At 41.0% G+C, this 71,206-nt stretch overlaps 6 protein-coding genes across 8 annotated transcripts; 4 read left to right on the top strand and 2 right to left on the bottom strand.

Moving 5' to 3' along the window:
- Positions 1-2,872: 2,872 nt before the first annotated feature.
- LOC311496437 (myelin-associated glycoprotein-like) lies at positions 2,873-8,332 on the bottom strand. Its single transcript, XM_084556304.1, has 12 exons — positions 7,882-8,332; positions 5,600-5,677; positions 5,093-5,488; positions 4,700-4,996; positions 4,461-4,560; positions 4,338-4,373; positions 4,200-4,232; positions 4,060-4,095; positions 3,690-3,725; positions 3,543-3,608; positions 3,404-3,431; positions 2,873-3,316 (listed from the first exon to the last, which is right to left on the bottom strand). The coding sequence occupies exons 2-12, from the start codon at positions 5,643-5,645 to the stop codon at positions 3,254-3,256; spliced, it is 1,137 nt and encodes a 378-aa protein (XP_084412430.1). The 5' UTR covers positions 5,646-5,677; positions 7,882-8,332; the 3' UTR covers positions 2,873-3,253.
- A 6,127-nt stretch (positions 8,333-14,459) lies between these two features.
- Positions 14,460-22,213, top strand: LOC311496711 (myelin-associated glycoprotein-like). Of its 3 annotated transcripts, XM_084556669.1 has the most exons (9): positions 14,460-14,635; positions 16,858-16,948; positions 17,066-17,461; positions 17,558-17,854; positions 17,939-18,038; positions 18,131-18,166; positions 18,262-18,294; positions 18,606-18,660; positions 21,522-22,213. In XM_084556669.1, exons 1-8 carry the CDS (start codon positions 14,630-14,632, stop codon positions 18,622-18,624), a joined length of 978 nt encoding a protein of 325 aa, XP_084412795.1. In that variant the 5' UTR covers positions 14,460-14,629; the 3' UTR covers positions 18,625-18,660; positions 21,522-22,213. The 3 variants fall into 3 exon arrangements, with proteins under 3 accessions (XP_084412795.1, XP_084412794.1, XP_084412796.1); XM_084556668.1 differs by having other exon boundaries at positions 17,066-17,854; XM_084556670.1 differs by lacking the exons at positions 18,131-18,166; positions 18,262-18,294; positions 18,606-18,660; positions 21,522-22,213 and having other exon boundaries at positions 17,066-17,854; positions 17,943-18,039.
- A 4,368-nt stretch (positions 22,214-26,581) lies between these two features.
- LOC311497585 (sialic acid-binding Ig-like lectin 13) lies at positions 26,582-27,689 on the bottom strand (the record flags this gene model as incomplete). The annotated part of the gene is made up of 3 exons (XM_084557896.1): positions 26,582-26,797; positions 26,937-27,233; positions 27,326-27,689. 3 exons carry the CDS (start codon positions 27,687-27,689, stop codon positions 26,694-26,696), a joined length of 765 nt encoding a protein of 254 aa, XP_084414022.1. The 3' UTR covers positions 26,582-26,693.
- Positions 27,690-28,906: 1,217 nt separating this feature from the next.
- On the top strand, positions 28,907-33,587 carry LOC311497292 (putative nuclease HARBI1). Its single transcript, XM_084557540.1, has 5 exons — positions 28,907-29,094; positions 29,918-30,211; positions 32,204-32,316; positions 32,405-32,516; positions 32,596-33,587. The coding sequence occupies exons 1-5, from the start codon at positions 29,037-29,039 to the stop codon at positions 32,964-32,966; spliced, it is 948 nt and encodes a 315-aa protein (XP_084413666.1). The 5' UTR covers positions 28,907-29,036; the 3' UTR covers positions 32,967-33,587.
- Positions 33,588-45,686: 12,099 nt separating this feature from the next.
- On the top strand, positions 45,687-50,661 carry LOC311497584 (myelin-associated glycoprotein-like; the record flags this gene model as incomplete). Its single annotated transcript, XM_084557895.1, has 5 exons — positions 45,687-47,370; positions 47,453-47,552; positions 47,649-47,684; positions 47,780-47,812; positions 50,613-50,661. Exons 1-5 carry the CDS (start codon positions 46,569-46,571, stop codon positions 50,659-50,661), a joined length of 1,020 nt encoding a protein of 339 aa, XP_084414021.1. The 5' UTR covers positions 45,687-46,568.
- Positions 50,662-55,295: 4,634 nt separating this feature from the next.
- Positions 55,296-57,077, top strand: LOC311497583 (sialic acid-binding Ig-like lectin 14; the record flags this gene model as incomplete). Its single annotated transcript, XM_084557894.1, has 3 exons — positions 55,296-55,344; positions 55,534-55,899; positions 56,782-57,077. 3 exons carry the CDS (start codon positions 55,296-55,298, stop codon positions 57,075-57,077), a joined length of 711 nt encoding a protein of 236 aa, XP_084414020.1.
- Positions 57,078-71,206: the final 14,129 nt, after the last annotated feature.

Here is a 71,206-nt window from a genome sequence, read left to right as displayed (position 1 = left end):
AACATCTGGGCTCAAATGCAGATGTTGAAGCCTTATCTACTCATTTTGACTCATCCTGTCAGACCATATTAGATACTGTGGCTCCTTTAAAAACAAGGCTTTCCAAACCCAGACCTGAGCCCTGGATAAATGATGCTACACGTGCTGTCAGACGTGAGTGCAGGAAAGCTGAGAGGAAGTGGAAGAAGGACAAACTACAGGTGTCCTTCCAGATGTTGAAAGACAGCTGGCGTCTTTATCAGAGAACTGTGAAAGCTGCCAAGTCCAAGCATTTCTCAGACATCATTACTTCTAACTGTCACAATCCTCGTGTTCTGTTTAAAACTGTAAATTCCGTTCTTAATGCCCCACAATCAACCTGTCTGGAGAACCCAACTGAACTCTGTGAGAATTTCTTGAGCTTTTTTATTAATAAGGTCACAAACATTAGGGCCATCATCAATCCTCCTTCCTACGACCCCTCCATATCAGCCATAAGCTCTGCTGTTTTTGACCAGTTTGAGCTTGTCACTCTGCCCTATTTGGGAGAGATAATTGGCCATATGAAACCTGCTGGGTCTCCCAATGATCCACTTCCACCTCGTCTTTTCAAAGAGGTTTCATCCACCTTAGCACCATATGTGCTCAACATAATAAATGGTAGTTTAGCAAATGGGATTGTACCTGCAAGTTTTAAACATGCTGTAGTGACACCACTGATTAAAAAGCCTGGTTTAGACCCATCAGTACTTTCAAATTTTAGGCCAATCTCCAAACTCCCTTTCCTCTCTAAGATTCTGGAGAAAATTGTGTACTTCCAGTTGAAGTCTTTCTTAGATGAACACAACATTCTTGAGATCTTCCAGTCTGGGTTTAAAACCCACCACAGTACTGAGTCAGCACTGTTGAGAGTTTTTAATGATGTTCTTTTAGCCACCGACTCTGGTCACTGTGTTGTTTTGGTTCTGTTGGACCTAACAGCTGCCTTCGACACAGTGGACCATCAGATCCTCCTGTCTCGCCTGGAGAACTGGGTGGGCATTCGTGGTCATGCCCTAGATTGGTTTAGGTCCTACCTAACCCAAAGAAGTTTTTGTGTCCATGTTGGAACAGCTGAGTCCAGTGTAGCGCCCCTTAGCTCAGGAGTGCCCCAAGGCTCTATTCTTGGCCCACTTCTGTTTTCCCTCTACTTGGATCCTCTTGGATCAATTCTAAGAAAACATGACATTGCTTTCCACTTTTATGCTGATGACAGCCAAATTTATATGCCCCTCCGTCAAACAGACAACTACTCTGCAGATCAACTGCTAGAGTGCTTGGCAGAAATCAAAGCATGGCTGGCTGTAAATTTCTTACACTTGAACAGTAACAAGACCGAGGTCATGCTGTTTGGGCCTAGTGAGGCCTCCAAGGTCCATGCTGATTTGGGGCCTTTAAATCAGCATTTAACACAGACAGCAACTAACCTCGGTGTACGAGTTGACAGTGATCTGAAACTGGATGCACAGATAAAAACAGTGGTTAAGTCCAGTTTTTTCCAACTGAGACAACTGGCCAAAGTAAGATCATTTCTTTCTCTCCACCACTTCGAGATTTTAATCCATGCTTTTATCACAACTCGTTTAGACTACTGCAATGCACTTTATGTTGGGCTTAACCAGGCGTCACTGTCTCGACTACAGCTCATTCAAAACGCTGCTGCTCGACTTTTAACTGGTACCAAAAAGCACAATCACATTACCCCAATTTTAGCAGAAATTCATTGGCTCCCTGTCCGTTTCCGTATTGATTTTAAAATTCTTTTATTTGTATTCAAATGTATTCATGGCCTCGCTCCTCAGTATCTGTCCGAACTGCTCCAGCCGTACACTCCCTCACGCTCTCTTAGGTCGGCAGATCAGTCACTGTTGGTTGTCCCAAAGACAAAGAGGAAAATGAGAGGTGACCGGGCCTTTGCAGTTGCTGGCCCCAAACTGTGGAACAACTTGCCATTGCACATTAGACAGGCCGACTGTCTTCCTCATTTTAAATCCTCCCTTAAAACACATTTTTTCTCTTTGGCTTTTAACTCAGCATGAGATGTTAGTTCTTATTGTTTACGTGGTTTGATTGGTTTTATGATTTAAATCCTGTTTTATATATTCTCATGTCTGTGTACAGCACTTTGGCCAACCTCGTTGTTTTTAAAGTGCTTTATAAATAAAGATTGATTGATTGATTGATTGAACCATTCACACTCACAGCTACGGCCAATTCAGAATCACAGTAACCTAACGAGCATGTCTTTGGACGGTGGGAGGAAGCCGGAACACTGGTAGAACATATAAACTCCGCACAGAAAGTCCCCAGTTGAACCCTGGACCTTCTTGCTGTGAGGCATCAACAATAACCATCACAACACTGTGCTGCCCTTTTTATAAAGTTGTGGTGTGCAACCTATTGCAGATTATTAACACTGTGGTGACATTTCATCTTTGTGGGCCTTAACGACGATGTAATGGTTAAAACTTCTTAAGACTTGGCTTTAGGGTAAAGGTTACAGTTAGATGGAATCAACATCAATGGAAGGTCCCTCGTTACCCTTCCGTGTCTTCTGTGAGAAATTGATGACGAGAGTGGAGCCATCAAGCCCACTACAACTAACTATTCTGATCTGTCTTCTTTGATCTACAAATACTCTGTTCCTACAGTCAGTCATGGTTCCACCCCAGTGATTATCTTTCACTTTTCAGTCAGTTTCCTGACTTTGTGTATGAGTTTCTTTCTGTGTTTGCAGACTTCGCCCTCACTCCCAGACCTCGTGCTTCATCGCCCCCCGCTCTTTGGCGTCAGCTCAGCTCCCGAATTGCTGAATCCCTTTCTTCTCGAGTCCTCTCAACATTTCCTTGCTTTGCTCAGCCCCAGCTTCGGCCATCTGTGTCCAAGTGTTTCTTTCTGTCAACAAACTCTCTGCTCACCAGATGCCTCCTGCACCTGTATCTGCACTTCACCTGCTTAGCCGTGACAAAGTCATCAAATTTGTGACTGGTGTGCACACCTCTGTTTACTTTTCTGCAAGTAGCACATCCCAGAATTTAAAATCTTAAAAAATAAATAAATAAAAAATCACCACAACACACAATATGGGTTATAGGATTTAATATATATTGCTGCATAGAAGAGATTACCATAATGGACAGAAAATGCATAGAGTAACACAAATGATTATAATGAGCGTGACGAGATTAGCTGTTAGCTTTGATCATAAACTCTCTTTCTTAGACAGTTTCGGTTTTCAGACGTTTCCATAGATGTTGAGATCTGCGGTGTTCATGTAATCGTCCCCGTCGTCAAGGTCCTGCAAGAGAGACAGAGTCATCATTGATAAGGACGTCGATAGTGTTGATAGAATCTGAGAAACAAATCACTGAAGAATGAGTATTACCTCTTTGTAATTGCAGGATTTGGGCTGGCTAATGTCCATGAACAACAGCGGCAATGACAAGAAGACAGAAAATATTGAAAATTATTATTATAGCTGTTTTCGATGAACTGCGCATTTTCTGGAGGAGTGGACCAAGTACCTTTTGGGGGATGGGAAACGAGGCTTGGAGATTTTCTGGTCAGATTTTGAAGTCACGTTATTGGAGCTGTGGATCAAAATTCATGTCACTGCAGAGTTAGGGAAACCGCAATTAGTCATTTAACCTTCCTAAATTTAATACACTTACCCACAGTCAAACTCCATCGCGTCCCTTTTAGGCCTTCTGTTACAACAAAAAAAAAAAAGTGTGAAAAGGCAATGGAAGAAACTGTGAGAGCAGAGGCTGGTGAACTACTATAAATGTTTCATGCCTTACCTCGAGAAAAAAAAAAAAAGAGAACAGAAACTTTGAAAACGGTTCAGAGCATAAAAATAAAAGCAGACATTTCAACAGAGACCACAAAAAAAAAAAAAGTACCACCCTTCTGTGCATACATGCAAAGTACAGTGAGGCCAACCACTCGCTGGTTTATGCAGAGCTGCAGCAGGGAGCGTACACAACCAGCCTCTAAAATTAGACACAACCTTTACAGACAGATAAAGAAAATGCCTCTTGCCTTTGAACGGAACGCAGTGGCCTTACAGATCGAATCCTGAAAGTTTAACAGATTGAATTATACATCATTTAATTTAAAATTCACCAAGACAAGTGTTTTTTTGGCAACGCCTAAATGTGAGAAATGAAAAACGTCCTCACCTGCGAGACATCCTGGACAGCCGGTTCCACACGCTAAACGTTACAGAAAATACCATTAAAGCAATGAAAGAAAACACTCAACATTGTCTGATTATTAGTGCAGCACAACGACCTTAATCTGCTTTACAATACTTTTACCTGCCATCCTGATTTTGAAGCTCTTCAATGCGTTTCCTTGAAAAATACAAAAAAAAATTTAAAAATGTCACACAGTGTACACATAAGGGTTCAAATGGGAACACACACATTCACGTTACTCACTTGTACTTTTTCACCATGAAAACGCAGAGGAGTCCAAAGATCACAGCAGTGCCGATCCCCACTACAGAGGGAATGATGATGTGGTTGTAGTTTACACCACCTGCAAATAGATAAAGTGGATCTCAGAGACATTCACTCTTTAAATTGTACACATGGATAAGACACCACATCTAGTGCAGTGTATGTGTCAACATAAGGGACATCTTCAAATTTTAAATAACAAGGCCAACAGATCTCACGTTTTACATAGAGTTTCACAGATGAGGAGGATGTCTTCCTTCCATAATATTGAGCTGTGCAGGCGACATCAGAGTGGTCGTCTTTCTCCTCTACGATAAACGTTAAGGTGGACGTTACCTCCCAGACTCCGCCATGGTTTTGTTTATGAATCTCAGTGACTTCTTCTTCAGTGCCCCGGCTCCATATGAGTTTAGGCAGATGAGAGGGACAAGTATGGGTGACTGAGCAAATGATAGTGTAGGGTTTTCCTTCAACGGCTGTCTTTGATGGCGTCAGAATAGGTTCTGGAGGAGCATCTATAAATGAAAAAAGGCAAGAAGAAAGTAAGAGACAAAGTGATGTACCAGGAAATTGATATAGATTAATGAAGACTTGAAAAGTTGGTGACATACGGATCATTTTGAACTCGACACATTCCTCAACAAAGGAGAACATGTCAGGGGTGGGTTCATTGGTCTCTTTACGCACTAGTTCGACCCGGAAACAGAAAGGACCATTGTCATGATCTTTCATGTCAGTTATTTCCAAGGTGCAGTTGTCATCACCCAGACTTCCCAAAAGCTGTGTTCGGCCTTTAAAGTTGTCCAAGACCCTCGTCTGATCCTCGTGATAGATGAATTGTTTTTGATTGTCTTTACGATGCCAGAGCCCTCTGAGTCTGGAGGTTGAAAGCTGTCCTCCAGGATGGGTGAACGAACAGGGCACCACCACACAGGAGGTAACGAGAGCATTGAGGTTTTTAACAACAGTAGCCTTCCATTCTCCACTAAACACGGGACTGCAAATACCTGAAAGGAACATTTTTTTTTAAAGTGACATATGTGTAAAGAGAAAGGAAATTAATTATAATCCGATAAACATTATTCCTCATTTGGAAATTGCTTTTAAGATCATGTTACCTGCTAACAGCAGACAGAATATCATCAGCTTTCCATCTTTGTCCATGATTATCTGATGTTACGTCGGTGTAATACACTCTGTGAAGTTTAAATGGAATAAAATAAAATGAAAATTCATTATCACCCATGTCCCACAGAACATACACACTTTGAAACATTTACTCAACACATTTGCTGATGTTTCCCACCAAAAGTAAAAATATATTTTCCTATAGTATAAAACCAAACTGAGAACATCACTGTGCATTAACCTCCTGACTACCAGGAAAAAAACATTGTCCATTCACATTTAAAAATATATATATATAATAAATCCCCAACCTTTGAAAGGTAATTAGAATACTGAAAACTTTTTCTCTTTAAATAAATAAAAAAGTTTTTATTTTTAAGATACCATATAACTGGTGGACAACATTTTCCTTAATGAGAAAGAGAAAAGTACCAAAGCCCCACCCCTTCACGTTTGGTATCATTGAAAAGCCCTACATGTCCTCTGTAGACAGCAAAATGAGTTAATTCAGTAGAATGCAGTGGGTGGGAGATATTCAGGTTTACAAATGTCCTCCGCAGAGGACAATTTTGAACTACTGGTAGTCAGGAGGATATCACTGCAATTCAAAATTGTGACTTGTGCAAGACTGTCTTGCAATAACTGCATTATTTTGGATTTAAAATGCAGGGTATTTGATCTCACATATGACAACACACAATTTAGATAAACTACACTGAAAACACAACTGGCAAAGAACTACGTCAATGCAACAAAAGTGGGTGTACTCTGCATTAATATGCTGCTGTATATTAGTGTCGCACAAATCTGTAAAGAAATCCTTATAGATGATTCTTTAGCTAGAAGGATTTTTCTCCTCTGCTATTCACATTTCCAGTGGAAAATAGTTTTTGCTTTGTTGTCTTTAATTTGTCTGCTCATTGTGGACATGCTTTGCTGTCCCTCTGCTTCCTTTGTAGGATGTGGTGGTGGTGGAAGAGTACAAGTACCTGGCAGATACCATCAACAGACTGACACTGGGAGACCAACGGTGCAGCCATGTGCAAGAAGGGGTGCGGTACACTGTATTTCCTGAGGAAGCTAAGGTCCTTTAACGTGTGCAGCAAGATGCTGGAAGTCTTTTATCAATATTGCTTTTGTCTGTTGCGGCCAGCACCCTCTTCTACGCTGTGGTCTGCTGGGTGAGCAGCATTGTTGCCAGTGACGTCAACAGACTAAAACCCATAACACGGTTTTGTATCACTCCACCAGATTTTTTTTTTTGATTTTTTTTACATAGATAGATATATTATTATTATACAGGGTTTTGTATCACCACCATGCTGGATATTTCTTTTCATGCCAAGATTCTCGAAACCACAGTAGGAGTCATCTTCTGGTTCTATATTTGGGTATACAAACTCTCTCTCATATTGCCACCTATAAGTGACATCCTCCCTACACCTATCCCTCTCATGCAGCCCCATAAGCAGAGTCCCACCTCTACGTTTCACACAAGCACGATGAACTGTTCAGTGACTGTGGCAGACCACAAGCAATTTTTGGATTTTCTTTTTCTCACCGGCGAACTGTGAGTGACAGCCACGCTATTATTCCACTATAGTTAAGGCGACAATAATCTGAATCTAATTCTAATTCTTGTACAGGAACAGATCTAGGCCCTTTTCCGAATGTATAATTTTATTATTATTAAGACGTGTGAAATATTTGTTTTTGTCACAGAATGAAATAGGGAGGCAGTGTTCCCACTGTTGAAACAGGTTCACCTTTTTTGGAAAACTTAAAAAAAAAATAAAGAAATCTTGAAACATAATGTATATATAAGAACATTGTTGGAATATTCACTTTCATTTGAACTGTAAACAGCTTAGTAAGAATGTAACGCAGTCCCCCTCTCGTACATGTATCTGATTCCTTACTCATTTGCATTTTGAACCATTACAACAACAATTAACAACAAACCAGGTTGAAATTGAGAAAAAAAGTGTTGTTTGCGCATTCTTTTATTGATGCAGTCAGCTTTAACTGGACATCACAGTTATATTTGCTCACAGGTGTGCTTTGGGTCCTAGATTTTTATGCGTACACTTCAACAAAAAACAGTACATTGAACATTATAGTGATATTGCTCTCTTTTCTATCTATTCTTACATCCATTTCAAGTCACTCCAAAGAAAGAAAGAAAAGTGATTAAAAAGGGTAAATAATACCACAGAGCCCCATGATCAGACAGTATCACTGTCAGTGTAATGTAGCATTGCCAGTTTCTTACCGGATGAAGCTGCTGTCTTGTTAATTGGAGCTTCTGTGGTGACTAAAGGCACCTCCTCTAGCATATATGTTGTGCTGTTCTGCAGCGGAAAAATGGTGTGAACTCCAGAGTTAAAAAAAAAAGAAAAAGAAAAAAGAAAGAACAAGGGACCAGACTTGAGATGACTTTTTGTTTTTCTATGTGCTTTAGTAGATGTAGAGGCAGAAGCAGTAGAGTAAATGGTGTAGAGTTCAGGGCGTGGTCTCTACTCTATTTCTGCAATTGTTGGAGACCCTTTTTTTTTATTTAAATGCAAATCATTACCACTGTGAGATGGTTTCTAATAAGAGACCTCTGGAGGCAGCAGAACAAACTGCAGACACAATTAGAAGCTGTAGTCTGAGTGAGCATGCATTTAAGTGACTCTGATAAGCATTCAGACCCCTTAATTTTTTGTACTCTTCACGCTGCATTGTATACTTATTTTAAATTAATACAATTTGTATATTTTCTATCAGTCTACAACAAGTAACTAATAATGACACTGAAAACTAGTTTTTGCAAATGGCCATAGAGCTATATCAAGATAATAAAAAAGTAAAAAAAAAAAAAAAAGTTGCAGAAGAAAAACAAATATCTTTCGTCGATTGTGCAGAGTGTGCTGCAAAAACTGCCTCAATCTGGCTGATCCTGCCATTAGCAGACGTCTGCTTTCTCAAATATTAAGCCATGTACAATAAGTCTACATCTCTGATTCCTAGTCCTGTTTACTTTAATAATCCTTGAGAAGTGTCCACAACCTTGTTTAGAAAAGGACACACCTGTGGCCTCATTATTCTGCATGTGTCGGTGGGCCTGTGTTTTCTCATGTAGGACTGTCTTGAAGCAATTGACTGCTAAACGCCAGCACCTCTAGTTTTGGTAAAGCAAAGCAGCTCTCTGACATAGTATTGAATTTTGGTGTTTCTGTCTGTTTGGCCATGTTGTTTTATTTTGACATGAAAAGCCTGTGTCTTTATTTGTGCTTCCTGTCTTTGTCCACATTCTCTCCTGTGGTTGTTTGCTTCTGATAATTTATCTCATTTGTGTATATATAGGGTGTATATATACTGTGGTCTACCCTTTTTTTGTTTTGTTTTGTTTTTTTGTCGTGGTGACTTTTCTGCGTCCTCTGCGTTGTGACTTCCTCTTTTTTGTTACTTGTTTTTTCACATTAAATGGAAAGTTCATACTGTCTTGCTTCCTTGTGTGTCCCTGCAGTTAACTCCTCCATTTCCCTGCCACACCTACTGATACTCTCAGAACTACAAGACATATCGGGACAAAAACAGTGGGATGTTACTGAACGTACTCTAGTGATGAGGCACAAGAGCCGGCTCTACGCACCGATACTGGTAGTGAATCAGAAGAACCGATTCCCACAATTTTTTTCCCGTTCATCTCTGCTCGTGTCAGGACGGGGGCAGAACTTTGTCTAATCACATGTGAGGACTTAGGATCATACCATTACGTGAAAGCAGAGAGCGGAGAACAGACTCTATGGTTGACTGAGTTACAGCAAATAGTGTGAGGAAATACAGGCGCACGCAGTTATGCGTGACACCCGTAAGCCAAGCAGCATCTGGCTGAAATCTAAAGACATCGGGGAAGCCAGAGCAGTGTCTTCACTGCGAAATGAAAGTGATAATAGGAGCAGGTTTCACCACAAACCTGCACAAGGGCATTCATACCGTTTGTTTACTGAGTTTGGTTCCGTTTTTGCTTGTGTGGATTTGATTGTTTTGTTTTTGCTAAAATATAAACCAGGGCCATTTCTAGCTTCGTGGGGCCCTAAGCAAGATGCTGTCTGGGGGCCCCTAGTTTGTCAAACTACGATGAAGAGATTCCTAACCCTTAGATGATCCACTCAGATGGCACAATCTATTACATTTCATGAACAAAACAGGCTACAGTTAAAATTAGACATCTTAACTTGAGCCACTCAAGCAAGTTAAACTGATAAAAAAAAAATCTATTACAAGGAAAACATCAATCCTCTACACGTCAATAAATAAAATAGATTTTGTAAATAATACAACAAACCAACATCTATTTTAAAGAGCAACAATGAAAACAAAACACTAAAAATATTGCTTATTTAAGATCACAGTCTCGCACTTATCAGCATAACACCTAATATACTCAATTAAAGTAATAATAACAGTATATGTGTTTATGTGATGGTCCTGGGGCTACCTGGTTGGGAAGTTCAGAAGATCCGTCTGGAGCTCCAAAATGCACTATATTGCCAAAAGTATACGCTCATCTGCCTTTACACACGTATGAACTTAAGTGATATCTGATTCTTAATCCATAGGGTGTAACAGCTTTAACTCTTCTGTGAAGGCTTTCCACAAGGTTTAGGATTGTGTTTACGGGAAGTTGACCTCTGCGCACTATGCACCTCAGCATCCGCTGACCCCACTCTCTCATTTTACGTGGCCTGCCACTTCTTGGCTGAGTTGCTGATGTTCCCAACTGCTACCACTTTCCTATAATACCACTGACTGTTGACTGTGGAACAGTGGGGGACTGGCCATCGGGAGCACCGGGACATTTCCCGGTGGACTGGCCATCGAACTAGCCCGCTTGGTGATTGCCGACGGTCAGGTTGGGTCGCGCTTGATTTTTAAATAAACAATCCGTCGTGCGGCTCATTAAAGCATCCGCCCTGCTGAAGCTCACACAGACAGCAGCAACTTTTTTTTACTCACTGTGACTGTTTTATCATATTTTAAATTTCTTTCTCTGTGTGTTTGAAGTTTCCTTGTTCAGTGTTACAGAGAATAAACCTATACATCTGCAGTGCACCACCTTTGTACCTCTCACTTGTGGTATGATGCTATGGTTGACACAGTGGTCAAATTTCAAGAAACAGAAAAAGCTGTGTGTGTGAGCATGTGGAGCCTTTGTTTTATTATTTTACAATGTCACATCAGTAGGCGCCCAACCTAACTCACTCTTGGTGTTTTGCCTTAATCTGGTTGAGGTGGCCTGGGATGGTATCAGATTCCCGGCCTGAATTATTGTCCCAGTCCGCCCCTGCTGTAGAATATTTAGTAGCAAGGAAATTTCATGACTGGACTTGTTGCACAGGTGGCATCCTATCACAGTACCACGCTGGAATTCACTAAGCTCCTGAGAGCGACCCATTCTTTCACAAATGTTTGTAGAAGCAGTCTGCATGGCTAGGTGCCATGAGGTCTCATTTGTTCATCTTCTGTAACCGCTTGTCCTGTGAAGGGTCGCTGTCATCAGGCGAAAGGCGGGGTACACACTGGACAGGTCGCCAGTCTATTGCAGGGCTAACCCTTAAAATATTTGTTTAAATTATGAAACAGTAGCACGCCTCTAAATAGAGGCCTATAAAACACACATTAAACTTAGCAAATGAATCCTAAGTAATGTTATAATAATGTTAAGTGTCAAATATCCAAGAGACAACTTCCACTGAACAATGACAGAGCAGACTACAGCAACATGCCCTCCCTCCCTAATAATAATAATAGTAACATGAATAAACGGGTCTGGAGTCAGTCAGTCCATGTCAGGACAGACTGTCCATTCGCATGCGACATATTCATTTTATATTAGCCAACTTTCATGAAGCAAACACTGAAGCTGAGTTTACAATGAACAAATCCCAGCCAGCTAGCTAATATTTACCCAGGGCTAGCTAGCTGGCTAGCAGGACAAATAAACCAACTTCCTAAAAAAACAGCGTTTCACCTCCACCTATCCAGCAAACATCACCAACAAATGCCTTAGGCAACACATTAGCACATTAGACAACATAGGTCACTTCTCCGTGGTACGTAATAAAGCAGTTATGCTTAGTGTTCATGCAGAGGTGAACCTTGAAGACCACATTTGGCCTGAGAATATTTCCTTGATCTTCGCTGATTGGCTGGATCACTGAGAGGCACCGGGGTGCAATTTAAAATGTGTGTGGAAGTTACCAAATATGGCTCTTTGCCCCATAAAAGTTTAAACGTCCAGTGTAGTATAAGATGGGCATTCAATGGACTCTGCAAATACAGTGGCACATGGTGGTGGCAGCATCATGCTGCGGGGGTAATTCTTAGTAGCAGCAACAACTTTTCACTCGTTTTCGCACTTTCATGCGAAGCTGCTCCAGCGGTCTCTTTACTGTATGCTTCAGCTCATTGTGGTGCTGAGAGGTAAACCCGTCTCTGGACACTTGTACTCTAAAGCAAATTTTCTTCAAGAGACTCATTGTATTTGGTCGCATTAATCCCTCCATCAGTTCTGACCAAATACAGTGAGTCTCTTGAAGAAAATTTGCTTTAGAGTGCAAGTTATCTGAGGTTGGGTCGCGGTGGCAACACGCTAAGAAAGGAACCCCAGACATCCCTCTCCCCAGCAGCACACTCCTGCTCATCCCGGGGAATCTCTCCAGCGTGTTCTGGTTCTGCCCCGGAGTCTCCTCCCAGCTGGTCGTGCCGTTTCCTGTGGGCCCATCACCAGGAGTAGGCATGAGGGGTCAGTTAACCGGCCAGAATAGGGAACTGAGAAAAGATGATAAGCTGCTATGAGCTAAACTTAATTGTCTGTGAGAACTACACACTCCTTCAAACTCTAGGTCTAAACACGGCAGACCGTCTCACGACATTTTGTGAAAAAAACTCTGTATGTAGGAGACTGTGTTTTAAGTCCTGTGTGGGACCATTACTTGTTTTTTTTTACACTGAAGTTTTGTTTTCCCTCACTATCTTTTCTCTTTTTGTGTCACTCTTCCTTATTGGTTTTGGTTCGGTTTCACTCAAACTTACAGTGTTTTGAGACTATTTCACAAACACGAGTAGACTGAGTGCCCCTTTCTATGAAACCAGTTAAAATGGATTCGCATTATGACAAAACGATAAAAAATTGTACACACCAAATTATTGATTTCAGGCAATTTACTGTAGGTCCTCTCCCACCTGGGGATTTCCTGTGTGTTGAGTTGTACCAGAGCACAGACAGCAGCTGCAAATATAAATAAGTTAAACCACAGAGATCAAATAGGTCACTATAGTCCCTACTTACCAATGTACCACAAAGAAACATTTACGTTAAGACCTCAGTGTTCTAGTTGTGACCAAACTGACTGATCATGTTTGCAAGCAGCCATTTTATGGACACAAAACAAGCAAGGGTCATGGGCAGCCAAGGCTCAATGACGCAAGTGAGCCTGGTCAGTGTGGTCCTATACAACCAACCAACTACTACAATTGACTTAAACATACTTTGTCCCCGAAATGCGTGCAATTACTGGCATTCTTGTCAAGGGCCAGAGGCATTTTAGTGTCATCACAACTTTTACACACCAATGCATCACTGGTTTCGCACAAGCACTTTTTCAGCAGAAGGAGCATCATGTTCGTCGCTGTTGGATGTATTTATATGTAGAGTGATATTTTCTGTTCTCCTTTTTTTAATGGCCTTAGAAGTGGCAAAATTGGAAGATGAGATGTAAACGATAAACGTCTTTGACATTATTCATCATTGCAGTTAAAATAAACTAAAATAAAAAGATGCATGATTACACGCATGGGGAAGATTAAATTTAGAGTCAGCCTGTTCACAAGCTGCTTGCTTGGACACCTGAACAGATGTGCTTCCTGGGTAATAGCATTGACCATTGCATGGCCTTTGTATTTGCAAGAGTTGTCTTGTCTTAATTGTGCTCATGCTGTGATTGGACAATATGTTAGTCATCATGACCCAGCTTCAGTCAAAGGAAATAATGCCACTGAATGTACTATTGATATATCCTATTAAATGGGGAGAGGCTGGGGAGAAACTTTTGTTTCGACTTCTTTTCCACACATGTGGTTCCATTGTACATATTATATGTAGTCCTGTGTGAGATCTGACCACAATATGATCACACTCTGTGTTGTATTCTGTATACAATTGCATATTGATCAGTTAAAATAAAACAGGCTACAGGTATTTTCTTATTTTTCAGGCAATCAAAGGAAACCAAGGACGAGACCATATTTGCAGTATGTAAGTATGCAGTATATGCATTCTGAGAAGGTTTCTCATTCCAAGAAATCTGATGAGAGAAAAAATAAAGAAGAAAAAAAACTTTATTCTCCATTGCCCGTCGTGACGCAGTGTATGGTCTTTGTGGTGATTATAATAGCCGATGATGGTAAGTACTGTGCGGTCTTGTCTGAATGCATTTAATTTCTGCCAGTGACCACAAATAGATATTTATAAACCTTAGCAGTTTCCATTGCGATAGGAAAAAAAAACAAAAAACTTTTACTTCAACACCCTCCTTTTCCTGTTGTCTGAAGAGATGCATGAGTGATGTGAGCCCTTCAAATTTCAAGTTCAAATTTAATTTGTGCTTAGACTTAGACAATTTGACAACACGTGTGCTGCAAAAGATAATGGAAATGTTTCCAAGGGACCCATAAAAAGTGATGAAATTCATTCTTGTTCTTAATTTGCCTGTTTGTTTTTTTTTTGTTGTTTTTTTTATTTGTGTGTGTTTTCTGTTGAAGTGCATTAAGCTCTCTCTGCCGCCATATTATTCTCCTCAAAAAGAACTAGATGGTGGCTTCAGCCGTCTTCTGTGGAGTGGCCTGCTGGAGCAGCAGCATTTCAGCGGCAGACGAGAAGAGACTGAACAGATTGGTGAAGACGGCTGGCTCTGCTCTGGGCTGCCCTCTTGAGCCTGTGAAGGTGCCGGGTGGAAACAAAGCTGTCGTCAATGATGGTAAGTGCTTCACCCACACTGTGTGAAGGAGCGTTACTGCAGGTCCTTCCTTCATGCTGCTCTGAGGCTGTACCACCAAGCCTGCTCCCAGTAGGCTTTCCCCTTTGTGCTTTGCTGTGCTGTAATGTATCCTTTGACTTCAAGTAATCCTCGATTTGCATTATTCCAGTTTCCTGTGTTCTGACCGACACACCAGGGAGACACCCACATTCATTCCTACATACAGTCCAACTTTAATAACTTAAGCCAAGCGCATAGAACAATGAAATAAAATATGAAATGGATCAGATAAAGTTATATGCTGATGTTCAAGACTCAACATCTAAGACTGGTTACTCCCAATTTGCATAAATCAGTGCTTCAGATTTTTTCAGGTTAAATTTCAGTCAACTCCCATTTGGAGATCCCCTCAGTGTTGAGCTGGGCCACGGCACAGCCTGACAGCAGCTGCAAAAATGAATACACAAGTTTATCAATGTAAATAAATGGTTCAAGTCACTGCTCAGTGTTTTACAACTAAATCAATATGTTTAGATCTCAGTGCTGTTGCTCAGCTGAGCATGAAAGAATGGATGATCAAGTCTGATGTAGATTCACTTTGGGGACTGAAGAAAACATGCATGCAGAACTTGAACTTAATAGTGCTCCCTGCTCATCGAACATACAGATAAGTTCTAATAATGACAAGGGGAAGGGTGTAACGACTGTGAGAGAGATGCAGACATGTGTGATGTGGGTGGGACTAGAGGGGATTAAAGGCAAGTGGGTGGTCTCAGGGGGATTTGATGTTGACAAAAAACTGAAAGACAATCAGAGAGGAGGGGAGTGTGTTCTGCAGACACAAACTGTGGTCAACCAGACAGCAGCAAAACAAGGTAGGATTCTAACAATGCAAAATTATAATTACACTGAATACATCAGCATATTCCTTCTTTTGGAAGTTGATACTTAGTCCTATAGTTAATGACAAAGATGTAAAATAACTCAAGTATAGTACTCAAGTATTTTAATTTTATTCTATGTTCTACTTTGACTATTACTTAGTGATATTGACATCTGACAGCTACTTTTTTATTTATGTCAAGTACATTTTGCTGATAACAGTAGCATATCAAGTTGTTTTGAATTGTGTTGTTACTTTTACTTCAGACCTGAATAAGGGCCCACACAGGATAGATTTATCTCTCATTCTAATTGTTTGTCGACCCATTACACCAGTCGTCACTTTTTCTTAAGTTCCATCATTGAAAAGATAAAAAAAGGAGGGAAATGTTTCTCTTAGATCTTTCAGCTTCAGCTTACTGTAGCTGAACTAACTCACCCAATCAGAAGCTTCTTCTGCTACCTGATCATTAGGTGACCAGCAGTTAATGGATATTGACTCAATTGTCTGACTACAGCACCGCTAAAAATAAAACAATTCTGCTTATGCAAATGCCAGATTGCAACTATTAGCTCTGCTTTTATTTTACCTAACAATTTCCTAAACACTGAAAATACATGCGTAATGGTAACTTAAATCTGACCCAGGAAACTTAAGATACCATAAAAATGTGTTTTCATTGTTACTTTAATGATTGGTGAGATCATGTACTCACTCAGTATGCCCACCATTTCTCTGGCTGTATCAGGACAGCACTGTAATGAGGCTACTTTCTGCAAATTAAAAAAGGAATAATAACTTGACAGGACAGAAACAGATCAGAATCAACAGGTAAAATAAAAATATTCTCACGGCTGTGTTCTGGACTCAATTTGATGGCTCCTGTGTTATTTACACTTGCAAAACTTGTCAACAAAGGCATGTGCATGGTGTCTTTGGGGCTCTATGATGTTTATGGATAATTGTTGGTGCTGAAATGCATTATGTTCAGACTTTGCCCCATTTTTCATACGCCAAGCTTATTTGGCGTAATATTTGGCAACTCTAAGTAATGATGCATGGGAATATGCTGCTGCTGTTACATGCTATGCAACACTGTCAGTGTGTATGTGTCTATAACATTACCACTGATGATGTATAAGACTATATACTTTGATTAAACTGTTGTGTCCTTGAGGAAGGTTGGCCTATAGGTAAACAAATGTCTATTGTGTTTGATGAGTGTTGGATGGGCTAGGCCCAGAGAGTCATTCCCCACTTGACTTTGTAAACTATTCATTTTTAACTTTTTAAATAGTTGCATAAGACACGTTTTTTTTTTTTTTTTTTTTTTTCGTAGACGTCCCTCAGTGTTTTACACCAAGACATCTTCAGACAGAGAAGCATGGACACGGAGACAAAGATGCTAATATTCACTCTGCTTTTGACAGGTAACATGATGAGTCACATCTTACTTCTTTCAATCACTTCACACACACAGTAAACTAAAATTAACGACATGCCATGCAAGTAATTCTTTCCATGTCACTCCCAAATGTTCCTTTCAGGTATTTGCAGTCCTGTGTTTAGTGATGAATGGAAGGCTACTGTTGTTAAAACCCTCGATGCTCTCGTTACCTCCTGTGTGGTGGTGCCCTGTACATTCACCCATCCTGGAGGACTGCTTTCAACCTCCAGACTCAGAGGGCTCTGGCATCGTAAAGAAAATAAAGAACAATTCATCTATCACGAGGATCAGACGAGGGTCTTGGACAACTTTAAACGCCGAACACAGCTGTTGGGACGTCTGGGTGATGACAACTGCACCTTGGAAATAACTGACATGAAAGATCATGACAATGGTCCTTTCTGTTTCCGGGTCGAACTAGTGCGTAAAGAGACCAATGAACCCACCCCTGACATGTTCTCTTTTGTTGAGGAATGTGTCGAGTTCAAAATGATCCGTATGTCACCAACATTTCAAGTCTTCATTAATCAATACCAGTTTCCTGTTAGATCAGTTTGTCTCTTACTTTCTTCTTTCCTTTTTTCATTTATAGATGCTCCTCCAGAACCTATTCTGACGCCATCAAAGACAGCCGTTGAAGGAAAACCCTACACTATCATTTGCTCAGTCACCCATACTTGTCCCTCTCATCTGCCTAAACTCACATGGAGCCGAGGCACTGAAGAAGAAGTCACTGAGATTCATAAACAAAACCATGGCGGAGTCTGGGAGGCAACGTCCACCTTAACGTTTATCGTAGAGGAGAAAGACGACCACTCTGATGTCAAGTGCACAGCTGAATATTATGGAAGGAAGACATCCTCCTCATCTGTGAAACTCTTCGTAAAACGTGAGATCTTTTCTCTCCCTTTTTGTTTGTTATGCAATATAAAAGAATAATGCAATCTCCAATCTAAATTTTCTTCATTTGCAGGTAGTGAAAACTACAACCACATCATCATTCCCGCTGCAGTGGGGATCAGCACTGCTGTGATATTTGGACTCCTCTGTGTGTTCATGGCAAAGAAATACAAGTGAGGCACTTCATTGCAGTGATAAGTTACTATAAACACAAATGGTGTGTGTTTTTTCCTCTTTCTGTAATTTGTTTTTCTTTCTGCTTAAGGAAACGTATTGCAGAGCTCCAAAATCAAGAGGGCAGGTAAGTTGATAAACATTTCATATCAAATTCAGTTTGTAGAGTTCTTCTGACAGTTCACTCATGGATTCATGGAGTCATTTTTTCATCTGTCCCAGCATGTTGAACCGCCTTCACAGACTGTCACAAAGGTAAGAAAAGCTGTGCATTTCTTTGGGCTGGTTACGATGATTATGTTCTGTCCCGAGAATGTCTAAAAATACATATCTTCTGATCCAGTTACTGTAAAACATTCTGATTAAGAACAAGAGGTCTTAAAGTCTTTATCTTTCTATATTTAGTGACTTCTGATTCATACACCAATGCACCATTGCTTTCACAGTAATTTGACAACCTTCTGCAGTAGTATCACGCTTAGTTTTGCAGCTGGTTTTGATAACATCTTTGTTTCTATTTATATGTAAGGCAACGTCTTATTTTCTGTTCTTCTTTTCCACTGTAGGACCAGGGCCAGATTCTAAAGATGGGAAGTGAAGAAACGAGTTTCGCTAAAATACGTGAGACCACAATTTTTTCTTTTTTTTTCTTTTTTTTTTTTTTTCTTTTTGTTGACCCCACTCACACCTCTTTTCATCCTCATCTCAGTCAGTAAATTTCTATTTTATTCATATTGCGTTAAGAACCATTCAAATTGTCCCTTGATTGAACCCAGAGCCTGAAACCCCAAGAGCAAACACTAAGATGATAGTGACAAGCAAGAGCTCCCCCTTGAGCAGAACCCAACACATATCAGGGGGAACCATCTGTTTTAGGCTGGCCAAGTAGAAGAAGAGAAAAGTGAAGAGAGGAGAAAAGAGCAGCAGAATGAATGATGAATTCATACATGCATCTAAATAAAGCACATATACAGCATATAAACATGGTACAAGCAAGAGTACAAGATAGAGGTGATGCATGTTCACTGTTTTGTCCTCTGTCCTCTTGCCTGTTACCCAAAAATCACAATTTCTAAATCTTGAGGAGCTACTGTATAAGTGAGGATACACATGTGTTTCCTTTGTGGCTCCAGTGATACACACAAGTAGAATATTATGCACTGTTGTAAATGTAATAGAAAGTGAATAGAGAAGTTGTCACGTGACAGACATCATAAGACCACGGACAAATGATTCCACTTCGCCACAAGTCACGTTTAACTAAGGTTGTTTTAAAACATCTCCAAAGCAAAGATGTCTCATTTGGTTTAACTCCTGTCTCTTTGACGCCTCTCTCCTTGCTTCTCTTCCTCGCCTCCTCCGCGTGCATCTCAAGTAGGAGGGACTAACAGGTGCAGAAAGGGAGCAGAGTTTGTACAAAGTGAGAAATGAGAAAAGGAGTGTCTGGATATGTTTAACGGAGAGTGGCATCTGTGCCGTCGGTGTGTCTGTGTCAGTAATAATTAACCCTCCTAATTAACCCTCCTATTTGTCCTTTTGTCCTCCCGGGTCAATTTGACCCGGGCTGTTTCGACTGCTTATAAAACATGATGTATACATTTTTTTAAAAAAGGTTTTGTTTCACCTTTTAATTGAACTTGTTTCCAACACATTAACATACATTTTTTATTTAGTTTTGTAGTTTATGGTACCATACACCTAATTTACAAAAAAGTACAACTCGTTTTTGAGTAAAAAAAAAAACTGAAATTCTGAATTATTTTCACTATGCTTATGATTAAAGGCATATGTGTTGATCCATTATCACAGGCTGGTATATGTCAATGTTCAGGCAGGATATTGTTTTGAAACCTTTTTGATTTTTTTAATGGCAGCAAATAGTCACACCTGTTGTCCTCCCGGGTCAATTTGACCCAGGCTTTTTCAGCTGGTTTCAATGTAAATGTGTGAAATGATGACACCATTCTGTGTTACATATTTTTTGGCCTACTTCATGACAAGTCATTGCCACACATTTTAAACTTCTTTAAGACATGTTTTATGAAAATGAACCTAATATAGAAGACATTATTAGTTATTTGGCATAACTACTGATTAGTATATGTAAACCATTAGTCAGGATACCCCAAGGTCAAAATTAACTGATGCACTTGTTTTCATAAATAAGAGAATAAAGAAATACAATTTGCAAAGTTCAGCAGTTATTTTAAAAACTCTTTCTTTGATATTCTTTATAAAATAATAAACACAGAAATACACTGCAATTATAGTGTATTTATAATCTCAGTTTGTTGTTTATAGTTATCTTGTCCAGAATTAGAGAAAGACATATCACAGGTGTGAAATTAACATGTTCACAAATGTTTTGCTTTGACAGTTTGTGTTGTCTGGAGGCCGAATGCACATCAGAGACTGGAAATATTACACTGCATGTGTGTATGTGTCTGTGTGTGTGCGTGCGTGTGTTGATACATGTGTGTGTATGTGTATATGTGTGTGATTTTGGTTTTGTGGGGTGTGTGGGTGTGTGTGCATGTTTGGGAGTGTGTGTGGGCGCGTGTGTGTGTGTATACATGTGTGTAGGGGTTCGTGTGTACGTGAATGCGTGTGTGTGTGTTTTTGTGTGTGTATGTGTGTATGTGCGGGGGTGGGGGTGTGAGGGTGGCTGTGTGAATGGGTGTGTGTGTGTGGGTGGTTGTATATGTTTGTGTGTGTGTTAATTGTGCTGAAAACCACAATAGTGTGACCCATTGCACCACTAAATATGACCGCGTCAAATTGACCTGGGAAGACAACCGGTGTTATAAATTTTGATAAAACACACATAATTTAACAAATATAGTCATAATTAATTGGAGCTATAAAGACCATAGCAGGGGGCCATCCATGTATTTTTCAGGCAATTATATGGAAGAAAACCAAAGTTATGACAGTTTACATTTTGAAATCGGGTCAAATTGACCCGAAGACAATTTTTTCAGGCAGTCCAGTGACACCAAAACAAACAACGCTGATGATTTTTTTTTTCTTGTTTTCTAATACTGTGGTCCCATTATAGAGATTTCCCAACATGAAGGAAAAAACAAAGTCAGCAAAGTCAGCTTGCCTGAGGTTTCTCTGAAACGTTTCACTTCTCAGTTCTAACCAAAGAACCTTGAATTACAGAGAATCTAAACAGACAGACTTTACAAGTTGAGTTTACCCTTGTTTAAGCAAATTAACGTCTTGTTACAAAGTGTTCTGTATCCACCTTCAGTCACCACTGACGTGCATTATTGATGTTCTCTACAGAAAAGCTATCCAGATACAGATGACAAGTTAAGTGTAAAAGGGATGCATTTCTTAACATACAAAACTATTATGGTCTAAGAGGACCTGCACAGCTGCAGAGATAGGAGAAAACTACAAGTATGACATACTGTTCATATTGTATATTACGGTGCAAATTAAAATGTTTTATCTGTGTTTTCTCATTTTTTCAGGCAGTCCAGTGACACCAAGAAGAAGGAGCTCAAAGTCACAAATGCCTGAATCCTGTATGTGCCTTTTAAAGTGGGAATCATATTAAAGGATGGAAAAAGCCACATGGCAGAGGATGGGGATTTTTTTTTTTTTAAGTAATTTGTTTGACAAGCTTGCTTTTTAAATCAGTTCAGTTTAAATCAGCTTCAGCGAGGAAAAAAAAAACAAGATAAAAATTTTAAAAATAAGTTTTAATACATCTGTAAAATACATTTTAGTTAATAAGCATGTAATTATAATCTTCATGCTTTGTTTTCTTTGTTGATAATTATAGACAATGATGGCAGCGTGAGCTGTCTTGCGTGAATGTGTGATCTCTGCCCATAACGTTTCTGTATTAATAAGCCTATACTACAAAAGAAACTCATTTACATTTACTAACTCTTATCTTTTCCTGTTGCCTGTTATGTGAGTTCTTCTCTTTGTGCATTAAATTTTGACTTGTGCTCAGACTGTGGTGATTTCTTCTTCAGTGTGTGATTGCCCCATTCTCCACAGGGGGGAGTTTCTACAAACATCCCTAACTTGATGACATTACATAACTATTATGTTATTTGCCTCTGTGTTTTCTCATGGAGGAACTACTCCACCAAGCAACTGACTGCTAAACACCAGCAGCTGTAGTTTTGGGAAAGCAAAGCGCTCTCTGTCATATTATTGCGTTTTGGTGTTTCTGTCTTTTTGGCCATGCAGTTTTATTTTGAAATAAAAAAAAACTATGTCTTTAATTGTACTTCCTTAAGTCTGTATTTTCAAGGTTAATTTATGACAAAATTATTCATTCATTCATTCATCTTCTATACCCGCTTATTCCTGTTAAAGGTTGCGGGGGTCTGCTGGAGCCTATCACAGCTGTCATCGGGCGAGAGGTGGGGTACACCCTGGACAGGTCGCCAGTCCATCGCAGGGCTATGACAAAATTATCTGTACTAATTTGAGTGTGTAATGTTATTTTAAAATACTGCAAAAGAGAATTTTTTTGTAATTCAAGAAAAAAAAAAAATACTGAAAATGCTTAGAAGCATGGGACTTGAAAAAAATAAAAATAAAACAAAGTGGAAGATTCTGATCAGCTCAAATTCAGGCCTAGAACTTCAGCAGGAAAACCTGACATAAGAAAATACATCACTGCCACATGTCCCCACGTGGATTAGACATGTTGATTGTCACACTAGGGCGGCACAGTGGCGAGGTGGCACTGATGCCTCACAGCAAGAAGGTCACCGGTTCAAATCCATGGGCCGGCTGGCCTTTCTGTGTGGAGTTTGCATGTTCTCCCTGTGTCTGCGTGGGTTCTCTCCTGGTACTCCAGCTTCCTCCCACCATCCAAAGACATGCTCATTAGGTTAATTGGTGATTCTAAATTGCCCGTAGGTGTGCATGTGAGTGTGAATGGTTGTCTGTCTCTGTGTTAGCCCTGCGATGGACTGGCGACCTGTCCAGGGTGTACCCCTGCCTCTCGCCCGATGACAGCTGGGATAGGCTCCAGCAGACCCCCGTGACCCTTAACAGGAATAACCGGGAATAGAAAATGAATGAATGAATGAATGAATGATTGTCACACTAGAGCACAGTAAGAGGTCACAGTTAAACAGTGTTAAATTGCACCTCTCAGATTAACGAACAATGAATGTTAGAAAGGCCACCCCTGAGCACATTGGTGGTGGGCGGCTCGAGACAAATATCGATAATATCGATACCAACGTTGGTATCGATACAGATCGATATTGGTCGATTTAAAAAAAGTAATGAGATCGATACTTAAGTTTCAGTTTCTCTCTTGTTTCATTAAAGAGGCGACCTGACTGTGTTTGTCTAAATGCTGCTGATGTCACAGAGTAGACCAGGCTCACTTTGCTCCCCCTCTCGTGCGTTTGTTGTACATGTACCATCATGTGACTCCTCGGCGCCAGATAACCAAGCACCGCCCACCACTACCAGCCAGGCCCGGCCAGCAGCAGCGCATTACACACAGCGCAGAGACGGAGCAGGAGAATGGCTTATACACTGCCTGGCCAAAAAAAAAGTTGCCACCAAGAAAAGGTCATTGGACCGCCTTCAACTTTGATTACAGCACTCATTCACTGTGGCATTGTTTAGATAAGATTCTGCAATGTCACAGGATTTATGAATCCATGAATCCTGGCATTGTCATCATGGAATATGCCCGTGCCATAAGGGGAAAAATCCATTGATGGAATAACCTGGTCATTCAGTATATTCAGGTAGTCAGCTGACCTCATTCTTTGGACACATAATGTTGCTGAACCTAGACCTGACCAACTGCAGCAACCCCAGATCATAGAACTGCCCCCACAGGCTTGTACAGTAGGCACCAGGCATGATGGGTGCATCACTTCATCTGCCTCTCGTCTTACCCTGATGCCCCCATCACTCTGGAACAGGGTAAATCTGGACTCATCAGACCACATGACCTTCTTCCACTGCTCCAGAGTCCAATCTTTATGCTCCCTGGCAAATTGAAGCCTTTTCAGTCACAGCTGTTCAGTCCCAATCCCTTGAGCTCCCTTCACATTGTACGTGTGGAAATGCTCTTACTTTCACTATTAAACATAGTCCTGAGTTCTACTGTTGTTTTTCTTCGATTTGATTTCACCAAATGTATGAGCGATTGCTGATCACAATCAATCAGGATTTTTTTCCGACCTCATTTCTTCCTCAAAGCCGATGGTTCCCCATTATCCTTCCAGTTTTTAATAATGCATTGGACAGTTCTTAACCCAGTTTTAGTAGTTTCTGCAATCTCCTTAGATATTTTCTCTGCTTGATGCATGCCAATGATTTGACCCATCTCAAACAGAGGATGTATCTTTCCACATGGTTGAGAAATGAGAAGCTACTCATTGCATCAGTTGGGGTTAAATAACTTGTTGTCAGCTGAAAGATAATCACCCATGCAGTAATTATCCAATAGGAGTCTCGTACCTCTTTGGTTAGTTAAATCCAGGTGGTGATTTATTTTTTTTTTTGGCCAGGCAGTGTATTTTCAGGCCGAAAGTGAAACAATAGCAAGTTTTACTATTTGTAAAACGGCTGTAAAATACAGTGGTAACACAACAAACTTGTATACGCATATGGAAAAAAAAAATGCAGAAACGGAGAGAGGAGGAGAAAAATCCTCAGACCCCCAAAAAGAAGTGCACAAAAGGGAGAAATGTTGTCTTGTACTTCCTAAACACATTCACTTCCAGAAAGAAGTAAAATAAATAGAGAGATTCAGTTTAATAATTGTATAGGAATGTTCTGAACATAATTTGTTTGTCCTCAAGTGATCATTTTGTGTTGTTTCTGAAGAAAAACTTTTATTGTGATAATGAAGTACTTTCTAATTACTTATAAGCTTTGCCCAAATTCTGTACAGGATTTTAACTGATTAGTAATCCAAAAGGTAAATCACAAAAACACTTAAAGGTCATGAAAATTCATTCAGATTTAGATTGATTCCGATTGACGATGCATCCACCTTAATTATTAAAAAGTATCGATATCGGTATCGGCGATACTGTCCCTGTACTTACTTGGTATCGGATCGATACCAAATCTAGCGGTATCGCACACCACTAATGAAGAAGAAATCATCACAGTCTGAGCACAAGTCAAAATTTAATGCACAAAGAGAAGAACTCACATTACTTATAAATCAGTTCAGGCAACAGGAAAAGATAAGAGTTAGTAAATGTAAATGAGTTTCTTTTGTAGTATAGGCGCATTAACACAGAAATGTTATAGGCAAAGTTCACACATTCACGCAAGACAGCTCACCCTGCCATTACTGTCTATAATTATCAACAGAGAAAACGAAGCATAAAAATTATAATGACATGCTTATTAACTAAAATGTATTTTACAGATGTATTAAAACTTATTTTTAAGAATTTTTTCCTTGTGAAGCTGATTTAAACTGAACTGATTTAAAAAGCAAGCTTGTCAAACAAATTCCCCATCCTCTGCCATGTGGCTTTTTCCATCCTTTAATATGATTCCTACTTTAAAAGGCACATACGGGATTCAGACTCTTGTGACTTCGAGCTCCTTCGTCTTGGTGTCATTGGACTGCCTGAAAAAATTAGAAAACATACATAAAACATTTTAATTTGCACCTCTGTATGTTTTTATTAACATATTGTGGAACTGACAATAACACCAGTCTGTCTGTTTTGATTCTCTGTAATTCAGTTTTGTTTGGTTAGAACCTCAGGGAAGTCCAGCTGACTTTGTTTTTCCTTCATGTTGGGAAATCTCTATAATGGGACCACAGTATTAGAAAACAAGAGAGAAAATTAATCATCAGTGTTGTTTATTTTGGCTTAATTATTACTGACACAGACACGCCGACGGCTCAGATGCCACTCTCCGTTAAACATATCCAGACACAGACATCATCATCCCCTCCTTTTCTCATTTCTCAATTTGTACAAACTCTGCTCCCTTTCTGCGCCTCTTAGTCCCTCCTACTTGAGATGCTTCCGGAGGAGGCGACTTCTATATTCACTTTCTATTACATTTACAAAAGTGCATATTATTCTACTTGTGTGTATCACTGGAGCCACAAAGGAAACACATGTGTATCCTCACTTATAGAGTTGCTCCTCAAGATTTAGAAATTGTGATTTTTGGGTACCAGGCAAGAGAACAGAGGACGGAGAAGAGATAAAACATTGAACGTGCATCACCTCTATCTTGTACTCTTGCTTGTACCATGTTTATATGCTGTATATGTGCTTTATTTAGATGCATGTATGAATTCATCTCATTCATTCTGCTGCTCTTTTCTCCTCTCTTCTCTTTTCTCTTTTTCTACTTGGCCAGCCTAAAACAGATGGTTCCCCCCGATATGTGTTGGATTCTGCTCAAGGGGGAGCTCTTCCTTGCCAGTATCGTCTTAGTCCTCATTCTTCGGGTTTCAAAAATGACTCCATGAATCAATGAGTGAACTGTCAGAAGAGCTCTACAAACTGAATTTGATCTAAAATGTTTATCAACTTACCTGCCCTCTTGATTTTGGAGCTCTTCAATACGTTTCCTTAAGCAGAAAGAAAAGCAAGTTATAGAAAGAGGAAAAAATACACACCATTTGTGTTTATAGTAACTTATCACTGCAACGAAGTGTCTCACTTGTATTTTTTCACCATGAACACACAGACGAGTCCAAAGATCACAGCAGTGCTGATCCCCACTGCGACGGGAATTATGATGTGGTTGTAGTTTACACCACCTGCAAATAGATAAAGTGGATCGCAGAGCCATTCACTCTTTAAATTGTACACATGGATAAGACACCACATCTAGTGCAGTGTATGTGTCAACATAAGGGACATCCTCAAATTTTAAATAACAAGGCCAACAGATCTCACGTTTTACATAGAGTGTCACAGATGAGGAGGATGTCTTCCTTCCATAATATTCAGCTGTGCAGGTGACATCAGTGTAGTCGTCTTTCTCCTCTACGATAAACGTTAAGGTGGACGTTGCCTCCCAGACTCCGTCATGGTTTTGTTTATGAATCTCAGTGACTTCTTCTGCAGTGCCCCGGCTCCATGTGAGTTTAGGCAGATGAGAGGGACAAGTATGGGTGACTGAACAAATGATAGCATGGGGTTTTCCTTGAATGGCTGCCTTTGAGTGCGTCAGAATAGGTTTTGGAGGATCATCTATAAATGCAAAAAATAAGAAAGTAAGAGACAAACTGATGTAACAGGAAACTGATATAGATTAATGAAGACTTGAAAAGTTGGTGACATACGGATCATTTTGAACTCGACACATTCCTCAACAAAGGAGAACATGTCAGGGGTGGGTTCATTGGTCTCTTTACGCACTAGTTCGACCCGGAAACAGAAAGGACCATTGTCATGATCTTTCATGTCAGTTATTTCCAAGGTGCAGTTGCCATCACCCAGACGTCCCAGCAGCTGTGTTCGGCCTTTAAAGTTGTCCAAGACCCTCGTCTGATCGTCGGAATATATCCGTTGGTCTCGATTGTCTTTACGATGCCAGAGCCCTCTGAGTCTGGAGGTTGAAAGCAGTCCTCCAGGATGGGTGAACGTACAGGGCACCACCACACAGGAGGTAACGAGAGCATCGAGGGTTTTAACAACAGTAGCCATACTGACAAGCCCAAACTGGTCAAAAACAGCAGAGCATGTTGCAGATATGGAGGGGTCATAAGGAAGAGGACTAATGATGGCCCTAATGTTTGTGACCTTATTAATAAAAAAAACTTAAGAACTTCTCACAGACTTCAGTTGAGTTCTCCAAACGGGTTGATTGTGGGGCATTAAGAACAGAGTTTACAGTTTTAAACAGAACACAAGGATTGTGACAGTTAGAGGAAATGATGTCTGAGAAATGCTTAGACTTAGCAGCTTTCATAGCTCCTTTAAAAACGCCAGCGGTCTTTCAACATCTGGACACCTGTAGCTTGTCCTTCTTCCCCTTCCTTTCAGCTCTCCTGCACTCACGCCTGAGAGCTGTTTTTAACGGAGCAACAGTATCTAATATGGTCTTACAGGATGGGTAAAAATAAGTGGATAAGGCTTCAACATCTGAATTAGAGCCCAGATGTTCGGTTGGTCTGATTGCTGAGTTAAAGGCTGCTGAGAACAGAGCGGCAGTGGAGGAGTTAACAACACGACAGAGCTGTGCAGGAGTGCGAGGTTAAACCAAACGACAAGGCAGAGGCATGTCAAATACAACAGGCATATGGTCTGAGAACGCAGCATCACACATCCCCTAATACAGGGTTGATGAAACAAAAGTTTCGTTTTCTGTGATCACAGTGGTTGCTGGTTAGATTAAAAGTGGAATGGAAACTCAACAAGTCTTCTCCGACCACAGGGAAATGCCAGCAGCATACGCCTATTTGTCATTTTATTTTCAAGTCTGACCCTGACACAAGACAGTGGAGATGGAAGCTCTAACACGGTCTCTGTTTTCTGTGTGCCTTTGCATTCAAGGTATGGTACCTCCTGTATGGTGAATATTCAGCTGCAATCAAACAAACAGGAGAATTAAACAGTCAGTTTTTGTCTTTTTCATGCGTCTCTTTTGTTTGCAAAATAATTTAATATTCAGGTGAATTTGTACTTTACTACATTCATTCATTGACTCCATGCTTATTCTATTTCACTGTTCAATGTGTTACAGTTACTCAAACCGATGGCTCATCTTGGACAGCTAAGGTGCCGTCCTCAGTTAAAGGTCTCCTTGGGTCATGTGTGATCATCCCCTGCTCATTTGATTACCCACAGCCAAAAAATAAACAAATCTCTGGTTACACTGGGATTTGGAACGACGACAGAGATCGCTCTATCTATCACCCAGACAAGGAAAATATCTTGGAGAATTATCAGGATCGGACAACGCTGCTGGGAGATGTCAGTCACAAGAACTGTTCTCTGAAGATTGATGACATTCGGTCCAGTGACCAAGGGCCTTTTCATTTCAGAATTGAAATGAAAGACTACGACGGATTTTCCTACATACAAAACAAAGTTTCCATCTCAGTGATTGGTAAGTGAAATAAAAAGCCTCCAGTAAAAACTATATTGTGACAGTAATTCCTATATTTCTGTCTTGAATTCCAGTATTGTTATCATGACATTTATTTGTTTAATTGTAGTTTATCAGTCTTCACTCCTCTCACGAGTTAAGTTTCTTACTTTCTTACCAAAGAAAAAGGAACTAATGGGCACTAGTAACACATCTTTTCATCCATGGTATCCTACAGTGTTTGATTCTCTGGATTATTTCACATGTCATTGTTTGGCAAATTCAATTTGTAACAGCACAACCTAAAAAAACAAACAAAACAACAAGTTTTCAAACTGTGCTGGTAACGATTGTTATTTAGGTTTTTTCTCGTGACAGTCTGTTACCTAGTTCCTCATTCATGCTATTATAATGGATTGATATCCTCTTTCTTTAAATAACTTTGATTGCAAAAGAGTGTTTCCCTTACACAGATGTTTCATATTGAAAAAAAAATGTAACGGTTCCTGTTTGTCCTATATGAAATCAGACATAAAAATCTTTTGTTTCATCATGTATAGAGAGTTACAGTGTATAGGTCATGTTACAGGTCATGTTCCTGTTCTAACAGCCTTATATTTTTAAATTAATCTTTATTTTGAGGGAAATAATATAGGAAATATCTTTCCACGACAAAGGGTGTTTGTAGTCCAGTCTAGGGTTTGTGAATTTATCAGCTTTGCTAACAAGCAATGCCAGAACTAAAAGTTTCATAAAAAACAATCCAGTAGACAAGTGTTCTCTATTAGTTACAATACAACTTCAGATCTTTGCCAACAGCTATTGTGATCTTTCTTGTTAACAGATGAATCACAACCCATCAACTTGTCTATGGTTGAGGAGATAAGTGAGGGTCAGAGTGTGTCTCCATCCTGCTCTGTGTTTTACTCCTGCCCAACCTCTCCTCCTGTTTTCAACTGGAGTCACTCTGGAGAGCAGCGTTTTCACTCACAAGAGCTCAGTGACGGCCAGTGGGAAGCGACGTCAACTCTGACATTTCGTCCGACCTGCGCTGACCACAACAAGTCTTTACAATGCAGCGTTCAAATGCACAATGGAAAGCCGCTGCAGACACAATCCAAGGTCCTTCGAGTAAAATGTAAGTAGTGATGATAAAAACAGATGCTTCTGACACGGTGACCTTCATGGTTTCAAACAGACAATAAAAAGCATATGAAGAAATAGATACACAGCACTGTCAGACATACATGTACAAAAATTGATTAAAGACGAGTGAATATAAATAATATAAATAAAATCAAAGACAAGTCAAAATTGTCAAATATTCTGAAAGTAATTAGAACAAATCAGAGCAAAGACAAGCAAACAAAGAGAACAGAGATTAAAATGAGGCCAAAGGGAGTTAACACTTTGTAGTATATATAATTATATGATTTAGTTTTCCCAAGTGTGGAAGCTGTTCCACTAACTGAACGCACAAACCTATATGCCTGTAACAAGTATTTATCTCCTGTGTAAAATCTTCTTAGAAATTTTACCTTTAAACATGTTAGTCAGTCATACACCAGTCAGCCACAACATTATGACCAGTGACAAGTGAAGTAAATAACATTGACCATCTTGTGACAATGCAATGTTCTGCTGGGAAATTTTTGGACCCGTCATTCATGTGAATCTTAGATAGTAACCCCCACCTAGACCAGACCAGGAACCCTCCACCCTACAGCAATGACACTTCTTGATGGCAGCAGTCATCCCCAGCAGGATGCAGCCTGACACAGGGACACGCACAAAAACGGTTTAGAACAACTCAGAAAACAAGAAAAACAGCACATAGTGTTGACCTGGCCTCCAAATTCTCTGGATCCTAAAGTGATCAATTATCTGTGGGATGCACTGGAACAAGCCTGATCCACAGAGGCCCCTCTCCTCAACCCATAGGACACAAAGGCCCCCACTAACAACATTCTGTTGCCAGACACCACAGGACACCCTCAGAAGTCAGAACTGGTTTGGGGGCACAAGGGATACCTACACAATATTAGGAAGGTTGTCATAATGTTATGCCTGATCGATGTGTGTCTCGACGGATGGCAATGTCGGTCAAGTGGTCTGTCAATGCGACATTTTAGTCCTGACAGAAATCACATCAACTGTTGAGGTCTCCAGAATATTGCAGATTCTTTTGGCACCATTATAATATGAAAGTGTCAATTTAAACTATCCTATGCAAAAGAGTGTATCTGTGAAGAGCACCACAGGAGTATATAGTATGTACACCTACATGTTTCTATGCAGATGCCCCAGCGAATGTGAAGGTTGAGTACAAATCAGATGTGAAGGAGGGACAAACTGTCCACCTGGGGGGTATTCCAGAAAGCGGGTTATGTGAAAACTCTGAGTTTGTTAACCCTGAGATGAGGGAAACTCTGAGTTATCCGTTCCAGAAAGAGAGGTAACTTAAACTCTGGGTCTGTTACTGCGGTAACTTACTCTGTGAACATAACCTGCTCGCTGGCAGGTTTACTATGAGAAACCCAGAGTTTCTACCTGTCGCCTAGCCACACGAAGAAAGCAGTTAGACATGGATTGCCCATTCATTAGAAATCCAATCGACATCGAAGCCGTATTGATTAGAAATGCATTACGTCGTGAGAGAATCTTCCGACCCAGATTAGACGTTTTATCATTTCCCGAGGATTTTCTTTTTGAACGCTACCGCTTTTCATCCAACAGTATCATTTATCTCAATAACCTTCTCCGGCCATATATCACCAACCTCACACACCGCGGACGAGCACTCACATCAGAGCAAACTTTATGCATAGCGCTACGTTTTTTTGCAAACGGCAGTTTTCTTTATAACATCGGGGATGCAGAGCATTACGGAAAGGCAACAGTGCGTAGAGCTGTGAGGAAGGTAACCCTCGCACTGAAACGCCTGTTACCAGTGATGGTGGTGTTCCCCGGACACAAACCTGTTCGCACCATCAAAGAGGAATTCCAAAGGATTGCAGGTTGTGACTGATGTAGAAATCATATATTCTGTTATTTTAAATTATGATATAGACCTACATTCTGCTGCGGCCTCAGAGTGGGGTCAGTAGCTTAATTAGCTGTCATTTTGCAGGCCTTCCAAATGTGATAGGATGCATAGATGGGACACAAATCCCTATTACCGCGCCTACACAAAATGAAGGGGACTATGTGAATCGAAAATCCTTTCACAGCATCAATGTCCAGGTATGTGACCTACCATCTTAAAAAATATGTACATGAAAATGTATACATTACAATACAACTAACTCATGTCATTCTCTGCACTGTAAAGATCATATGTGATGCAGCTTCTCTTATTACAAATGTAGAAGCTAAGTGGCCTGGCTCAGTTCATGATTCCCGGATCTACCGGGAGTGTAGTCTGAGCAACAGATTTGCACGTGGTAAGGAAGCTAAAGCTTTGTACAAATGTTCTTTGTCTCCCTTTCTAAATGCACTCAAATGTGTCCTCTATAATTACAGGAGAGTTTGATGGCTACCTGCTGGGGGATCGAGGCTATCCATGCCAGCCCTTTCTGTTGACCCCTTACCCTGACCCTGAGCCGGGGCCCCAACAACGTTTTAATGTGGCCCACTGCAGGACTAGAGCCCGGGTTGAGATGACCATAGGCATACTCAAATCCCGGTTCCAGTGCCTGCGTAAGCTCAGGGTCACCCCAGAGAGGGCATGTGACATCATTGTGGCATGTGTTGTTCTCCATAATATTGCAATTATTAGAGGAGAGCAACACCCTGCCGTACAAATCAACGACGCCGAGGATGACCATCCCATCCCTGCAGATGTTCAGGATGGAAGGGCAGTAAGGGACCTCATCGCCCGAAACCACTTTTGATTAAAAATAAAAGACAAATTCACATGTGATTTGGTTCTTCTTTATTCCCTAAAAGTACAAAAGCAACAGTCAGGATTTGTAATATAGTTCCAACCATTAACATATTTCACATATTCACCTGTTTCACCATGACAATGCACCCAGCTCAACTGGCGTTCAAGTAATAGAATTTCCAAGTCTGTTTTTCTGATTTGCCGGTCCAGGTACACCATTTCTTTTTCGTTTTTTTTAATGGTTTTCATTAGGTGCACCCTGTACAACTCTTTTACCGGCAACTGGGAAACATATGGACGACATTTAATTCCTGCAGTTCTACATACAGATTTAACATGGTATTGACCGAAAATCTCACTGTGTCAAGCTGTGCTCTAGAAGTTGATGGACCCTCCTCTTGGTGATGCCCAGCCATGTTCTGTTGAAGGACAAGAATGTACTAGTTTGTCCATTATCTATGCTCATCACTTCAGTGTACATGTCAAACTCCAAATTCCACTCAAGAATGTAAATGAATATGAATGGGTAGAGCACTGCCAGTAGCTATACATAATATTAAGACACACTTCAGTAGGCCCCTCCGGATCTCTCCCTGTGGCAGCAGACAGCGTTTCCTCATCATCATCATCCTCCTCCACCACCTCCTCCTCCTCCTCCTCCTCCTCCTCCTCCTCCTCCTGTGATGCAGGAAAAGATACTGTTTCAGAATACTTTGAACTACCATCTGAGGCAAGATCTGAGTATGGAATACTTACAGCTGCAGGGTTAACGATTGTTTCAGTCGGAGGCTGAACCAGGCAGATGACACCATCCACAACTGTTGGGTGGGTGGATATATATTTGTTAAAAAGTAGGCTATATATATATATATATATATATATATATATGTAAGTTTTATTTTTAAAAAAGACATAAGTGTATACTTGCATCTGATGTAGGCACTTGTGTCCTGGGGGGTGACAGGCTCAGATGAGCTTCCCCCAGGGATGCCTTCAGTCACAGGGCGACCCCTGTTTTGGCTGAGAGCCAGCTCCTCAGCCTCTGTCAGAGGTGGTGGAGGTGGCCCTCCACCCGTTTTTCGGGCCTCTGCCTTCTTTCTGTTGGCTGAGCAGAACTCAATGTTTGCAGTCTGAATTAATATTTACTTTACGTTTAATAGCCTAAGTCAATTAATAAAAATAAATCAAAGTGAGGTGCAATCATAGCCTAGCAAAATATGCCGTACCTTTTTGAACGATGTTTTTGTTTCATTTTGAGCTGCTTCCAAGTCCTCATTTCTCCTGTTGGATTGCACCTAAATGAAAAACTCAGATTTCATTCCTACTTATATTCATAACTATAGGCTATGCTACGATCTTACGGTTAATTGTTACGTCAATGGAATAGTACATTCGAACTTACGCGTTGACTCGGGCAGCAATTTTCTCCCATGCCGTCTCTCTCTCCTTCGCTGCTGTTGCATTTGCGGCGAAATATGTGCTCATATTCTCCGTAGGCCAGCATAAGGATCTCCAACTCCTTCTCACTGAAATAAGTTGATCTTTTTTTGTTCTCGGTTGTCATGGTGACTCGTGGTATCGGGGCTCCATTGATGATGGCTTTTTATAGTTGTTGTGCACGCGCGTAACTCGAGGTTAACATACTCAGAGTTGATTGAACTAACTCAGATCAGCTGTTCTGGAACCGGATATTCAGAGTTTCCCGACTCAGAGTAAGTCAACTCAGAGTTCAGGGATAGACTCAGAGTTTGTTGAACCTGCTTTCTGGAATACCCCCCTGAAATGCTCCAGTGATGCTAACCCTCCTGTCAGAAGCTACAAGTGGCACAATGAAACGGGTGCTCAAGTTCACAAGGGATCGATCTACATCCTTCCAAATGTCTCTAGACACAGAAAAGGGCCGCTGTACTGCACTGCAGTTAATGAACTAGGACGAGTCAGTTCAAGCTCTGTGCGGCTCAATGTGCTATGTAAGTAAACAACTGCAGAACCGTGGTGATAAAGAAGACAACAACAATAATAATAATAATAATAATAATAATAATAATAATAATAATACATTTTATTTGTGGGAACCTTTCAAAGCACTCAAGGTCACCTTACATAAAATAGGGATAGATAAAACAGCAAGAGAACCAGGATTTAATTTCTGTCAGATAGGCAGAAAGGGCAGGGGGTGGAATAGTAGAGGTGGGCTTTGTAGACAAGCAGAGCTGAGTGTCATCCACGTAGGAATGAATATGAACCTTATGTTTATGAAAGAGTTTGGCAAGTGGAAGAAGGTAAATGAAGAACAGTAGTGGACCCAGGATGGAGCCCTAGTGGACTCCTCTGGTGATGGGTGGGATCTGAAGTGTTTAAGCTGCGCAGTGGGAGAGATACAGTATGATGTAAACCATTTGAGACAGGTGCTAGTGATGGCAACGGAGTAGTTTTAAAGAAGGTCATGAAATTGTTACAGCGAGCAGCTGAGTAGAGGTGAGATTGAAGAGTATCTGATGACGTTCTCAGTTGTAGGCAAGCTGTTGATTTTGGCAGATAAATCAATATTTTTTCTGATAACGAAATGAGACTGGGTGTGACTGTTTTTTACGGGACAGGGTTAGCTTGGTATTGAAGAGTATTAGCCCATGATCAGAAATGGGAAGATCAACTGGTGTGCAATTGTGTGGGGTGAAGCCAGAGGAGCAAATCAGGTCTAATGTGTGTTGAGTAGCCCAAAGCCTGAAGGGGTTGCCGTGTTTGACATTCTCATTAGCCGACCTGGTTAGGTTGGCCAATATACTGTGGTCCACTTCCCGACCAGCCTTTCTTGAGGAGAGGTGAGTTGAGGATCAGAAAGATTTTATTGATTCGGAGTCATCGAAGTGGAAGCTCTGACGGTGGCAAGCGATGTCCAAGTGGAGTTGTATTGCCAGCGGAGACTCGGTTAGGTGAATACATAGTTGCAGGTGCTCAGCCACTGAGTATTGGATTATTGATGTCGATGGATGGACTATAAGAAACAAGACAATCTATGCAAGCACAGACTGCACAAACAGTTTACTGATCCACATAGTTGCCGAGGATAATCCAAAATTGGATTCCTGGTAGCAATTAAATGTGAGGCCAGAAAGCGGCAGGTACAGGTAATCCAGGCACACACACACAAGAACTGTTTTGAACAAGCAGGACAGATTCCACCTAGACCACACTAGTTAATATCTGTTAAACTGGGAACAAGTACAGTTAAAACAAGGGTTAAAAAGAAAGGCATCCGGAGAGCAGTGACAGCTCAATTGGAAGTCCAGAGGATTTAATAAATGTGCATTTCTTGCTGTCTGGCAAACAACACGCAGGCCAGTGCCAATGTCACGCTCTCCCTGCCTGTTAAAAGTAAGAAATACTTTGAATGCAGCATATGTAGATTGTCACCACTGTGTTTGGACACACTCTATGATTTCTGTTTGGACAGGTAACATGCTGTATATTTACATTGCTGCTGGAGCAGCTGGAGGTTTGGTGATCCTTGTAGCAGCAGTGATAGTTGTTAAGAAATGGTGAGTTGCTATAGAAAAATTTATTTATTTAGAATTTTGTTCAAATGTAAGTCGACCAAACCCGTTTGTTTAACATAAAGGCACAACACTAAACAAAAGACCAGCAATAAATATATACTTTTAAATCAATCATTTGTTAATACGATGCAACAATATGGCTTATAATAGTTAAACCAGGCAGAGGCAGAAGGTCAGCTTCTACGTCATTAGAATCAGTTCAGTCTTGTAATTTGCATTACAAGGATTCAGTGTTTGTATAAAGTGTGCTTAAATTAAAAACCAATATTCTGCCAGTAGGAGGAGATCTGGAGACACAACAGAGCCTGACATGAGCACCACAAAGGCAGACAAGGAGGTGGAGCTCTCAGCGTCTCAGTATGCCACGACACAAAGGTTTTACGTTAATTCACATCAAATACAAACCTCACAGTGTCTTTATATGTACATTTAATAACTGTACATGTTTCTGCGCCAGTCAGGAAAAGAGAAAAGAGACCTATGATGACGTGGGATGCCAAGGCATTTATTCCAATGATCATATTTATGGCAACATGGAGGTATGTAAACCTTTCTTCATTCATACATGACACACGTGCATGCAAGAGGAGAGAGAGTTAATGTTGTTTCCTATGCAGAATGGTGGAGATGACGCAATCTACGCCAACATGTAACTTACAGAGGAGTTGTCCATGTCCGTGCTGTTGAAGTGAGAATCAAGAAAGTTGTAAAATATTTCTGTATACATCACAAACATTCCTTTTTCTCTTCTCCTGAAACTTACATTGTTGACAAAGTTTTTCATGCCCATCAATGCGCTTGTGCTTGCAGTTGTTTATTGCTGTGCATTGTGGATTGTATATCTGATCAAATAATGTGTTCCAACTAAACAGCATTAAGCTCTTGTAGCAGTTTCTTTGCATATTCATTGTCTGCCCCGCCCTGATTGTTTTCACCTGTGTCTCCTCTGCCCTTGTATGTACATAGTCCTGCTTTTCCCTTTGTCCTCTTTCTCGTCATACTGTCCTTTTTTTCCATGTCTTGTCAGGTCTTTCGTTTTTATTGTTGGATTATTCAGCCTCCGCTTCTGCTGTTCCTGTTCCCAGTGGCGGACTGGCCATCGGGAGCACCTGGACATTTCCCGGTGGCCTGGCCGTCGAACTGGCCCGCTCGGCGATTGCCGACAGTCGGGTCGGGTCACGCTTGATTTTTAATGCTCATTAGGGCATCTGCCTCGCTGAAGCTCACACAGACTGAGTAGCAACGTTGGGCACAAACCGCACAAACACACCCCCCCCTCTCCTTCTGTGAGGTTCTCCGTCAGGTCACAGCACTGCAGACATACACACACCAAGTTGCGCCCCCACCCACACCTGGAGCCTAGGTCTATATGCAAAATGGTGCAAGGTCGACAGGCCAAGAGGAAAGGTGGCGCAGAGAGGGAGAGAATTAAAAAGATAAAAGCAATGGCCACAGATGCAGCAAAGTGCTGTAAAATAACTGACATGTCAGTAAGGGAGCAGGTAAGACATTAAACACTAGTGGTGACAACAGACCATCCAGCACAACTAGCTTAATGAGGAGGTTAGCTAACTTCAGAAAACAAATGTTGTAAATTGTAACAAAGGATATTGCAAATTTTAGAATATGGTTAAGTAACATAGACACAGGATAATAAATTATATGAATATTGAAATCCTTGTATTATATTATATATATATATAATAATTTAATTTAACCTTTATTTAACCAGGTAAAATTCTGAGATTAATAACATTTGTTGTTATATGAACATAGCCAATGCATATAAAAACTGTCAATTAATGAATTTGAATAGCTGGGAAATTATGGATGGCTTTTGGATTTTTCTTTACAAAGGTGGAGAAGGGAGCAGTGGCAGCACAGTCAGCAGCACTAGTACTGCAAGAGCTCCTGGTGTTTTGCGTTAATCGGGTTGTGGTGGCCTGGGATGGTATCAAATTCCCGGCCTGAATTATTGTCCCACTCCGCCCCAGCCTGTTCCTGTTCCTGTTCCAGCTCTTGTTCCTGAGGTGGCTTGGACTCCAGCTCCTGTGAGGGCGGGTACTGTCGTGTTTCTGTGTTATGATTTCCTGTGTTCATGTTTTGAGTTTCGTTCATGTTTCATGATAGTTTTCATCTGTTTCTCCTCTGCCCTTGTGTGTGTATATATAGTCCTGCTTTTCCCTTTGTCCTCTGTCTCGTCATACCGTCTTTTTTTTTTTCCATGTCTTGTAGGTCTTAGTAAAGAGTTACTGTTTCCATGCCAAGTCATGTCAAGTTTTGGTCTTCCGGTGTTCTTCTTGTTTTGATTTTCGTTTCTGGATTATCCTGCCATTTGGCAGCGCTTTGTGTTTCCTTTTGTTTGATTAAATTCATTTTTACCAACTCCTACCTCACCGCCACATTATCCTGCATTTGGGTCTATCCTCCATTTGCCCACTACCTACTATTGACAGAATGTGAAAAGCCACATGGTGGAGGATAGTAGGGTGAGCTGTCTTCCTTTAATATGTGATCTCTGCCCATAATGTTTCTGTGTTAATGCGCCTATACTACAAAAGAAACTCATTCACATTTACTAACTCTTATCTTTTCATGTTGCCTGAACTGATATATAAGTAATGTGAGTTCTTCTCTTCGTACATTACATTTTGACTTGTGCTCAGTCTGTGGTGATTTCTTCGTCATTGCTTTGTTGATAATGCTTGAATTCTCCACAGGGAGGAATCTCTACAAACCTCCCTCACTCAATGACTGCTCTCTGACCTTTTTCAATACTTGGTCAACACATTTATGTTGGCCAGATGGTGGAGCTTTAAGACTGATCAACAACTGATGAAGTCACTGAAGGCTGAAGCAGTGACTGGAAACTAACTCACTAACTTGTTTCCAGTGGCCACGTTGGAGATACTTTCTGTGATTCTTCTCAACAGATCAAACTGAAACGCACTGAAGAAGTAACTTTTGTTTGTCTGTGTGTGTTGTACATTTACTGAATACATTTCGAGAAAAAAAACACAATCAAGAATTATAGTGAGCTGAAACAGCAGCTTGGTTATAATGAAGCAAATTTCAACAATGAATAGGGAGTAGTATCAGTTCCATGATATGTCTTTGTTTCAAGTACAACGGGACATTATGTCTAAAGTAGATAGAAGACCAAGAAACAAAATTAGGGTTTGGTTTTATGTTCATGTTTTCCTGGTAACCTGGTAACTTTCATCAAATTTCCAAATACCGTCAGAACAACGACAGACTGTGATCTCAGAGATCTCTGATTAATCATTATTTTGATGTCAGACAAGATCAGGCCTTCTCTGTGCCATCGAGGACTCTCTTTAAAATCCAGGGGACCTGATCACCTCTCATTTAAATCTGGGATTTCAGCAGACAAACCAGAAGCAGGAAGCGTCATCACTGTCAACTGTTTTAGTGAGCAGGTAAAACACTAGATGTGTTGTGTTGAGGTATACATGTTTATTCATTTTATATGTCCTGTAATTATTAGCTGTTGTTTTTTTAGATAAACTTTCTGTCACTTTGATTTACAGTTTTGCTCCTTGTTCCTTATTCACACATCCTGCCATGGGTAACTTAGTGTCCACTGGCTTCACTACTATTCCCAAGAAACTGTCCTGGGGGCGGCAGAAGGAGGACACGGTAAAACTGGAGGATTTGATGCAACGTGAGGAAGATTTCTGGAGCGTCAAACGAAAGCAAAATTCGTCGCAGGATCCACTATGTCGACTTAGCTGTCCAGGAGAGCGTCATTCAAGCATGTGAAATGCTGAACCCCGCCTTTGTTGGAGACCAGTGCCAGTGAATTTACTGAGTTCACATGAATAACTGAATCCACACAACATGTCAGAATCCTCAGTTGTGATGTCTGCAGGGCAACTGCAATGGTACTGCAGCACGGGAGGTCTCACATGGAGGGAAGCCGCTGAGACAACTTTCACCATTAGACTGTGGGTGTGAAACTGTAATCAGGATATGAGACCACAGTGTAAATAGGCACACCCGTTTATTTTTCAATATTAATCATTTATTTTTAAGAACCTAACTAAGTTAATAGGGATTGTCGACTCTGTGTAATGTCTCTAGAGCACTTTTGGGGCAATTTGACCGGCAAAATGCCTCCGAAACAGACAGACAGCCTTTTGGACCCTCAAATGGATAAATCATCTTTAGAGATACGGCCCCTCACCAAAAGGGCCAGGGTTGTACTGGAATGATGTGAGGAGATGGGATACTTAGGTTTGGAGGACCACGCACCCAGGAGAGGAGGATTTTCTGAAGGCACAGCATGGCTACCACAGCATCCCGCAGCGACATGCTGTCCCATCCGGTTTGTATTTAGTTGGACCATCATTTATTTTTCAACAGGACAATGATCCCAAACACACCTACAGGCTGTGTAAGTGCTATATGACCAAGAAGGAAACATTAAATGAGAGGGTGTGTCCAAACTTTTGACTGGTAGTGTAACTAACTATCTCTGTCCTCAAAGATAAATGTCATTTGCCTGCAATAGCTCCTTCATGTTTGTTATATTCTACATCATAAATGAAAATACAACCACAGCAATGTTTGTTTCCAAAATAAAATAAAAAAGTTGTAGTAGAAGAAGCTTTATTGTCATTGTACAAGAACACAATGAAATTCTGTTTGGCACAAACACAAAAGGGGAGAAACGTCTTTTTTTTTATGTCTTTATTTGTGATCATTTTGTGTTGTTTCTGAACAAAAACTTTCATTGTGATAATAAAGTATTTTATTTTTACTTATAAAACCCAAATTCTGTACTGGATTTTAACTGATTAATAATCCAAAAGGCAAATCACAAAAACACTTAAACGTCATGAAAATTCATTCAGATTTAGACTGATTCAGACTGATGATGCATCCACCTTTTTTTATTAAAAAGTATCGATATCGGTATCAGCGATACTGGCCCTGTATTTACTCGGTATCGGATTGATATCAAATCGAGCCGTATCGCGCACCACAAGCGCACATACGCAAATTAGAACGTTCCCGTTTATTAGTATGCCGTTAGAAGTTAGATGCAGCAGTGACTCGGTAGGAGAACACTTTGTGTGCCTTGTGTGCGTAATTGTCCAAAATAAGTAAGTAACCCTGTACAAATCCTAAGTGTTTAGCCTGTTTTACTGTGGCATTTAAGTGATTGGATTATAAATTGACAGAATGCCTAAAGCGTTTGTATGTACTTTAGAGCTAATTTAAAAAGACTTTTCTGCTGTTTGGTGATACTAATGTAAATATTGTGTATCTTTTGTTTCATTTCAAAACACACACACACATAACTTGAAATAGACATTTTATGTCTGTACCACCAAGCCTGCTCCCAGTAGGCTTTCCCCTTTGTCCTTTGCTGTGCTGTAATGTATCCTTTGACTTCAAGTAAACCTCGGTTTGCATTATTCCAGTTTCCTGTGTTCTGACCGACACACCCGGGAGACACCCATATTCATTCCTACATACAGTCCAACTTTAATAACTTAAGCCAAGCTCATAGAACAAATAAATAAAATATGAAATGGATCAGATAAAGTTATATGCCCATGAGCTCAGATACATCACATCATTCATGTTCAAGACTCAACATCTAAGACTGGTTACTCCCAAATTGCATAAATCAGTGCTTCAGATTTTGGCAGATTAAGTTTCGGTTAACTCCCATTTGGAGATCCCCTCAGTGTTGAGCTGGGCCACGGCACGGCCTGACAGCAGATGCAAAAAGTAATACACAAGTTTATCAAGGTAAGTAAATGGTCTCAGATCTCAGTGCTGTTGTTCAGCTGAGCATGAAAGAATAGATAATGAGGTTTGACTGGATGTAGATTCACTTTGGGGACTAAAGAAAACATGCATGCAGATCTGAACAGAACGTAATAGTCTTACATACAGAAGTCAAATAATAACAAGAGGAAGAGTGTAACGACTGTGAGAGAGATGCAGACGTGTGATGTGGGTGGAAATAGAGGGGATTAAAGGGCAAGTGGGTGGTTGATGTTGGCAAAAAACTGAAAGACAATCAGAGAGGAGGGGGAGTGTGTTCTGCAGACACAAACATACAGCAGCAAAATCAGGTAGAATTCTAACAATGCAAAATTACAATTACGATGAATACATCTGCATATTCCTTCTTTTGGAAGTTGATACTTAGTCCTATAGTTAATGACAAAGATGTCAAATAACTCAAGTATAGTACCTCAATACAATTTTGCTGTTTAAGTGACACAGCGTTGTATGGGAAAGGCATTCTGGAGCTCCCAGTTACCAGCCTAACAGAGGAGTTTAAGTGTGCTAAAGTTAGACTGGAAATGACTCTTACTCAGTCAAAGGATCCAGTGGTTAGGAGTGTAGCGCCCACTGTTAAGACAGGGAGGAAGTGGAAGGCAAAAGAGGCAGTACAGCAAGCACAGGCAGCTCTTAAGCATAGAGATATTATAGGCAATGTACAGCAAGGGCGTGGAGGCCTAGGGCTGTGTGCAGGGAAACCTCTGTGGAGCAAGGCATCAGCAATAGAAAGGAGAAAGATGGTAGTGGAAGAAGTACGGAAGCAAGAGGAAGCAGTTAGATGCTCGAAGGCAGTGTCGCAGGCTAAGCAGGGTCAATGGGTGAACTGGGAGAGTGTGGAGAAAAGGAAGGTGAAGTGGAGAGAGCTTTGGAGCATGGAGGCTAGCAGGATTAGATTTATGTTAGGGGCTACTTATGATGTGCTGCCAACTCCCCAGAACCTAAACCAGTGGGTAGGTGAGGATAATGCCTGTCCACTGTGCACTTGTGTCTGCACGCTTAGCCATATTCTGACAGGTTGTAAGGTTAGTCTTTCCCAAGGACGTTATACCTGGCGTCACAATCAGGTACTGAAATGTTTAGCAGCTGCAATTGAGGAAAAACGGGTGAATGTAAATTCCATGGCCGTTAACAGAGAGAATAGATGTATTAAGTTTGTGCGGGAGGGAGAAAAGGCTAGACCAGCAGGCATCAGGCATAACACGGGACAGCTAAGAGTAGGAGGAGCCTGGGAGATGAGGGCAGATTTAAATGGACAGCTGGTTATCCCAGCTGAGATAGTTAGCACCCGACTACGGCCAGATCTGCTGTTGTGGTCTGAGCCACAGAAAGTAGTCTATTTCATAGAGCTGACTGTCCCGTGGGAAGATAGAATTGAGGAGGCTAACGAGCGCAAGAGAGCTAAGTATGCAGAGCTAGCAGCAGATGCAGAGCAGAATGGCTACAAGGCTTATGTCCGCCCGGTAGAAGTGGGCTGCCGTGGGTTTGTGGCAAAGTCGGCGATTGCTCTTCTGAGTGAGCTGGGCATACGAGGGAGAAGCCAGAGGACTGCGGTTAGCAATATGTCCCGAGCAGCGGAGAGAGCGAGCGATTGGTTATGGGTCCATAGGAAGCATGCTAGCTGGGGAGCTAGCTAAAGGTAAGGAAGGCCGCATGTAGGCCACGGTCGATGTGTTTGTTTAGTACATGATTTGTTTGTTTGCTATGTGTTTCGGCCTGCATCAACGGAGTGAATCATGGTAGATTTGTCTGTATTTGTTTGTTTGGTATGAGTTTCAGCCCGCATCAACGGGGCGATTCACGGTAGATTTGTTTGTTTGTTACGTGATTTGTTTGTTTGCTACGTGTGTTGGCCTGCATCAACGGGGCGAATCACGGTAGTTTTGTTTGTTTGGCTCGTGGTTATTAGTTGCTATATTAGTTGTTGATAGACATCGAATGGTGAGGGAAACAGGGTTGTGCAGTGGCGGTGTGGAGGGGGGTGGCTCCAGGACGCTGGAATTCACTGTTAAGCCTTTTCGAGGTGTCGTGGGCCTAACTTAACGAAACATCGGTGAAAGGAGGTGCCCACTTGAAAACCCCAATGATATGCTGCATACTGCTGTTGTCTTCTTGTTACGTGGTAGCTATGGTTAGCTGCTGAGCGGGCCATACAAGCCAGCAGCGTTTAGTTAGTTTATGTTTTACAATGTCTGAACTATGCTGCTCAATGGGCTTACAAGCCAGCAGCTGTTACTTAGTTTATGTGGAGCATAGCTTAATTGTCATATCACATGACCGTAGGTTTGGTAGGGTCTCTTAGTTGAACAGGGCCTCTAAATGTGTTTTGCCTGGGATTTTGGCACAAGGGATTATAACATCTTATCCTGTGTAATACTGAATTGAAGTACTTTACACTACTTGAGTATTTTAATGTTATTCTATGTTCTACTTTGACTGTTGATGTCCAGTGTTGGGCATGTTACTTTTTTAGTAATTATTTATAGTTATTAGTTACTTCTCCCAAAAAGTAACTGAGTTAGTAACTGAATTACTCCACTATAAAAGTAACTAGGTACCAGGGAAAGTAACTATTGCGTTACTTTTAAAAAACAAATGTTTAAATACGTCTAAGAATTAGATTTTTTCCGAGCGTAATGTACACTTCATGTGTATATTCTTGCCTTTTATCTCAATGAGGTTAATGTAGTGCCTATACTTCCACCTTGAAAATGGCAACTTTACCTCTGAATGCTCTGAACTCTCCATTGCTGCAGTCTATATCTGATCACTTGTGTGACCCCAGGACCCCAGGAAGAATAGCTGCAGTTCTGCTGCAGCTAATGGGGATCCAAATAAACAATAAAACAATAAAATACTGCTATGCGCGCGTTTGTGTGTAAACAACACCCGCCCAACTGAACACTGCCCTGCCGCCGTTTATTTTAACGCCGTTATTCCCATCACTGTTGACGTCTGACAGCTACTTTTTTATTTATGTCAAGTACATTTTGCTGATAACAGTAGCATATCGAGTTGTTTTGAATTGTGTTGTTACTTTTACTTCAGACCTGAATAAGGGCCCACATAGGATAGATTTATCTCTCATTCTAATTGTTTGTTGACCCATTACACCACTCGTCGCTTTTTCTTAAGTTCCATCATTGAAAAAATAAAAAAAGGAGGGAAATCTTTCTCTCTTAGATCTTTCAGCTTCAGCTTACTGTAGCTGAACCAACTCACCCAATCAGAAACTTCTTCTGCTACCTGATCGTTAGGTGACTAGCAGTTAATGAATATTGATTCAGTTGTCTGACCACAGCACCGCTAAAAATAAAACAATTCTGCTTTTGCAAATGCCTGAAGTTACATGTGTAATGGTGACTTAAATCTGACCCAGGAAACTTAAGATACCATAAAAATGTGTTTTCATTGTTACTTTAATGATTGCTGAGATCATGTCCTCACTCAGTATGCCCACCATTTCTCTGGCTGTATCAGGACAACACTGTAATGACACTACTTAATGACAGAAACAGATCAGAATCAACAGGTAAAATAAAAATATTCTCACAGCTGTGTTCTGGACTCAACTTGATGGCTCCTGTGTTATTTACACTTGCAAAACTTGTCAACAAAGGCATGTGCACGGTGTCTTTGGGGCTCTGTGATGTTTATGGATAATTGTTGGTGCTGAAATGTATTATGTTCAGACTTTGCCACATTTTTCATACGCCAAGCTTATTTGGCGTAATATTTGGCAACACTGAGTAATGATGCATGGGAATATGCTGCTGCTGTTACATGCTATGCAACACTGTCAGTGTGTATGTGTCTATAACATGACCACTGATGATGTATAAGACTATATACTTTGATTAATCTGTTGTGTCCTTGAGGAAGGTTGGACTATAGGTAAACAAATGTCTATTGTGTTGGATGAGTGTTGGATGGGCTAGGCTCAGAGAGTCATTTGCCACTTGAGTTTGTAAACTATTCATTTTTAACTTTTTAAATAGTTGCATTAAGACACTTTTTGTTTTTGTTTTTCATAGACGTCCCTCAGTGTTTTTCACCGCGACATCTTCAGACAGAGAAGCATGGACACGGTGACAAAGATGCTAATATTCACTCTGCTTTTGACAGGTAACATGATGAGTCACATCTTACTTTTTTCAATCACTTCACACACACAGTACACTAAAATTAACGACATGCCATGCAAGTAATTCTTTCCATGTCATTCCCACATGTTCCTTTCAGGTATTTGCAGTCCTGTGTTTAGTGATGAATGGAAGGCTACTGTTGTTAAAAACCTTGACGCTCTCGTTACCTCCTGTGTGGTGGTGCCCTGTACGTTCACCCATCCTGGAGGACAGCTTTCGACGTCCAGACTCAGAGGGCTCTGGCATCGTAAAGACAATCTAGACCAACGGATATATTACGAGGATCAGACGAGGGTCTTGGACAACTTTAAAGGCCGAACACAGCTGTTGGGACGTCTGGGTGATGGCAACTGCACCTTGGAAATAACTGACATGAAAGATCATGACAATGGTCCTTTCTGTTTCCGGGTCGAACTAGTGCGTAAAGAGACCAATGAACCCACCCCTGACATGTTCTCCTTTGTTGAGGACTGTGTCGAGTTCAAAATGATCCGTACGTCACCAACTTTTCAAGTCTTCATTAATCTATATCAGTTTCCTGTTACATCAGTTTGTCTCTTACTTTATTCTTGCCTTTTTTCATTTATAGATGATCCTCCAGAACCTATGCTGACGCCATCAAAGACAGCCGTTCAAGGAAAACCCTACACTATCATTTGCTCAGTCACCCATACTTGTCCCTCTCATCTGCCTAAACTCACATGGAGCCGAGGCACTGAAGAAGAAGTCACTGAGATTTATAAACAAAACTGTCACGGAGTCTGGGAGGTAACGTCCGCCTTAACGTTTATCGTAGAGGAGAAAGGCGACCACACTGATGTCACCTGCACAGCTGAATATTATGGAGGGAAGACATCCTCCTCATCTGTGAGACTCTTCGTAAAACGTGAGATCTTTTCTCTCCTTTTTTTGTTTGTGCGATATAAAAGAATAATGCAATCTCCAGTCTAAAGTTTCTTCATTTGCAGGTAGTGAAAACTACAACCACATCATCATTCCCGCTGCAGTGGGGATCGGCACTGCTGTGATCTTTGGACTCCTTTGTGTGTTCATGGCGAAGAAATACAAGTGAGGCACTTCATTGCAGTGATAAGTTACTATAAACACAAATGGTGTGTATTTTTTCCTCTTTCTTTCTGTAATTTGTTTTTCTTTCTGCTGAAGGACACGTATTGCAGAGCTCCAAAATCAAGAGGGCAGGTAAGTTGATAAACATTTTAGATCAAATTCAGTTTGTAGAGCTCTTCTGACACTTCACTCATGGATTCATGGAGTCGTTTTTTCATCTGTCCCAGCATGTTGCACCGCCTTCACAGACTGTCACAAAGGTAAGAAACACGTTACATTTTAACCAGAAATTAAGTGGTGTTTCCTTTTTATACTATCGCCAATAGCGCTGCGAGATCAGCAGAGGAGAAAAATTCCGCGCAAATTGTAAAACGTTTCTTCCTGTGTTACGTTAGTGGTAAAAGACGACTACGGCTGAGGAAATCTCGGCATCGGACAGTTTTTGAGATGGACATACTCTCATTATTTTCAGTTTGTTAGAGACAAAGATATGAGGAGCATAGTAGTTAAGTGCACTTTATGTGCGAAACCAAAAGATTTATCTACCCACTGCGCAAAAACACGGTCAAAGAACGTCTTTTCAACGTCGTTTCTGCACGTCTCAGTTTGGTCCCCTGAAGGTGCAGACGGTTACTTCAGACGACGTCTTTTTCCGACGTCGAGTGAATGTCCATTAATGACGTCCACAGGACCTCCGCATAGTCCAAATGTGGTCTTCATAGACGTCTTTTCTACGTCACATTTAAACTCATTTTAGACTCGAGTCAGGTCTACAATAAATCACAATCCAGTCCCGACAGTTTTTTCCCCAATCTTTATTGCAAACGTCAGTCTCAGGCAGCATAAAATGCAGTACAATTATTTGCTACAATAATGGCCCCATAGCTCTGAAGCATGTGTCCTTATGAAGTCTTCAGTTGCCCGATTACCAAATAGCATGACTCCATCTGCACAAGTAGAAAAAGACAAATGATTAGCAATCGAAACGGCAATTAACACCCCCAGCTTTTTTAGAATGTGTCTGTATTGCCGGAAAAAACAGTTATCCCAACAATGGCGGCCTGCCAAAGTCTCGCACAGAAATAACTACTATCGCTCTGATAGTACGTTGCGAAATAGCACAAGTAATCCAATGAAATATTTAGACCGGTGCCACGCTAACATTAAGTTAGTGAAAAGAAAGCAAACTGAGGACGACAGTGGAGACAAAGCAGTTAAAGGTTTGTTTTTAACTAAATTCTGGCTATGATTGTTCGAGCCATCACTGTGCCCATAGGCGTGCTCAAGCACCCCTAAACTTTGTCCCAGCAGCCCTTAAAAATAGATTGGGGAATTTAAAAAAAATGTAATTGGATAATATTTTTTTCCTGGTAGTCAGGAGGTTAGGTGAGGTTGCTTTTTTTGACCTTAGGTTTGTTTTGCACTTATTGTTCCTACCTCATCTTCTCATTTAAATGTGATTTCTTTTCTTTATGTTTTTAAACCAAATGATAGCTTTGTGACACAGTAGTTTGACATTAAAGGAAGATGTGTTCTCTCATTTATTGTTGTCCTTCCAGTCTTTGGTGGGGGATGCTCAGCACCCCTAAAGCTCTGACCCTGGAATCGCCCCTTACTGCGCCTATTACATTCTTCAGTTGTTAGCCTTAAGCCTAGGAGCATAATAAGATAATAATAATAATAATTTAGAATAAGTATATATATTTCCAGTTATTTTGGTGAAAGTAACTTAAAAGTAATGCAGTGGTAGTGTAATGCCTTACAATTCAGAGACAGTAATATTATAATGTAATGAATTACTTTGAAATGACAGAAACAAGTAATACATAATGTATTACGTTTTTGAAGTAACTTGCCCAACACTGTTTATATGTAAGGCAATGTCTTATTTTCTGTTCTTCTTTTCCACTGTATGACCAGGGAAACATTGTGAACATGGGAAGAAACGAGTTTCGCTAAAATACGTGAGACCACAATTTTTTTTTTCGTTTTGTTGACCCCACTCACACCTCTTTTCATCCTCATATCAGTCACTTAATTTCTATTTCATTTACATTGCGTTAACAACAATTCAAATTGTCCCTTGACTGAACCCAGAGCCTGAAGCCCCAAGAAGAAGCACTAAGCCGATGGTGGCAAGAAAGAGCTCCCCCTTGAGCAGAACCCAAAACATGTCGGGGGGAACCATCTGTTTTAGGCTGGCCAAGTAGAAGAAGAGAGGAGAAAAGAGCAGCAGAATGAATGAGATGAATTCATACATGCATCTAAATAAAGCACATATACAGCATATAAACATGGTACAAGCAAGAGTACAAGATAGAGGTGATGCACGTTCACTGTTTTATCTCCTCTCCGTCCTCTGTCCTCTTGCCTGTTACCCAAAAATCACGATTTCTAAATCTTGAGGAGCTACTGTATAAGTGAGGATACACATGTGTTTCCTTTGTGGCTCCAGTGATACACACAAGTAGAATATTATGCACTGTTGTAAATGTAATAGAAAGTGAATAGAGAAGTTGTCATACAAACAAGCACAGACAAATGATTCCACTACGCCACAAGTCATGTTTAACTGATCTCCAAAGCAAGGATGGCGACTTCTGAGCTGTGTCTGTGTCAGTAATAATTAAGCCAAAACAAACAACGCTGATGATTTTTTTTCTGTCTTGTTTTCCAATTCCTCAGGACTTGCCTGAGGTTTCTCTGAAACGTTTCACTTCTCAGTTCTAAACAAACAAACCGGAATTGGAGAGAATCTAAACAGACAGACTTTCAAGTTGAGTTTACCCCTGTTCTCCAAAGAAAAGCTATCCAGATACAGATGACAAGTTAAGTGTAAAAGGGATGCATTTCTTAACATACAAAACTATGGTCTAACTTATGGTCTAAGAGGACCTGCAGAGATAGGAGAAAACTACAAGTATGACATACTGTTCATATTGTATATTAACTGGTTCATGCACCCCAAGATTCAAGATTCAGCTGGTGTTATTGTCATTGTTAATAAAAACATACAGAGGTGCAAATTAAAATGTTTTAAAATGTTTTCTCATTTTTTAGGCAGTCCAATGACACCAAGAAGGAGGAGCTCGAAGTCACAAAGGTCTGAATCCTGTATGTGCCTTTTAAAGTAGGAATCACATTAAAGGATGGAAAAAGCCACATGGCAGAGGATGGGGAATTTTTGTAAGCAATTTGTTTGACAAGCTTGCTTGTTTTTAAACCAGATCCAGCGAGAAAAAAAAAACGAGATAAAATTATTTTAATACATCAGTAAAATACATTTTAGTTAATAAGCATGTAATTATACTCTTCATGCTTTGTTTTCTTTGTTGATAATTATAGACAGTGACGGCAGGGTGAGCTGTCTTACTTGAATGCGTGATCTCTGCCCATAACGTTTCTGTGTTAATATGCCTAGACTACAAAAGAAATTCATTTACATCTGTGTGGGATTACAGAGATACAAATCCCATTTAACTTTAGATTATTTGTTTTGGGTGATCATTCATTCAAAGGTTATGTCCAAACTAGTATTTTGATTGGTAGACAAATACTTGTCAGGGGGTGGAAGACAGAGGGGACAGAGGTGATTAACATTTTTGAAAAAAATGTTAATCACCAAAAAGAACCTCATTTACATTTATTAACACTGTCTTTTCCTGTTGCCTGAACTGATATGTAAGTAGTATGAGTTATTCTCTTTGTACATTAAATTTTGACTTGTGTTCAGACTGTGGTGATTTCTTCTTCATTGCGTGATTGTAATGCTTGCATTCTCCACAGGGAGGAGTTTCTACAAACATCCCTCACTTGATAACAACATTTGTGCAGTCTCTCACAAACTGGTTTAGGCTTGTGTCCTTGGCGCATGCCTGCAGCCAACTCAATGTATGTCACTAATATAATGGTTGCACACACTTTTATCATGTGTCCTAATTTTCAATATCTAAAAAAAGCAGTGTATTTCAAATCATAGCTTCATAAAGAATAAAAGAAAGAAAGAGGATACAATCATACAAAATATGCGAAAATTATGTTTCAAACACTAAAAAAAAGTTTTTGTTAAGGAACAATAGCATATTTACTGTCTTCCCCTTTAGTCTGTTCCGTTTTTTGCTCAGAACCTCTCCTGCCTTTGAAAAGACTCTCTCTGCAGAAGTGGCAGTAATTCCCAGGTATCTCACTGCTAGTTTGCTCAGGGCTGGGAAGGTTGGTTCATGTTCTTGCCATCAAACCAGTGCATCCCTGTTTCGGGGAATCACGTATTCTTCAGAGTACCGACGTACTTCAATGAGCACATCACTGGCAGCTGACCGGTGATGTTGTCCTGATAAAACCTGCATGTCAAAATCAGTCCATATCCCTCCTTTTGATACAGCTGAACCCTAGGGGGCAGGACTCTGGTTTGGCCCTGAGGCAGAAGGCCCCGAAGTAGAAGACCATGAGGTAGAAGACCCTGAAGTAGAAGGCTAACAGTAGCTGTTAAGCTTGGAGCTCGAGAGCTGGGAGCTGCCTGTCCTGTCTGATAGACTTTGTGCATTTTAGAGAAGAGACGTTTTTTCATTACTTCCACATTGTCTCTAAAAGCAAGGTGTTTACACCTAACATCCAGAAATGTACCGGCAGCTAGACAGTGAATGATCTCAATACCCCTGAATCAGGGCCAAGGGAGCTGCCTTGACATTCAAAGGCTGCTACAGCCCTGTGTACGAGTGATAGGAGTGGAATCACTTTGGAGACTGAAACATACTTTTCTGCTGAAACTTCCCGTGTCACTTCTTCAAATGGCTGTAGTGCATCAACTGTTTGCTTGATGAGGGATAATTCTCCCTCATTTGAGCACAATGCATTCCTCCCTAAAAGGCAGAGGGCTGTAGTCACAGCTTCATTTTGCTCACAGAGCCTCTCCAGCATGTAAAAAATTGATTTCCATGGGATTTCTACTGACTGTATCAGCTTGTGCTCTGCCACTTTCAGCTGTTGAATACCCCTGAGCTTCTGTGTGGCCTGTGTGCTGTGGTGAAAAAAAGGACACGACTGCACTTTGACCACCCCCAGGACAGTTTTTAAACTATCCTTTACCATTAAATTCAGTGTATGTGCAAAACATGGATGATGTCTCCATCCAGCCTTGTGCACTGCAGCAACCATATTTGCACCGTTGTCTGTCACAACTGCAAGAACCTTGTCAGTTATGCCCCATTCTTCTGTGATGCATTTAAGTGCTTAACTGATATCCTCAGCTGTATGCTGCCCATGGAAAGTGTGGGTTTCCAAAACAAATCCCCTCATTTGCCAGTTTTCAATTACAGTCAGATATGCCTCCTGTGGACACTAAAGTCCACATAGCAGTGGTAAGGACATTTTGCAAAGATGCCCTTTCTTTGTCTTTGCATTGATCAAACATGTTTACAAGATGAGTCTCTGTTAGTTTTTTTCTTCCCAGGAGTTTATACTTTGGTTCAAGATCTCTCACAAATCCTTGGAAACCTTGGTCTTCCACTATGGGCCGAGGCTGGAGATCCTTCGCAGTCATCTCTCCGAAGCATCTTGTGAGTGTTGCTGCTCTTGGAGAATCATCTTCAAACGATCCAAAATCACAGGGCAAAACAGATGATGGGGCTACTCTGCACTAAATGCTTAATCTTATTTAGATTCAACTATGTATGTAGTCTCTCCAAACAGCCTACAATAAGGGGATGCAAACACTTGCTGTTTCATAATACTGGGTGACTCAAATTGAAATTGCCAGTAAAAATATTTAATTAAATAAATAAATGTCTCAATAATTGCCCAAGTTTGTCCATACCTACATTTTAAAATATTCATTTAACTGTTGTTAAAGTGGACGTGTGCCCAGGGCCCCAGAGCCAATAGGGGCCATCGGGCTGTTTTTTGTTTGTTTGTTTTTTGGTACAATTTAAAAAATATATTGGAATGACTGTGGTTTTGAAAATGTAGTATGATAATAAAATCATTTGAATGTTTTAGAAATAATAGGATTTAATCAGTAATGCGTGATGATGTACGTGCGTATGCTGGGGGTCAAACGTACAGTGCATTTTCAAAATGGAGAAGCGGACACTTGGTGGACCAGCTAAACGAAAACAAAGGAAAGAGAAAGAAGCCAAAGATGCCGCTTTGGTTCAGCAAATTCCATCCATCTCAACATTTTTCACCAGAAAAGTGAGGCAAGATGATGGTACTCGTAGCAGCGGCGGCAGTACTACAACTCACCGGGACAACCTGCAGGATGCTAACACTGCTAGCTCAAGTTAACCGGAGACATTTGGTAGTTAAGGTGTGTTTTACTCCATAATACCGCAAGGGCTGGCTATTTTAGCTTGTTGTCTCTCCCATAATATGTATATTGTCCTGTACATGGCAAGTGCCAAACAAAACAGACCTAAAATGACAGTAATTTTGTGTAGCTGTGTGTTCCCTGGTGTTGTTATGTGGAGATTATCTCAGTGATACACATATTATTACTCCAAGCTGAACTCATGCAGCTTATTTTTGAAGCATGTATTTGTTTCGTTACTTATTTCATAATAATAATAATAATAATAATACATTTTATTTCTAGGCGCCTTTCAGAACACCCAAGGTCACCGTACAGGTAAAACAGGGTTTAAAATACATTACAGAAATCAAAAGCATTTAACAAACTATAATACACTAAAAGATACAACAAAGAGATAAAAGATTTGGTTTAAAAATTAAAAATCTGGAGAGAGTGACAGTCAAGGAGGGTATGATTGGAGGAAAAGGTGGGTTTTGAGATGAGATTTGAAAATTGCCAAAGTGTCGATGTTGCGGATGATGGGTGGAAGGGAATTCCAGAGGCGGGGGGCGGAACGGCTGAAGGCTCTGGACCCCATGGTGGTCATGCGGGCAGGAGGGATGGTGAGGCTGATGGATGAAGATGATCTAAGAGTCCGGCTGGGTGTGTTGACGTGGAGAAGTTCTGTCAGATAAGGAGGGGCGAGGTTGTGGAGGGCTTTGAATGTTAAGAGCAGAATTTTATAGGTGATGCGGTGGGTGATGGGAAGCCAGTGAATAACCATATTTAGTAATTTGAACAACTCAGCAGTGCTTTGCGCAGCTTTAAGCTCCACATTTTCTCCCTCTGTACCTGGATGCCTGCTGTCGCTCGCGTTCAACCTTTTCTTCTTCTGCTTTTTTTTTTTCTTTTTTGTGTGTGTGTATTATGTATAGTGTATTATGCGCATTAGCTCCGTCTTCTGCGGGGAGGACTTTTTAACGCAACATGAGGAGGATTTCTGGAGCGTCAAACGAAAGCAAAGTTTGTCTGTGAAAAAGCTGCACCTTCCTCGCAGCATCCGTTATGTGGACTTAGCTATACAGGAGAGCGTAAATGTTTGTCCAAGCAGGTGAAATGCTGAACCCTGCTTGTTAGAAACCAGGGCCCAGTCTCACATGGAGAGAGAGAGAGAGAGAGAGACCTGATGTGATGGAGCAGCAGCTGCTCCATGGTCTTCATGATGCTGGATGTCGGGGCAACCAATCCTCCATTGCAGGGGGAACCTCCTAGGTGTAGGCTCAGGTTAAATACTACAGGGTTGATGAGACAAAAACTACAGTTTGAGTGATCACAGTGATCGTTAGATTAAAAGTGGAATAGAAACTCAACAAGTCATCTCTCACCAGGGGGAAATGACAGCAGGCGCCTATTTGTCATTTTATTTTCAGGTCTGACCCTGACACAAGACAGTGGAGATGGAAGCCCTAACAACGTCTCTGTTTTCTGTGTGCCTTTGCATTCAAGGTATGGTACCTCCTGTATGGTGAATATTCAGCTGTAATCAAACAAACAGTAGAATTAAACAGTCAGTTTTGTCTTTTTCATGCATCTCTTTTGTTTGCAAAATAATTTAATATTCAGGTGAATTTGTACTTTACTACATTCATTCATTGACTCCATGCTTATTCTATTTCACTGTTCAATGTGTTACAGTTATTCAAACCGATGGCTCATCTTGGACAGCTAAGGTGCCGTCCTCAGTTAAAGGTCTCCTTGGGTCATGTGTGATCATCCCCTGCTCATTTGATTACCCACAGCCAGAAAATACACAAGTCACTGGTTACACTGGGATTTGGAACGATGATGCAGATCGCTCTATCTATCACCCAGTCAAGGAAAATATCTTGGAGAATTATCAGGATCGGACAACGCTGCTGGGAGATGTCAGACACAAGAACTGTTCTCTGAAGATTGATGACATTCGGTCCAGTGACCAAGGGCCTTTTCATTTCCGAATTGAATTGAAAGACTACAACAAATTTTCCTACACAGAAAACAAAGTTTCCATCTCAATAATTGGTAAGTGAAATGAACAGCCTCCAGTAAAACTATATAGTGACAGTAATTCCTATATTTCTGTCTTGAATTCCAGTATTGTTATCATGACATTTATTTGTTTAATTGTAGTTTATCAGTCTGAACTCCTCTCACTAGTTACGTTTCTGACTTTCTTAATTAAGAAAAAAGGAACTAATGTGCACTAGTAACACATCTTTTCATTCATGGTATCCTACAGTGTTTGATTCTCTGGATTATTTCAGATGTCATTGTTTGGCAAATTCAATTTGTAACAGCACAACCTAAAAAAACAAAAACAATAAGTTTTCAAACTGTGCTGGTAACAATTGTAATTTAGGTTTTTTTTTTTTTTTTTATCATGACAGTCTGTTACCTAGTTCCTCATTTGTGTTGTTGTAATGCATTGATATCCTCTTTCGTTAAACAAGTTTGATTGCAAAAGAGTTTTTCTCCTTACACAGATGTTCAGCACTGAAAACATGTAAGGGATTCTATTTGTCCTAGTGCTTGAAATCAGGCATAAAAATCTTTGGTTTCATCATGTATAGGGGGAGAATACTGAGGGGAAACTCTCTTTGTAGAAACATATAGCAAGTTACAGTGTATAGGTCATGTTACAGGTCATGGCCCTGTTCTAACAGCCTTATATTTTTAAATTAATCTTTATTTTGAGGGAAATAATATAGGAAATATCTTTCCACGACAAAGGGTGTTTGTAGCCCATATGAGTCTAGGGTTTGTGAATTTATCAGCTTTGCTAACAAGCAATGCCAGAATTCAAAGTTTCATAAAAACCAATCCAGTAGACAAGTGTTCTCTATTAGTTACAATACAACTTCAGATCTTTGCCAACAGCTATTGTGATCTTTCTTGTTAACACAGATGAATCACAACCCATCTTGTCTATGGATGAGGAGATAAGTGAGGGTCAGAGTGTGTCTCCATCCTGCTCTGTGTTTTACTCCTGCCCAACCTCTCCTCTTGTTTTCAACTGGAGTCACTCTGGAGAGCAGCATTTTCACTCACAAGAGCTCAGTGACGGCCAGTGGAAAGCAACGTCGACTCTGACATTTCGTCCGACCTGTGCTGACCACAACAAGTCTTTACAATGCAGCGTTCAAATGCACAATGGACCGCTGAAGACACAATCCAAGGTCCTTCAAGTAAAATGTAAGTAGTGATGATGAAAACAGATGCTTCTGACACCTTCATGGTTTCAAAAAGATAAAAAGACAAGTGAAAATTGTCAAATATTCTGAAAGTAATTAGAACAAATCAGAGCAAAGACGCACAAACAAAGAGAATGGAGATTAAAATGAGACCACACTGAGAGTCATCATATAAACATCTACACCCATCTAACCCCATTGTGCTGTCTGCCTGTAACAAGCATTTATTTCCTGTGTAAACCTAAAAATCTTCTTAGAAATTTTACCTTGTTAGTCATACACCACAACATTATGACCAGTGACAGGTGAAGTAAATAACACTGACCATCTTGTGGCAATGCAATGTTTGGCTCGGAAATTTTTGGACCTGTCATTCATGTGAATCTACTTAGATAGTAAACTCCATCTCGACCATATGTAGACTGTCACCACTGTGTTTGGACACACTCTATGATTTCTGTTTGGACAGGTAACATGCTGTATATTTACATTGCTGCTGGAGCAGCCGGAGGTTTGGTGATCCTTGTAGCAGCAGTGATAGTTGTTAAAAGGTGAGTTGCTATAGAAAAAAATGGGAATCATGAGAAATAAAAGGACAATTTAAGTAAATCACGGAAAACGGACCATTGGTTTATTCGTTTCTTTTAAACTGAGTACACGTCTTAACAGCTTCAAGTATAGGACTAGCCACTACAAATGGATTTATTCAGAATTGTGATCAAATGTAAGTCAACCAAACCAGTTTAATATAAAAGCACAACACTGAACAAAAGACCAGCAATAAATATATACTTTTAAATCAGGCAGAGGCAGAAGGTCAGCTTGAAAATGTCATTAGAATCAGTTCAGTCTTGTAGTTTGCATTACAAGGATTCAGTGTTTGTATAAAGTGTGCTTAAATTAAAAACCAATATTCTGCCAGTAGGAGGAGATCTGGAGACACACCAGAGCCTGACATGAGCACCACAAAGGCAGACAAAGAGGTGGAGCTCTCAGCGTCTCAGTATGCCACGACACTAAGGTTTTGTGTTAATTCACATCAAATACAAACTTCACAGTGTCTTTATATGTACATTTAATAACTGTACACATTTGCTTTCTGCACCAGACAGGAAAAGACGAAAGAGACCTATGATGATGTGGAATACCAAGGCATTTATTCCAATGATCATATTCAAGGCAACACGGATGTAAACTTTTCTTCATTCCTTCAATCGCAAGAGGAGAGAGAGTGAGTTAATGTTGTTTCCTATGCAGAATGATGGAGATGACGCAATCTACGCATGTAACATGTAATGCATAGAAGAGCTGTCCAAGTCCGTGCTGTTGAAGTGAGAATCAAGGAAGTTGTAAAATATTTCTGTATACATCACAAAACATTCCTTTTTCTCTCCTCCTGAAACTTACATTGTTGACAAAGCTTTTCATGCCCATCAATGCGCTTATGCTTGCAGTTGTTCTTTTCACTTCTCCAAGACATTCTCATTGTATATCGGAGTTCAGTGACCAATAAAACAACAGAAAAGTGATGGATAACTGATCATATTCAGTAAAGGCAGACATTTCTAGGCTTTTAAATGACATGCACTGAAATGCTCTATGTTTCATAAACAACACAGCGAGGCAGCATTAATATTTCAACTGTCGACACTTGTGTGTAAAGTACAACTGTAACACGACATGAATTCATTTGCCACACAGAGTGAGAGGCGTTACACGCACTGTGAAATTTAAAGGCTTCTTGAAGTCAGCGGGCCCAGGTTGAAAGATCAGGGTCGACACTGTTTCCCACTTCCAGCTGTTCAGTTTCTTTGACCGACGTCTGGTGGTTCTGATGTGACTCCAGAGAATTCATGGGGTACGTACGGGCAAGAGTGAGAAACTGAGCAAGTGACGTTCACCTTTACAGACAGAGATGGAGGTAGCTTTGCCTGCAGAGTTGGTATGTTACACAACATTACTCATTATACAAAGCTGGCATTTAAAGTGAAGCCTTAAAATAATCCATAAAATACTCACATGTAACATTGATGGACACTGTATTTTTTGTGTTGGAGAAGCTTCTGTATCAAGGAATTTTAATGAAGTAAAACGGTACATTATTTATTTATATATATTTTTTTTTTGCAGTAAATTTGTTTCAGAGTCAATGTCACTTTAGTTTTTAGATCAGTTAACGTTTTTTTTTTTCTTTTTCCACACATAGTGTCGCCACAAAGAAGTGGCCTAATGTTGCCTAATGTGATAATGCGTAGGTTGACAAGTGCCTGGCAACGGTTACGTTCTAATGGTCTAAATACATGTTTACATTTGTTTACCACTGAAGGGCAAGGAACCATAAATGGTAAATTCATTAATTTTGACTTTCTAAATGAAAATTTAAAATTTTGAAAAATTTCACAAAAGTAAAAAGTCTTCATATGCCCTACAGTAACACTCTAGGGTTGAAATAAGTGCCCTATAAAGGTTTAATATTTTCTAATCCTTTTGAATGTTCCTTGTTACCAGTGCATTATTTATTTATTTTTTTGCAGTAAATTTGTTTCAGGGTCAATGTCACTTTAGGTTTGAGTTCAGTTCACGCTTTTCTTTTTTTCCCCACACATACTGTCACACAAAAAGCACAGCATCAACACCTTCACTAATTTCACGGCAGCTGCAACGAGAAAGACAACGTTAGACAACGTTTTGACATTTTTTTATTTGCCTTAAACATCACATGGCGAACAATTTAATAGCAAGCTGAGGGGAAAGTTTAAGCAGGAGCACTATGACGCAAGAGGTGGGTTGACAAATAAAGTGACTAAGACACATATGTATTATCATCTAATACTTCGCTGAACACCACTCCCCCCTGCCTTTTGTTTAGTTTTCAGATTACTCCGATCGATTCCACAGAAAACAGAACTTCGGGGCTGAAAGCTTGAGATCATTTCCAGTCACTCTTAGCGTTGCGACACAGCACTAACACCGGCAGGTTAACCGGTTTAACAGATTGGGTTGTATTTTGGCATCTCTACATTTGCTAAGACTGTATTGATGCCTTAAACAATGTGGTCTTTAGAAAATAATGCCTTAATGTTCAATGTTATATTTTCTTGTGTTTTACAATATCGGACAAACACAGTAAAGCTTTGGGAAAGTCATGCTAAATAAACTAAGGTCTGCTTAGAGTGGCTGAGGTTAGGGAAATATCCTAGTTACCATTAATTAAAAGACATCAGTTATGTGTCTGTGAGAGGACACAAATATCTAGATGAAGTTGAGAAATGCTACATGCCAACTCCCCTGGTCTCCTTTACAGACGGTCAGGGTTCAAGCCTAAGCGCCACCAAGCTGCTGTTGTAAACCCTATCTGCCACAGGGTCACCACGTCATGGCTTTCACTCAGCCTCAAAGCAGGGATTTTTGCCCCATATACATTTCACATTAAATGCACTCTAACATAAATCTGGCGAAATAAAGGTTACTTCTACATTAGGTCTACTTCCACTTCCTCCACTGTCTCTGAACTGTGTTGTCACAGTCACTGTCACTTAAATCGTGAGGCGTGGAATAGTCCAGTTTGGAGTTTCTAGGGATGCGGAACAGACTGGCTTATCTGGATAGTTTACTATGACAAAAATCTAATTGAAAGTAACATTGATCGAGCTGTAAACGTTTTTCCTGTCTCTGGAGATCACTTTAAAGAACAAATTCACTGTAAAAACGGAGGTCAAAATCCACAATCTTTGTTTAGCGCAAGAAATACGTCACAAATGCAGCTATTTTTCATATTCTGCTATTTTGAATAATTCACATTTACATTATATACTGTCTGTCTGATCCACACTTTGGTCCATTTGAACTGTCGGGGCCTGCAAAGACACACATTAAGGTTTGCTTTAGCTGGCTGTTAAAACACTTCTTATTTTAGCTACTATCTTCTATGGCTATTAAAGCATGTAACTCAACTTTGACGTAGATGGGCTCCTCTGTGTCTTTCAGCTCAGGAAGTTTCTTGTCCCAGGTTCCTCTCTGGTGAAAGCCTGTGACCTGGGAACAAAAAGCAATTCATATTGCTGCCTTCTTATCTGACAATGTTTAACAGTAGTGAGTAAAAAAATAAAACAACATATTTTCATATTAGCTATTCGGCGTCAACAATGCTTTACTTGCATTTTTGTCATTCTTTTCCATAATCACACAACCGCTCTCTAAGTGTGAAACACTTCACATACTGTATATCACATATATCATTCTGCAAGGTGAACCTATTTCACATGAAGGAAGATAAACAGATTTTTGACAAGAAGGAGAATTTAAACAGACTTCAGATAAGGGTAACAGCAGAATACACCATAAAATAAATATACTTTTTCTATTTGCATGCTCCACACTCAGCTTGCAAATGATCTAAAAATGGTAAATGGTAAATGGTAAATGGCCTTGCTTTTATATAGCGCTTTTCTACCTATTGGTGCACTTTACAGTCACAGACACATCTACCCATTCGCTCACACATTCACACACCAGTGCCATGCACTGGGAGCAACTGGGGGTTCAGGGTCTTGCTCAAGGACACTTTGGCATGTGGTACATTCTGGGGATTAAACTGCTAACTCTCTGGTTCGTGGACAACCCGCTCTACCTACTGAGCCACAGCCGCCCCAACAAAAGGTCTGCACTTTGGGGGACGAATCTGGCCGAGGCCACCTGCGAAAAGCCCCCAGCCGCGGGAGGCTGAGGCATCCCGATTAATGGCAAAGCGACCCTCAGACAGACAAATGGGTTTACCTTTTGTGTCTTACGAAAAAGAAAATTCCAGTTCCAGCAAGAATAATCAGAAGTGCACCAACTGGTGGAGAGATGATCAAATAGATGCTTTCGGATGGTTTTAAAGTATTGGTTTCTGGTTCGGTGATTGCTGTGACTAAAAAGGCAATCACAGATTTGACAAACTGGATATTAGTCTGGATCTGTTCCAAGAAACAAGCAGTGTGCTTTTAAGGCTGGCAAATGAGCTTATACCTGGGGTTGTTGGGATGAATGTTGTAAAAGTTCCACCTGTGGGAGAAACATGCAAAGTATTCATTTCATTTTCCTGTACTCAAACATTTAGTTTAAATCATGAATCATTTTTGTGAAACTCTAACCATGGAAGGAAATAGAGACAAAGTCTTTAACGTAGCTGTAGTTTTTATCCTTCACGTGAATTCGCACGTAGATGTTTTGCAGAATTTGTTCATCCTCCATGGCGTTCAGGATCTGGAGGGAGCAGTCGCCTTTGTTGTTATCTCCGATGAGCTTGGTCTTTCCTCTGTACTTCTCAAGCACACGTCTCATTTGAGTGATAAATGAATTCTTTTTTGTCAGGGTCACTCACGCTGCATATGCTTCTCCCATAGTTCGCTTTCCACAACACTTTGACATCAGCTGTGTGGTACTGTTGTGGATACGAAAATGTGCACGGTATGGTTACATCTGAGCCCGGTTTAGTTGTAATATTTCTTGTGACATTTATAGTCCAGTCCTGGCCTGTGTTTAAAACGAAACCACATCAGACACTGCATTAATTAAAGTTCATACCTCAAGAGCTAAATTCAAAACAAACACATCAGCTCAATATATCACTCACCTTTTGAATTCACTAACTCAGAAGCCAGGATCAGTATGAGACTAGTGCCAATCAGGACTGTCAGCGGCATCTGATCCAAGTGAGACATTCTTAGGTTAACAAACATAATCCTGAAATCTTAAAGGTGGTTCAGGTGCCCAATAGTATCAATCACAAACAGCCTACATAGTCAAAGAAGTCGTATTCTCCCATGGAGCAAATACTCACTGTGTGAATGTGAAAGAAGTCGTATTCTCCCATGGAGCAAATACTCACTGTGTGAATGGCCCAGAGGAGGTTAGAGCAGTTTGTTGTGTATTTGTCTTATATACAGCTCTGGAAAAAATTAAGAGACCACTCCCACTAATGTTTCTTAAATCAGCATCTGTACATCTATGGCAGCCAGTCCATTCCAGTGTTTGTTCGATTCCAACACAAGCCTCCTCATTCTACTTACTGAGACACTGATCAGGTGATCACCTGAACCAAATCTTATTTTATGAGGAAGATTATAAAAAACCACTGCTGTGATTAAAGATTGAGATTATCCCACCAATAATGATTTCTAAACTCTTCCTAAATTAAAATATTAGTGTTGCATTATTCGAGGTCTGAAAACACTGCATCTTTTTTGTTATTTTGACAAGTTGTCATTTTCTGCCAATAAATGCTCTAAATGGCAATATTTTAATTTCAAATTTGAGAGAAATGTTGTCAGCACTTTATAGAATGAAACAAAAATGTTCATTTTAATAAATACATAGCAAAACCAGCAAAACTGATTATTTTGCAGTGGTCTCTTATTTTTTTCCAGAGCTATATGTTTTAGCTCTTAACTGTGATATGAAATTTCTTGGGTGTGTTTCCTGTTGCGTGTTGGTGCTGAGTTGAGAAAAAAGGGGAAGTTGGAACAGAAAAGTGAACACTGACCACAGTGTAACCATCTCAGCAAATTTTATATATATTTATAGTGTACACTTGGATCACAAGAGCAAACGCCGTTCTTTCTCTTCATGGTCTGGCTCTGTCTTATCACTTCAAGGCGTCTCTGCAGCAACTTTTTACATTATTCTGTGATTCTGAGAAGATCTTAGCTAACGTTAAAGCCATCTTCGCTCCATGAACTAGTTTCAGTAATTTAATTCATGAGCAACGTGCTAGTCAATTTTTTGACTACACTGAAGGACGGGTTCACATTTTCAAATGCTGATGAAATCCTGTATGAACTGATGGCAAGTTTGGTTGCTGTAATTATTCATCCATATTGACCAAATATTCGAAATTGTTGAGTCATAGTTATGACTTGAAATCTTATAATTATGACTTTTAATCTCATAATTATGATATACTATCTCCAAATTATTGTTCATAATCTCATAATTATGACTTTTAATCTCATAGTTATGATTTAAATCTTATAATTACGACTTTAAATCGTATAATAATCTCATTATTATGACAAACCATGTGACTCAATTTCTTTTTTGAGTGGTGGAAATGGGCTTCCATAAGTTAATGGCTGTGTAGGTGGGACGAATCGACGTGTCTCTTTAGCAACAACTAACCTTTTAGTGTTACTGCACTTTTAGATGACACCCGCCTTTGTCTATTTGGTCAAAGCTTCAAGCCAGCATCACACTCCCACCAGTCCACCAAACAGGATGTTTTCTCTAACTGTCTTTGTTTTCTTTAACTCCCGGTTAAATACAACCCGTATTCAATCGTGTATGTACACAGTTAGGATAATAGTGACATTTGTCTAATGAAACTTAGTTTTAAAAAAAATGTAATTGCACAATAAATGTTTATTGCATTTTAACCTAACCTCTGTTCCAACTCAAGATACACATGTCCCATTGAACTTGACATTATTACATTAGGAACCACTAGATCAGGGATGGGCAACCTAAATGATGGAGGGGGCCACAATTTTTCATCGACACTACCAGAGGGCCACATAGGACCGCACACTTAACCAGATATGATAAAACTGCCATTTTAAATATGTTTGTGTGTGTATGATTATATATATATGTACACTAAGAAACAGTTTCCCTGTATACCCACTCTACCTCACCACTACCAGCAGTGGGCACTGGTAAAAAGCCACCTTTGTGTACTTTTGATTTGAGGTCCGCTACAATAGCAGCCCTTGCAGCTTCAGTATACTTTTCGTATTTAGCTTTGTGCAACGTGTTGTAGTGGTGACTTAAATTGAAATCTTTCATGGCAGATAGCGTCTCTAAGCAGACTAAGCACATAGGTTTGTCTTTACATTCTGTAAACAGATAACTTTCTTTCAAATAAAAGACACGATTTTCTCGATCAAGTGTTCTCTTTCCTCCGCTCTTAGCCACGGCTCAACGTCTCTTCTTCACTGGTAGAGAAGACCCGGTGGAAGAGTGTGCGAGGCGGTGTCTGCATTAGAGGCGATATCTAGTGGCCAACTCTGTCATTACAACTGATTCAGTGCCGCGGAGGAATGAGTCTCCTGAAACAAATTTTAAGGTTTTGTGATCTCGGACGATTCGATCCTGCTGAGAGAAGAAAACAAGAAAAAGAAATCAGTCCCGGCTCGAGTGCAGCTCTTGCATGCACAGGAGGAGATGGACTTTTGGGAGAGGCATGTTGGTTTGGCAGCGGGTTGTCTGGTATGATTCTGTGGATGCGGCACGACTGACAAACTTTTCTCCAGCTGTGTGAGCCGTGATGGAAAATCTAAATGACAGAAATCCATGAGCAGCAAGAGATGAGCTCCAGCAGCCAGAGGAGAGAGGAGAGTAGCAGCGGTCTGGGGATCTGTCCGGGGGTCATGGACGGTGAGTGGAGGGTCGACGAGTTAAGACTGATGATGCGCAGCTTTAAAAACAAGATACAATCAGCATGTAGCTACAGGAAACTCTTCATTCTTTGTTTTCTTTGTTGATAATTATCGATTGATAAATATAGATAGATAGATGAGCGGGGCTCAGAAGGGAATTGGTAGCAACACCAGAGGAGCCAATCACCAGCTACTGAGCAGTCGTCCGAGACTGTAAGAGCAGACAGACCAACCTGTGCACCGCCTGGATCGACTACAATCCAAAAAGAACACCACTGCTGTTCTATTCAATTCAATTTTATTTATATAGCGTCAATAACAATACATATAGTCTCAAGGCGCTTTACTAAACTCGGCCTGAAACCCCCAGAGCAAGCCTGAAGGCGACGGTGGCAAGGAAAAACTCCCTTTTAACAGGAAGAAACCTTGAGCAGAACCCAGCTCATATGGAGGGACCCATCTGCCTAAGGCCAGCCGGGTACAGACAGAAGAAAGAGAGAAGAGAACAGCAAGATAAACATACATCTGTCATAGATACACATATCTGACTAAAGCGTACATGTGGAATCTTATGATACAAACTGTCTGATGATGTTACATGACAGTTTGAAAATGTAAGAGGAATCATAGGCAGGTTGAAAAATTGTTCATTCAGGTAGGAGTGGATAACTGCAGGATTCCATGAAGACTGGGCAGGCTGATGAGACCACGACAACAGATGTAGTATAGAGCTCCACAGGAAACACACAACTCCAGGCCAGAGATACTCACAAGAAGATGGAGGATGAGGGGAGGGGAGGGACACACAGCAGTTAACATGCTATATAGTAGTGTACTGCACAGTGCCAAGGGCTGGTATCCCATTGTTGGCAAGAGCAACAAATAACTAAATAAGTGGCCTGATCTTGAAAAGTCTGTCACTGCTGTTGGGCGCCACCTCATCAGTAAAATGGATGAAATGTTTTATCTCCTCCCATCTATCCCAGGACATCACATCAGCCACATGTAGTAGTCGACATGCACTGGACCAGTACATTCGTGATTGAGGTAAGTGCAAAACACTCATTTAAATGACTGTACCAATAAACTGCTCCAATTCATTACGGTCCAATTTTAGGGCAGATTTTGGATTTTTTTTTTTTTGTGTGTGCAGTATAGATTGCTCTGTTCCACAATACTGTTTAGAAGCTCTGTATCAAAAAAGTCTCAAAAATACTGGATGGCCTTACTGCATCGGCCTCAGGAAGCGCATCTTGCCAAACTGGGGCTTCTTTTGCTGAGTTCTGCCGCACTGGGGAAGGGAAAAACACTTGAAAAGTGCAGACATTTTTATTTACATTATATACACAACATGTACTCATGGTGACATTCACAAATCTGTGTCTAACAAAAAAAAACTTTGTACTATATTATAGCTTTATTACTTCTATTTTCATCACTAAACAGTCAATAAAGGGCAGAAATTGCATTTATATCTCAGCATGCTAATTTTATCATTTTTATAGAAAGTCACTACATTTGTATTTCCTATAGAAAATGTGTGTGACTATGCTATTGTTTACATGTGGCTGCTATGGCCAAATTCGCGACAAACAGAATACTTCGAACCACTCAAAAAATATCCGTCAAAAGTATATATAAGTAAGTAAGTAAGTAAGTATATATACTTGTAAAAGTACAAGAAAACAATAATCAGGTATGTACCTCAGATAAGACAATTTATCCATTTTTCTTTTTTCCACTCACTTGCGTCAAAATCGGAAATGCTCGCTTCTGTCACCAGGATGTAGTTCCCACTTTAACCAGATAGATAGATAGATAGATAGATAGATACTTTATTAATCCCAAGGGAAATTCAAGCATCCAGTAGCAGTTACAAACATTGAACATAAAATACAAAAGCTATATAAAAAATAGAGAGTGACTAAAAATAAAATGTTTATACAACTATAAACTATGTTAAAAATATAAAGTGACCTGTTAGAAATATAAATATAAAGTGACCTGTTAGAAATATAAATATAAAGTGACCAGTAGAAGTAGAAGGGTTTTTTTTTTTTTTTTTTTATAAATATGAGAGCTACAAATGGGAGAAAATGAATGAATGAAAATCACAGTCACCAGATGTAGCAGAGGTAGACAGACATGGTAAAATGAGAGTGTCCGGTAAGTAGGTGCAAAAGGTTTGTCCATTGTCTATTGTGTCTCCTGCCATCACTGAGAGCTGTTGTACAGCCTGATGGCCAGGGGGACGAAAGAGTTTTTCAGTCTGTTGGTGGAGCAGGACTGAGACAGCAGCCTGCCACTGAACACACTCCTCTGCCTGATGAAGGTGTTGTGCAGAGGGTGGTGGGCGTTGTCCAGTATGGACAGCAGTTTGTCCAGGGTCCTTCTCTCTGCCACTGTCACCAGAGAGTCCAGCTCTGTGCCCACCACTGAGCCAGCCCTCCTCACCAGTCTGTCCAGTCGAGCAGCGTCCCTCTTCTTGCTGCTTCCTCCCCAGCAAACCACAGCATAGAAGAGGACGCTGGCCACCACAGACTGGTAAAACATCTGCAGCAGTTTTTTGCAGACGTTGAAGGACCCCAGCCTTCTCAGGAAGTACAGACGGCTCTGTCCTTTCCTGTGGAGTGTGTCCATGTTTGTAGTCCAGTCCAGCCTGTCGTCCAGCTGCAGCCCCAGATATTTGTAGGTCCTGACCACCTCCACATCGACCCCGTTGATGGACACAGGTTGGAGATGTGATTTCTTCCTTCTGAAGTCCACCACCATCTCCTTGGTCTTGGAGGTGTTCAGCTGCAGATGGTTGGACCTGCACCACCTCATGAAGTCCGCGACCAGGCTCCTGTACTCCTCCACCCGTCCATCCTTGATACAGCCAACTATCGCAGTGTCATCTGAGTATTTCTGCATGTGGCAGAGCTCAGAGTTGTACTGGAAGTCAGATGTGTACAAGGTGAAGAGGACGGGAGAGAGCACGGTCCCCTGTGGTGCTCCGGTGCTGCTGACCACAGTGTCTGACGTGCAGTCCTTCAGTCTGACGTACTGTGGTCTCTCTGTGAGGTAGTCTGTAATCCATCTCACCAGGTGTGAGTCCACCCTCATCTCTGTCAGCTTGTCTCTCAGCAGGAAGGGCCGGATGGTGTTGAAGGCGCTGGAAAAATCAAAAAACATGATTCTCACAGCGCCGCTCTCCTTGTCCAGATGAGAATAAGCCCTGTGTAACAGATAGAGGATGGCATCCTCCACGCCCACCTTCTCCTGGTATCCAAACTGCAGTGGATCCTGTGCGTGGTGGACCTGGGGTCTGAGGAGATGGAGCAGCAGCCGTTCAAAAGTCTTCATGATGTGGGATGTTAATGCAACTGGTCTGAAGTCACCTGGCTCCCTGGGGTGTTTTGTTTTGGGAACCGGGATGAGACATGAAGTCTTCCAGAGCACGGGGACCCTCCCCAACTGCAGGCTCAGGTTGAAGACATGCTGAAGCGGCTCCCCCAATTCAGCAGAGCAGGCCTTGAGCATCCTTGGACACACTTTGTCTGGGCCCGCTGCTTTCCTTGGGCGCAGCCTCCTCAGCTCTCTGCTCACCTGATCCTTGGTGATGGTGAAGGGGAGGGGGGTTGAACTGTCCGTGGTGGTGGTGGGGAGGGGGAGGTGGGTTGAACTGTCTGTAGGGGTGGTGGGGAGGGGGGTTGAACTGTCCGTGGTGGTGGTGGGGAGGGGGAGGTGGTTTGAACTGTCTGTGGGGGTGGTGGTGGGGAGGGGGAGGTGGTTTGAACTGTCTGTGGGGGAGGTAGGTGGGAGAGCTCTGCAGTCCGAGGTGATGATGGACGTGATGGGGGTGTGGAGAGGGCAGTCACTGTCTGTGGGAGCTGGAGTATCAAACCTGTTAAAAAACAGGTTCAGCTGGTTTGCTCTCTCAGCATCCCCCTCTTCTGTGCTGCTGCCCTTCTTCTTGCAGCCTGTGATGGTTTTCATGCCATCCCAGACCTCCCTCATGTTGTTGTGCTGCAGCTTCTGTTCCACCTTCCTTCTGTACTCCTCCTTTGCCTCTCTCAGCTGGACCTTGAGTTCCCCCTGTACACGCTTCAGCTCGTCTCGGTCACCATCCTTGAATGCCCTCTTCTTCCTGTTAAGGATGTCCTTGACATCACTGGTGATCCAGGGCTTGTTGTTCGGGAAGCAGCGTACAGTCCTAATGGGGACCACAACATCCATACAGAAGTTCAGGTAGTCAGTAGTGCAGTGGGTGACCCCCTCGATGTCCTCACCATGTGCGTCCTGCAGGACGTTCCAGTCAGTAGATTCAAAGCAGTCCCTCAGAGCCTCCACTGCCTCAGGAGACCACTTCCTGAAGGAGCGTGTGGTTGTGGACTGTCTCTGGATCTTTGCCTTGTAGTGTGGTGTGAGCAGGACCAGGTTATGGTCAGACTTTCCCAGTGGTGGCAGAGGAGTGGCAGTGTAAGCTTCCTTCACGTTGGCATACAGGAGGTCTAACGTCCTGTTCTTCCTGGTGGGGCAGCTTACAAACTGATGAAAGTCTGGTAGTGTGGAGTCCAGTGTGACATGATTAAAATCCCCAGAGATGGCGATGAAGGCGTCTGGGTGTTGCGTTTGCAGTCCCGCTACGGTGGAGTGGATGACGTCACACGCGGTCTCGGCGTGTGCACGCGGAGGGATGTAAACACAAACAACAATGGCGTGGGAGAACTCTCTGGGCATGTAATACGGTCTGAGACCTACCGCCAGCAACTCGATGTCTCTGTTGCACACAATCTCCTTCACCGTAACATGCCCCGGGTTGCACCACCTGATGTTAATAAACAGTCCGAGTCCTCCACCTTTGCGTTTGCCGCTGCGCCTGCAGTCCCTGTCCGCTCTCACCGTCGTGAATCCAGGTACATCCACATTAGCGTCCGGTGTGTTGTGGGTGAGCCAAGTTTCAGAGAGACACAGTAAACTGCTCTCCCTGAATGTCCTGTCGGTCCTCACAAGGGCCGCCAGCTCGTCCGTCTTGTTGGTGAGACAGTTAACATTCCCCATGATGATCGAAGGAACCGAGGGCTTGTACTTCCACCGCTTAGCCTCTAGCCTAGCCTTCACCTTCGTCCCGGCTCTGCGGCCTCGTCGCCTCCTCCTCAGCTCCTCAGGTATGGGGTGAACAATGCCGGCTCGTCCCGTTGTTTGGAGTAAAAGCAGCTTCTCCCTTGAATAAACAAGTTGTCCACCGCTGTGTTGCCGGTAAAAAGACATTGTATCCATAGGATATATAAAGTTACACAGCACGTGTAGTTAAAAAAAGAAAAAAAAGCACACTTTAAGCACTAAAAACGACACGACACGGACGGAGCTACTGGATCGGCGTCCTGCTCTCGCTGGCGCCGGAATACGGAAGATGAGGTCCTACGAGAAACCACTGCTTGCTTGGTACCAAATGAATAGGCATGAACTGGCATTGAGGGAACACATGCACTATCTCGGCTGCATTTTTAATGCGACAATCTGTGTTAAGGGCTCTATCCCAAACCACATCCAGGGTCTTGTCACCAGTTACTTTGAGGACATCAAACTAAGGTTCCAATCTTCCAGCTTCACAATGAGTAGAGAAAGGAATAGTAACAGCATCTCCCCCATCTTGTTCGTCATAGGCATGCACCTGATCATTTCTGCTGCCAATAAAGAGTCAAGAGGACCAACCACTGTGGAAGGACATCGCCATCC

This window comes from Chelon labrosus, assembly GCF_963514085.1.
Source record: "Chelon labrosus genome assembly, chromosome: 12".
Lineage (NCBI taxonomy): Eukaryota > Metazoa > Chordata > Actinopteri > Mugiliformes > Mugilidae > Chelon > Chelon labrosus.
The sequence above is the reverse complement of the archived record's forward strand: the minus strand, read 5'-3'. Positions and strand labels throughout refer to the sequence as shown.

Coding starts and splice junctions, on each gene's coding strand:
- LOC311496437 (XM_084556304.1), bottom strand. CDS start 5,645: ATGGACAAAGATGGAAAGCTGATGATATTCTGTCTGCTGTTAGCAG. Junction 4,997..5,092: donor TGTCGAGTTCAAAATGATCC/GTATGTCACCAA, acceptor TTTCATTTATAG/ATGCTCCTCCAGAACCTATT. Junction 3,726..4,059: donor CCACTGCGTTCCGTTCAAAG/GCAAGAGGCATT, acceptor TTGTTGTAACAG/AAGGCCTAAAAGGGACGCGA.
- LOC311496711 (XM_084556668.1), top strand. Junction 16,949..17,065: donor ATTCACTCTGCTTTTGACAG/GTAACATGATGA, acceptor TGTTCCTTTCAG/GTATTTGCAGTCCTGTGTTT. Junction 17,855..17,938: donor TGTGAAACTCTTCGTAAAAC/GTGAGATCTTTT, acceptor CTTCATTTGCAG/GTAGTGAAAACTACAACCAC.
- LOC311497292 (XM_084557540.1), top strand. CDS start 29,037: ATGAAAGACTACGACGGATTTTCCTACATACAAAACAAAGTTTCCATC. Junction 32,317..32,404: donor TTCACAGCATCAATGTCCAG/GTATGTGACCTA, acceptor TGCACTGTAAAG/ATCATATGTGATGCAGCTTC. Junction 32,517..32,595: donor GAGCAACAGATTTGCACGTG/GTAAGGAAGCTA, acceptor CTATAATTACAG/GAGAGTTTGATGGCTACCTG.